Source organism: Podarcis muralis, chromosome 3 (genome assembly GCF_964188315.1).
Source record: "Podarcis muralis chromosome 3, rPodMur119.hap1.1, whole genome shotgun sequence".
NCBI classification, from domain to species: Eukaryota; Metazoa; Chordata; class Lepidosauria; order Squamata; family Lacertidae; genus Podarcis; species Podarcis muralis.
The window spans coordinates 31,647,338-31,717,837 of record NC_135657.1 but is presented as its reverse complement, the minus strand read 5'-3'; the positions used below and the strand labels follow the sequence as shown (position 1 = coordinate 31,717,837).

Sequence of the window (70,500 nt, the reverse complement as noted above, 5' to 3'; positions counted from 1 at the left end):
ACCCCTAATAACTAACTTCCCCCGTACATACCACCCCAGCAAATTTCAGAGAGGGACTTGGCTTGTCATTACATTTCCTTCTCAGAACCTAGTCTGTAGTGCTCCCTTACTGTTTGTGCACCCTCTGAGGACCTCATCAATGTCCACTAACCTCCTTTAGCCTCCCACCCCACACAAGCAGGATGCACAAAGTGGCAGAGCAGTTTCCACAGTTTTTGGATTTTGTAAACAGCTGTAACATGTATTATCTCCTGAACCTCTAATTTTTAAAATTTATTTTCTTCTAGTGTCTAGCAGAAGGAGGCGATCTAAACTCCTTTGAGTTTAAGTCTTTAACAGATTCATTAAACGACATCAAAAATTCCATAGATTCCACCAACATCAGGTAATAACTTGTATTTTATTTATTGGTGTGCTTATTTGTATTTATACATCTGCCTTTTAAAATGGGGGGGGGGGCAGAGCCCAGGGTAGCTTACAGTACAAGCTTTCTGTAACACAACATTATAACAATAATTAGAAAAATTAATTTAAAACAGCAGCAAGAGTTTAAAAACATTTATATCCCCAAAGCCAGGACAGATTAAAAAAAAAGTCCTGAACACACCCATTGTTGGGGGCGGTGAGATCTCACTGAGGCAGGGGGAGTAGAATACATTGGGGGGGGGGGTTATACTGAAAGACTGTAATACATTCAGTATGTTGAACATTTCAGAGATGCTGACAAACGAAAACTTTTTCTTTCTTTAGTTGTTTTCAAAATAACGTTGAGATCCACGTTGCACACATCCAGAGTGGCCTCAGCCAGATGGGAAATCTACATGCCTTTGCTGCAAATAACACCAACAGAGACTGAAAGAAACGTTCACCTTCGTCCAAGTGTACAGAATGTAGTTATGAAAAAGCCTTCTTATATAAGCTTCACCAAATATCCTAACTGCTAGAAGAAATAGGAAAAGAGGATATTTTGAGATCCATTGTACTGCTTCTGAAGAAACCAGCATAAAATTACCAGCATTGCTATAGACTTCATCACTTGCTATGCACATACTGTATCTTGTTTAACACCTAACCTTTAGTTATAAAAGTACATAGGTATGTTGTTTTTGAACTGAAAGTTATACAGACGTGTTTTCTTATAATGTGAAGCAAGAATACTTTTCTTTTAAATTTATTTGCAACTATTCTGTCAACTATTGAGAGCTGTTTTGAAGAAGGAAGTGACACAGAGGTTGCATAGCAATCTCCTCTTGAAAGCCTAGTACTTGTGTCTCACTGCCTTTTGATTTTAGTTTCTGAAGAGTGCTGTGATTGGTAAAAAGCAGTGTGTATTCCTGTTCTTGCGAAGTGGCAGCAGGATATGCAAAGGAATGGGAGTGGGTAGGTAGCTATTGTACACTTGTGGATACTGGGAATCCCTGTAAATCAGTTAATATCGTTTGAATGTCTTTATTTATCATAACTTATAAAAGTAATCTAATGAAGGAGTAGAAAAGGACTGCTGAATTCCCAGAAATTGATATGACTTGCTTTTCCCCCTCCATAATGGGCAAAGTGTTCTAGTTAAGGTATTTCACACAAATAACTGGTAATATTTTTCCATTGATTTGTTGCACAAACTTAAACTAGATACCTGCTTATCAAGCAATTAACAGAGTTCATGATGCAGTTCGATAGCCAGTCCCCTGAACTGCCTAAATAAAAATAAAAAGCAAAGATCTGAGGAGTACACAGAAGTATCAATCTTGTAAAAAGGGTGTATTGAGTTGTTTATTTAGAATAGACTTGTAAAGCTTCAGTGTAATAAATTGTTTCCAGATTTGAATTTTTAGATAGCTGTAGCAATGTTTTGATTCTTTCATGCCTCATAAAATGAGGTCTTTTGTATGTTAATGTAAAAAGAAAATGTAAACAATTATTTTCAATTTAAAATTTTGTATAGTTTTAAAAATGCTTCTGTATTCTGTGTGTGTATTTGTGCTGCTTCAAAACTTAACTGCAGAGTCTATATTTAGCAAAACCTGTTCTTTTAAGAAATGCATAAATCTTTTATTCTCATTGAGTTATGTAAGTTGTAATGTTTTACTAAAATTGCGAAACATGAGCATTAGGCCTGAAATAGTTTTAAAACGTTTAGTTAATATATTTTCAGAAATTCATTTTTGCCTGGTGATTTGGAAGGTGTGTGCAGAGGTGGTGGAGAATGTTTAGATGGACTTTGAACTTCATCCAATTTGGGAGCGGGGGGTGAAAGACTCCCCGGTGTATTTTTCACTGCAATTTATATATTTATTTCATAGAATGTATATGCTGCTAGATTGCAAAACCGCAGCAACCAGATAGTAGACCTAGTACAATGTCCCCAATTTCAGTCAGTTACCACATAACATTTTCATTATGGAAACAAAACCATTGGTGTCATAAAATTGAATTTTGTTATGGGGGGGGGGGTGTTTGCCTGAGCCAATGTTAGTGGACAGAACAGTAGTAAAATGCCTCTTCATTTTTTCATAGACAATGGGGTCAGGAAAAGATCAATGTGTATGTGGTTTCTTTCCAAGGTTCAGCTCCTCTCACAAAGAGGAACAATTTGTATTTTTGTATAATCCTATGGAAATCCTAGGACTTGACTCCTTATTTGGTTGTGAAATAACCACTTTGATTTTATAGGATTTGTGCTTTTAATCTTTATTTTCTACTATAACTGCTGCTGTCAAGAGGTCTATGTTGTGTGTATTTCTCAAAGGTACCTCTGTATACTGAGTCATATTCACAATAGAATTTCTTCCCTGTGTCTTTCTCCCAAGTCAACCAACTCCAGGCAAACCAAACTAACATAACCACCACCAGTGGTGCTATTAACTGGAATTGGTTTGATCTGCTTAAATCAGCATTCACTAACCCGGTGCCCTTGTTTTAGACTACAACTCCCATCATCCTCAGCCAGCCTCTGCATCCCCTTTTAACAGTGACAGCCTGGAACAACCCCTTTGTTTTTCAGTTTTACAACACTAAAGGACTAAATGACTTGGGGGCAGGGGGAAAGAAGTAGTAAGAATTTAAAGTGTACAAGCTGGACAGAATTATTTTATTATTTATCTTAAATATTTATAAACCACACTTTCATATAAAATATCACCAGCCTAAAATCACAGTATAACAAGAAAAATATCCAACACATCAAGTTTGAAAGACCTGTCTGAATATACAGTAGTTTTTACAATATTTTTGAAAAGCAAGCAAGGACAAATCATGCGAATGCTCCCTTGAGGGGGATGACCTGCCTCTCTGAAGTCCCAACCCCTCCTAACCCTCTGAAGCATCTAGGTCCACCAAATTTGCCCCATCAGAGGGTCTTAGTGACTGAAGCAGAACACAAGGAATCAGATACTCCTTAAAGTACGTTGGTCCCCAGCTGGTTAGGGATCTATGAAGTAACACTTGCCCCAGGCCCAGCAGCAAATTATTAAGCGAGCAATGCACCCCCTCACAGCAGTGGAGGCAAGTTAAGCCATCCTGTCACCCAGCAAAAACAGCTCAGTGTCTTCTGAAAGCTTGGAACCCTATGAAGTGGTGGCAGGCTCCATCTTGTGAGGTGACTACATGCTGCAGCTTGCAATCTCTGGAGCAGGTGGAAATTGCACGGTGGGGGGGGGGGCCAATTCTGGGCATTGGGCCTCCACGCCTTGCCCCCCTTCTTTGCCCAGCAGATTTTTTTGTCCAGAGTCTTGTGGCAATTTCAAAATGCACACCTTTACTGTGAGCAGTATCATAGCCCATGAAGTCAATCCATCTCTCCATTAACACCCCTCTGGATCTTGAACAAGAGACAGCTTGCACCCTGCATCATAGGGAGGCCATCGGCCCAGGGGTCCACAGTGAAGGGATCTCCTGGAGGGATCTTCCAAAACTTTCCCCTCTGCTCGATTTGCTCTGCAGTTCTGGAACCACAGCTGTTGGGAGAATGGGAAAGAGAAGAGTTTGGATTTGATATCCCGCCTTTCACTCCCCTTCAGGAGTCTCAAAGCGGCTAACATCCTCCTTTCCCTTCCTCCCCCACAACAAACACTCTGTGAGGTGAGTGGGGCCGAGAGACTTCAAAGAAATGTGACTGGCCCAAGGTCACCCAGCAGCTGCCTGTGGAGGAGCAAACCCAGTTCCCCAGATTATGAGACTACCGCTCTTAACCACTACACCACACTGGCTCTCAAGAGGACCCTTGTGAGCCATGAAACCAGGACAGGGGAACTGATCCTCCCGACCCCTGATTCACTTGCCCATTGAGCTCAGGGGACTGACATCCCACTCAGGACACCCACCTAGGCTTAAGGTACTGCAAGAGGTAGACCAGGAAGCGGCGACTCCAACCTTCTACCCGCCGCCAAGAAGCTCCCAAGAGAGATGCTACCTCCCACCTTGCCCCTTTATTATTGATTACATTTGTATACCATGGCTCACAATACTTGAGGGTGCGAGAAGGACTTCCCAGCCAGGGGTGCCAACTTGAATAAAATATTGCTGGGGGTGGGGCAGGTAAGCCCCACCCTGCATAATCAATCATATGACGCAGCATACACATAATTTGTATGGCAACGCCCATCAACTTTGGGGAAGGTCCTTAGCCCATGGGTGTTGCCAAGGGGGGCAGCTGCCCCCAAAATCAAGTAAATAAAACAACTGACCAATTGCGTTGCAGCTAACTCAGTTCTGTCCCCCCCCCCAAATATATTATGGGAGCATGGGCGTGGTCAGGATTTCTGTTAGGCTTCAGGGAGCAGAACCTCAGATAGGTAAGTATTCTTATGGATTTACTTGCTGGGGGGCAGCTGCCCCCTACCCCCCATGGCCACGACCATGTAACCGAAGAGACCTCAGCCCCTCGTTGTTGGCTCCTATGTTCCCAACAGAACCAGGTCTTCCTCCACCCTCGCCTCGTCCCGAGTCTTCCTCACGCACCTGGATCCGGGGGTCGGCGGGGCACGCCAGCAGCGTTCTCCGGTGGTGGTCGGGCTTCGGGACCCCTTGACCTGGGAGATCGACGTCCGTCGGCACATCCCGCCTTCTCCCGCCAAGTCGCGACGCTGCGCAACTCCCCTGCCTTGGCCGCGAGAGGGAAGGCCTCTTCGAACCTGGGAAGATGCGCAAATCCGTTTCCCGCCGGTGGAAATGAATGAATGGCGCGGAGGCACCGCGGGGCTCTTTTATGGACCTCCCGAAGTGGGCGTGGCCCCGTCTCCGTCACTGGTTCCCCTGGGGATTGGGGGCGGGGCTTGAGCCAGGAGGCAACTGCCTGGCCCGATCTGTCAACTCTTTGCCGCTCTTCTGTCTTTGGATTAGATTTTGGGGTTTTGATTTTAACTGAACTTTTTCTGTTTTATCGTGCGCCGCTTTGAGGCAGATCTATAGACAGCCAAGCGATTTGGGGGCTCTCCTCTCCCTTCCTCCCCATGCCTCCACTTCAGACAACCGCGGCCCCAGCCTAACCCCTTCCATACTCCTCCAGCACTGTGAAAGCAGGGTTTTAGGAATGAACCTGAGAAGGAACAGCTTAAGAACGGGCCCCGAAGAGAGAGTCTGCTATTTATTTACTAATGTCAAAAAATATACATAGTTTGTTTCACGGGCGTAGCCAAAGGGGGAGCAGGGGGGCAGCTGCCCTCCCTAGATCAAGTAAAACAATAACTAACTGACCAATCACATTGGTTCTTCCCACTCTAGCAAAAGTCCTGCCCCACCGAACAAAGTCATGCGCACACACACCCCAACAAAACGACATCCTCTTCCAGCATGGGAAAGATAGACACAGCCATTCCTAACTTCAGTGGTGTCAAAGGAATGGCAGACAGGAGTAATGTATTCTTAAGTAGAAATTTTGGGGTCTGGCTGGTGAGGCTGGCTGACAGTGTGGTTTGGTGGTGCTGTTACCTGAGGATGTCCTTGAAGGTCATTCTAAAACATCCAGCTGGAAGGGGCTGAAGGCTGTCCTCTTCCTCAAGTCAGATGACCCTGATCCACAGCAGTGCAGAATCCCTTGTTGTGGGACCCCTTGAGCTGCAGAAGAGAAGTGTTCGCTTTCCTCCCTCCCTTGACATGGAGAGGGCCAGCACTCTGTCTTGAGGACTAGATGCTGAATAGCACTGGAGGAACTCTGAGGTGGAGGGAAGAGAAACAACAGAGGTGAAGACTCTTCTGGAACTGAGTAAATGTGCGAATTCATTTCTCACTCCTCTTGCCTGGTGGCAAGGAAGGAACTGAGCAGAGAAGCTGGGGGCGGGGTTTTCATGGTCTGCCAAGATTCTTATTAAATTTCTGTACTGTACTGCTCTTTGACTAGGGCTCACAGGGCAGTTTACAAAATAGAAAACACAAAAATGCATAGCATAGTAACAAACAATATACGCCAGCTTCTTACTATTTTATACATTTTTGTATTCTAACCCACTTTGTGATCCTTGAATAAAGGGTGGCATAGAAATTTAATAAAGTGCAAATTCTGCTGGTAATTTTTATGTCAATAAAATGGGCTTGCTTTAATAATGTTTACTGCCTGATCATTTTTATTTCTTAGTTTCTTTGTCATGGCCATTGAGAGCTATGGAATTCCAGAGGGCAAGGAGGCAGCCGGTGCGTTCCCTTCTCTGGTCTATTTATCTGGACCCGACTATGACTGGACTGCTCTTTTCACCTGTCCAATAGGACCCAGGGCTCCACTGGGTGGTGCGCCAGCTATGCACATTCATTGGTACAAAGAGCAACAGGGGATACAATAGCTACAGGTCATCTCCACCACCTCTCTCCCTGCTGCTGCCATTGCAGCAGTGAGGAACTGGAAGTCTGGGGGCACTTTGAGGTGACAGTAGACCCAACCTTTGCCCAATGCCTTCATTGTGGAAAGGAGCTGAGCAGAGGCTAGGTTCCTGCACAGGGCAGGGCTGCCACCTTTTGCTGGACAGCCAACACTTCTCCCGTGTGTCAAGTCAGGCAAGAAGGGCAAAGGAAGAGCGAGAGGTTTCTCTCCCCCCCCCCAAGCTTCTCCTGAACCCACCCCTAAACCAAAGTTTGTCATAGAACACACAAGGAGTATATACAGGGGCTTAGTGGAGAGGGGGAAAGGCAGAGTTGAAAAAGGTGCAAAAGCTGGAGTGGTGGTAAATGACTCCATATGTGGAAATAATTCTATAAAATGTTGGCAATATCAGAAGAACAGGCTACATACATAACCCAGCCACATTCTCTACTGCAAGGGAGGAAGGAAGATTTTAAAGCAACATTTCAGAATCTTTGTTATTGGCTCATTGAGTTGCCTTAGGCCAGGCATGGCCAAACTTGGCCCTCCAGCTGTTTTGGAACTACAGTTCCCATCATCCCTGACCACTTGTCCTGTTAGCTAGGACAAGTTTGGCCATGCCTGCCTTAGGTTATAATTTCTGCCATAAATTCCCATCTCTTTCCCCACCAGGGATTCTATTTTATACACTTGTATGCCACTTTGAGCCCAATGTAGTTGGCAAATAAAAACAAGGTGTCTTAGACCTCACACCCAGGCCCTGAGATGATTACTGAGCCTCCTCTTAAAAATTCTGCCTGCCCTCCTTGTTTGCAAGTAGAGGTGCTTCCTCCTCATGACTCTTTCCCTAGAGTGGACACAGACAGGGGGATGTTACTCCAGCCGAGGTAGTTTCCTGTTCCACCAGGTTTGAAGCATCTTCCCCCTGCATGTGACCTTGCAGACCCTACAAAGGGGCCAGTCACGCAACCATCTTTCTCTTTTGCTACTCTCTTCCATTTTTGCCAGTGCTCCTGATGCAGTCTGCTGGCTCTCTGCCAGCAGCACACTGGCCCACCCATACAAAGATGTAATCCGCACTACAGTGTAGCGTAGTGTAGTCTATAACTACAAGCTAAAACATGCCCGGATTGGATTGTTTGACTAAAGAGATTCAAATGAATCTGCAACTAGCTCCCCGTTGTGTAAAGAGGAATGAGCTCTGCTATATAATTCACTAGCATGAGAGAGGAAGGATAATATTTAATCAATATATCCTCTCCTACTATCCACAACATCCCCACACCTGCATGGTTAAAGTGGAGACGAGAGCAAAGAACTGCCCCAAGGACACCCAGAAGATTTCTGACTGCATTGACCACGTCTGACATTGCTCCCCCTCTCACGCAACAAAAACATTACAGAGTCTTCCGTTAGGCTAAAAAAAATGACAAAATTTATTTTGATTTGGGAGGCTGACAGGCTCTGTGCTGAGATTTGGCAAGGAGGTGCCAGGCTGAGGAAGGAAAGGCAATGGTAGGCTAACATTTGGAACCTGAGCAGCAGGTATAAAGCCGACCCTGGAGGAGACACAACATTACAGAGTCTTCTGGTAGGCTAAAAATAACAAAATTTATTTTGATCCAGCATTGCAGGGGGCTGATTCCATGCTTGGACCTGGTGAAGTGGCTGCAGGCCAAAGCTTGGAGGCTGGACCTGGTGAGGTGGCTGCAGGCCAAAGCTTGGAAGCTGGACCTGGTGTGGTGGCTGCAGACCAAAGCTTGGAAGCTGGACCTGGTGCTGTGGCTGCAGACCAAAGCTTGGAGGCTGGATCTGGTGAAGTGGCTGCAGGCCAAAGCTTGGAGGCTGGACCTGGTGAGGTGGCTGCAGACCAAAGCTTGGAAGCTGGACCTGGTGCGATGGCTGCAGACCAAAGCTTGGAAGCTGGACCTGGTGCTGTGGCTGCAGACCAAAGCTTGGAGGCTGGATCTGGTGAAGTGGCTGCAGGCCAAAGCTTGGAGGCTGGACCTGGTGAGGTGGCTGCAGGCCAAAGCTTGGAAGCTGGACCTGGTGTGGTGGCTGCAGACCAAAGCTTGGAAGCTGGACCTGGTGCTGTGGCTGCAGACCAAAGCTTGGAGGCTGGACCTGGTGAGGTGGCTGCAGACCAAAGCCTGGAAGCTGGACCTGGTGCGGTGGCTGCAGACCAAAGCCTGGAAGCTGGACCTGGTGAAGTGGCAGGCTGCAGCTTTGAGGAATGGAAGGCACTGGCAGGCCGACATTTGGAACCTGAGCAGCAGATGTAAAGCCGGCCCTGGAGGACACATCATCTGGAGGACAATTTTCACAATTTGCCCTCCGCGCCTTTGCCCGCCGGTTCCGGAACCAGAGCTGTGAGGAATAAGAGGAGCATGAGCACAGGTGTTCTCAAGAAACCCCCGTCCCCATCTCTTCATGTTATTGGACTCAGATTCCCACCAGAACGGGCCAGATCATGGGGGATCCAGTCTCAATTCCTCCACACTGAATTTAATCACAATAATACCCCTGGATCTTTTATCCTTTCCCCTATGTTCCCTCTTAAACTGGCCCAATTCCCCATGCAACGGGGGGAAACCCTGCCTTAAAATTCATCAGCCCCCTCCCTCCCCAAGCGAGTTAAAGACCTCGAAGGTGGCTCTGTGAGGGGGTCTCCTCGGGCCTCACAGAAAACGGCCCTGCAGCCTTCCCTCTGCCATCTCCATGTCCTTACAGGAGAGGAAGAGGCCTCCCTCCCACCATATTTGCTTCTCCCATGGCGGTTTCCCTCCCCTCGACCAAAATGCCGTGAGGGGTCTCATTCGTTCCCCAGAAGAAGGACGCTGGGCCCCCAGCCCGGAAGAGGACGAGACCCAGCCGGGAGGGAGCGGGAAGGACACACGGGGCTCCCAGAAGGCCCCGCCGGCGACACCAGGCCTGGGTGGGAGCCGCCTTGCGATGGAGGAGGGCCGATCGCGGAAGGAGAGCGAGCGCCACGAGGGAAGTGAGAAGGCGAGGCCGGGGGAGAGGAGCAGCCGCCCTGGGCGGGAGGAGCAGCGCCTCCCCTAGAAGCTCTCCAGCCCTGCTCGCCTTGGCCAAGGAAGGTCCCCGGGGGAGTTTCCCTTGCCCGTCGAGCACAGGGAGAAAGGCGCCCAGGCTCGAGGGGCTGCAAGAGGCAGACCTGGAAGGGAGCTCCAGATCGGTTCTCCTCCTGTGCCCCCAATCCCCACCCGACGTCCTCCCGTCTCGCCTTTCTTCCTGGCAGAATCGGGACCATCTCTCCCGCCGCAACTCACCTGGATGCGATCCTCGGGGATCTCAGTGAGGCAGGCCAGCAACATTCTCTTGTAGTGACCAGGCTTCGGTCGCACCTTAAACGTCGTTTCCAGAACGTCCAGCTGGAAGTCCGAAAACTCATACCTCGGCCTCCGGTCCGACGAGCGAAGACGGCGCGTCGTCCTGATCTCTGCGGAGGAGAAAAGCGGGGCGTTAAGCTGGCTGCGCTTTCCCTAAGCTGCCCCCTGCCCAGTCTGGAGCCGCTCTTGGCCTCGAAGCTGAGATACTTACTGGAGCCGGAGGAAGAGGAGGGAAGAGGAGCAGGTGGCTGCTGCGAAGCGAGGGGAAGGTCGTTCTGAAAGGCGCGGAAAGCCATCTCCTGCTGCTCTCGTCGGATGGTGCGGGTGAAGTGTGGGCGCAGGATTTGCGGGCGGTCCTTTTCTAGGCCGCCGAAAGGGCGTCGGCGGGATCTCCCAGCTCAGCCATTGGTCCTCCTCCCTGGGGAGAGGGGCGGAGACAAGGTGCCCCCTGGAGCGGAAGGAGAGCCCCCGCCTCCCTAAGGAACTCGGAGAGATCCCCCCCCCCCAAGTTTTCCTCCTTATTTTTGAGTTTATCTTGTGTATATTTTGGAATCGTTGGTCGAGCGGGCCTGATCAGCATCGAAAATAGCAATCGAGAAATGTAATAAATAGCAAGGATCACGCACACACATCCCTATATATCGCACGGACGCAAAAGCTAGGCTGTTGTTGTTGTTGTTTAGTCGTGTCCGACTCTTCGTGACCCCATGGACCAGAGCACGCCAGGCACTCCTGTCTTCCACTGCCTCCCGCAGTTTGATCAAACTCATGTAGCTGTAAACAAGGTGCAGCCTAGCGATTGTGCTGACAAAAGCGCCATCTGGATTGCAACGGAATGCTAAGCGAGGTTCATGAAACCGAGCAGAAACTGTTGAATGGGGAGTTTTTATTTCCCCCCACACACACACACACACACAAACGGAGAATCCGGACTTTGGCCTTTCACTTGATGCGCCCCCGGAGTCCCAACCTGGAAGGGGGGGGGTAGGCAGCAGAGAACAACCCCAGGAGCCCGGATCCCTCTTTCTAGGGGGTGGCGGGGCAGCCCGTGGCAGGGATGCGGAGAGGGGGGGCTCTCCAGGCGTGGTTGGACTAGAATTCCCATCGGGACCAGCCAGCATGACCAGTGGTCAGAGGCAATGGAGTCCCACACATCTTCAGGGCTCCAGCTTCGCCCCCTCTTCCCTAGGGATTGGAAGGGGGGAAGGTTGAGCTAAGGTTTAAATGGGGGGAGGGGGTTACATTCTGTGTAAAAGACGCCGTGCCTTTGACTCTCAGTTTGCTGGGAGTCGCCGGTGTGGAGAGCACGTAGTTGCTAGCTCTCTATGGGCCCCTTTCTGGCCCCAGTGAGAAGAGGATGTTGTTGGCCTCGATGGGTCTTTGTTGTGAGGGCAGGAAGGTGTTTTTATATACCTGTCCAGGTTGGGTCAAAAGTTTTGAAAGTTTTCCTGCTCCAGTAAAGACCAAGGCAGCAACTGAGGGTAAAATAAGGCAGGGCAGGGCGAGAATGAGTTTTGAAGCAAGCATTCTGCCAATACTCCCACATTTGCATTATATTCCCGCTTCCCCACCACCACCACCAAAAGGAGCAAAAAATGGTTCTTCCTTCTGCCGTTTTATCCTCACAACAGCATTGTGCGGTACATATAAGTGGACCTTCAGGGTAATCCTTCTAAGGCATTGCTGCAAAAATCCGCCTATACTGTATCCCCAAATTTCAGCAAGGTACAGTACAAGTTACCATTTCCCTCTTGGAAACAAACAACGCACATTGGACAGAAAATGCCCTCGAAATGCATATTGAGGTGTGTTTATTGAGAAGGCCAGTGAAAGTTCAAGGATGGCCAATAAATATCTTTTTTAAAAAAAAGAAAGAAAGAAAGTTCAAGGATGGCACAAACCACATAATGTTGTTTGGGGACAGTCTTCTAACCCACCCAGGGAACTAGTTACAGGTAGGTAGCCGTGTTGATCTGCCGTAGCCGAAACAAACAAACAAACAAACAAAAAATCCTTCCAGTAGCACCTTAGAGACCAACTAAGTTTGTTACTGGTATGAGCTTTCGTGTCTGAAGAAGTGTGCATACACACGAAAGCTCATACCAATAACGAACTTGGTTGGTCTCTAAGGTGCTGCTGGAAGGAATTTATTTATTTTTTATTTTGTTTCCACCCAGGGAAGTTCACTAACCAGTAACACATTTCTTGCAGGTTTTTATAAATATGAATGGTAGTTTCGTTAGTTATCAGTTGTAATAAAGCTTTGTCTTATTCCGTCCTGGTTTTCAGGTGTAAAAAATCGGGGGTGGAGAATATTGCCGAATCGGCTGTAGGGCAACGCGATGGAAAAAGCAGCGGAAAACTCAAGAAGCTTAAAATCACTGTTCCAAAAGGGTTTCTTAAAAAAAGACGCAGCAGCAGCTCAACAACCTTTTGAAATATGGCAACCCTAACTTACATTACAGTACATTATAACTTAAATATATAGTTTCTGTTGTTGGTAATTTAAAACAAAACAATCGCTTATTAAAAGGATATAAATTGGGTTGTTTCCTTAGTATGCTGGAGCAAACGTTTACTGCACAAACTTAAGCGTCTCATCTTTTACCACAAACAGATTTATATGGGGTCTATAATCTATATTCTATATACAGGAACTATAGTGTGTGTTCTTCCCCCAGCTCCCCTCGATATTGGATGAAGGTTAAGATACTGAATAGTTTTTTTTTTGTTTTAATTTTTTGTTTAATAGGTTTTAACTACAAAAAAATCAAGAGTGGAATGGAGTAGGAGAGAGAACTGCCCTTTTGAATTTCTGCCTATCATCCAGGAGGGAACTTCCATTTGTGGGGTGTGGATATTGTTCGGAGGTTTGCAGCCATTTGCAATGCAGTCTGCAGTTTTAAAACCACAGTTAATTGGAAGAATATCCCAAGTAGACCTCGCTGGAACTGCAAAGCGAGCGTGTTCAAGATGGTTTTGAAGAATCACGTTTCTCTTAGAAGTTCTCTACCTAGCCCAGAAAAATAACTTGCTCTTATCTATTGCATTTGGCATCCCTTATCCCATCACGGATCTAGATAAGACCGATTCAGGCCCATCGCCATCAGTTCCATAGCCATGCAGATTTGGAAGATGATATGTGTTGCAGTGAGGAGTTATTCAAGTACTAATTAGCAATCAGCTGCTAAGGGTTGCCGGCCATTCTGATTTGATTAGTGCAGTCTTCCTCAATGAAGAGATAACAGGAGTAAACCCCTTTCTCACGTGCTCCAAATATTCATTGACACCTTTGATGTAGAGCTGGCTGAAATCTCTCCGGATAGACGCGCCCAAGCCAAGTTCATATCCATGGCCGAGAGGGAGCCGCCTAGGGCGAGAGCCCTCAAAGGGGCACACACAGACCTTTGAGGAGCACAGTTTTGTATAGATTGGTTTTTGTTAGATCTTATAAATTTCTGACAACGTTTTACCTTTATTTTATATAAATAGCTCGAAGGCTTCGAAAGTCTATGCTGCTACAAGGAGTACTTCTCATACTTTCAGTTGGAAAGAGGTGAACGCAGTTACTCAAGAGCTCAAACTTGTAAAAACTTACATACGCTCAACAATGTTACAAAAGAGGCTGATTGGCTGGGCAACTCTATCAATGAAAAATGCCTGAGGAACTTGAAGGAATTTTTTTTAAATTAAAAAATTGCAAAAATAGTCTCTTTTTCAAGTTGTGTTTTCTACAGATCAATTTCATTTGTTGCGAGACATTACTGTTGCATACAGTGTTATGTTAGGAAAAGAATAAAAAAGGGGGGAGGGGGGAGGGGTCGGGTGGCTATGCTTCTATTCTTCTACTTAGTGTATGTGTGGGGTTTTGTGTCAGCGTTACTTGTATGGGTTCTTTTACTATTTGCTTGTTGTATTTCCTTGGTGGCGAGAGAGGTTGGGGGTGGCTTGGGGTGTGGTTGGTTGTCTTGAAGGAATCGTTGACCACATTTGCAAAGGAAAAGAAAACACGCAAAGAGATTTTGATATGCTTGATAGTGAAACATTCAAGAGACTTCACTTTTAACATCACAACTCACACGATTATTTGAAATTATTCGTGCCCTAATACATGCTCTTTTATACTTGAGAAATCAAATATAATCATGATCAAAGATTGTCGTATTATTCATTATTGCAATTTAAAATACATTTAGCAGTTTCAAGTTTTGTGCTTTACATTTTTTCTGCAAGACCACTGTTTTTGAGAATTTAATTTCTAATTTTTTGGGGGGAGGGGCAGGGTGCAAGTAGTTAACTTTGCCTAGGGCGTAAAATAGTCTGGCATCGGCATTGAGTAACCTTCCACCCTTCCTACGAAGGGACGGCGCATTGTTACTCCAAAGTAAGTCCACTTGAGTTCCATGAGACTTACTCTCAGGTAAGCACGCCTTGGGTGGCAACCTTGACTCGTGTGCTTGTCTCCTGGTTCCTGGGGGGTCGTTTTCCCTGATGTTAAAAGGGGACGCTTTAAATGGGGGTGAAGGAAGCCTTTTGGGGAGCCCTTTCCGAAGGCAGGAGGCTTTCCTTTCAGGTGAGGGAATTTGGGTCCCCAAGGGAAGAAAATGTCAGAAGGACAGCAGTGTGAACCTGAAATGTTTGGCATTTGGGACAAAATGGATTTCAGGCTCAGCGAGATCCAGAATTGGGGTGCAACTTCTAGAGTGATCCGGTTTAAAGAAACAGAGACGGCGGTTACTATCCTAAATTATTATTAGTTAACAAATTTATAACCTGCTTCCTAGCATCAAGCCATCGCAGCCGCGTACAAGATAAAAAGTGAAAGGAACATAAAAAACATAAGTTCTAAAAACAATAAAACCTCTTATTTGGCTATGCCCTTAATCCACAAATGCTGGCATTTTAGAGAGAATGGGGTTCTTTCTCCTTTTTAAAAAAGAGTTTTCAAAAGATTTTATTGGGTAACAAAAGTACATACTGCGTCTCTGTTTTGAAAATGGGTTTCAAGCAAAGTGAGATCGAGAATTGGTAGCTGTTATTATTTTAAATTGTTACTTAACAAATTTATAAGCTGTTTTGTAGTGTGAAGCCATCCAAGGGGCGTACATGTTTAAAACATAAGCTCTAAATATACAGTAATAACATTGTTTCAACAAACACCTTTTCTCTGGCTATGCCTTTAATATTCCATAAATGACTGGGCCACATCGCAGGGAACGATTCCTGAAACATGAACGCAGGACCCAGGCGCCTGTCTCATTTCCGTGGGTAATTCGTTGATAAAAGGAGAAAATTCTGCACACTTCTTATTGACACTGAACCTGTGGCAGTCACCTTTTCCAGCACAGTGCAGTGGCGCTTAGAGGGTCTACCTGCTAGGCATGCGTCTTAGTGGTTTGAAAACATGGAACTGGGAAGAACCATCAACTTCACTGGATGATATGGGACCATTCCTGCTCTTTCAGCCAAGCCGAACTTACAGGGTCGTTGAGACTCCCTGCTTAAGGGAGCGGCGAAGGACACCCAAAACCCCAATCTTTCTCTATCGCTCCCGACCCTCATTAAAATTTCTCCTGGGAAAATGCTACAAAGCGTTTCCAATATAGAAATGTTTTCGGTAAATAAACGGGCAGCAGCCATCTTTCCTAGCACAATGCTGTCACCCTCAGAATGTCCTCCTGAGTTTATTTCATTTTCCTCCCCGGAGCTCAAGGTGCATGCCCTCCTATTTTATCCATGCAACAACCTTGCAAGGCAGGTTAGGCTGAGAAGCAGTGACTGGCCCTGGTTCACCCAGAGGGCTTCAAGGCTTGGAGGCGGGGGTGGGGAATTTGAAGCCAGTTCCTAGTCAAGCACGCTAATCGCTACCCCACAGCCTTAGTGGTTTGATAAAGGGGAACTGGATAGAATTATGAACCTCATAGCCTGGTCTTGACCCATTCCTGCTCTTTCAGCCAGCCCTACCTTACAGGTCTCGACAATAAAATATTTGAGGGGGTTGCTCCCCCAAAGTTGATGGGCATTGCTATTCAAATGGGGTCGTGTACTGTGTCATGTGATCGATTAAGCGGGGCGGGGCTTACCTGGGTCCCCCAATATTTTATTCAGTTTGACATCCCTGGTGTTCCCCCACTAGTCTGAATAGAGCACAGCAATCAGAGGTGCCACTTTCAATAAAATATTGGGGGACTCAGGTAAGCCCCGCTCCGCATAATCGATGACATGACATGGTGCACACACACTATTTGAATAGCAATGCCCATCAATTTTATTGGGAGGGACCGGCCCCCTTAAATATTTCTTTCTGGGCAGCCAAAAACTCTTGACCCCTAGGAGTTGGCTCCCATGACAGAAATAATTGACCCAAACTGGACAGATATATAGAAGACGCCTGTAGAAGAAGTTGCAGTCATGGACCTTCCTGCCTTCACAACAACCCTGCCAAGTAGTCCAGTGCCATTTTGCAGATTGTAATGGGGAAGAGAGAGGCATGGCCTGGGTCAGATAGAAAACCTTGGGGGTGCACTTTCGACTACGACCCTAAGCCTGATTAGTCAGCAGTTAATTCCAGGAAGTTCAACAGGCTTTGCTTCTCTGTTTAGGTAGCTTGAGAAGCTCACCTGTGGAGACTAGGATGCTAGGCGGGCTTACGGAAGCCCCTACGGACACACCTTCATTGAACCCCTTTGGGCTGCCAAACAGACACACCTGGGTGCAAAGCCTGCAGGGAGGAGGCAAGGCCCTTTTTCATTGATTGTATGCACAGCATCTCCTTAAAGCGCCCCCCGCCCCAGTCCTGCAACTCGGAGCTCTCGGAGGGGTCACCTGCCACTTTATCGGCGTCCCCTGGAAAACTTAGGCGTCCCCTTCCCGTCTGCTGCGGGAGGGAGCCTCTCCGGAACACACCGGGATCCAATTTGAGTCAACCCGGTTCAGCTGGACCTAATTTGGGCCAAGCCGGTTCAGCCCTTTATATTCTCCAGGGAGGAAAGCTACAGACTCAACGGGTCCTCGATTTGCGAAGAGGCTGCTGCTGCTGGGGCATCTAGTTTGCTGAATCCACCGCGAGGATCCGCAGTAAGTGTTGGCAATGGAAATGCTATAGTTGCCGTTAACATGCTGTTTGCTGAATTGTTCTGCTTTTCGTTTCTAAAGGAATTGATTCCTCTAATCTCCAGCCCAGTCAAACTATCATGTGATAAGGAATGTCTGTCTTTCTTTGGGAAAACGCATTGAAATGAATGGGGATGGATGATTTGGCTTTACTAGTTGCAAAGGGTCTACTGAATGCAACCTGCGTGTTTCCCCCAAGTACACTGTGGCTTCTGACCAATAGTTGGAGTCGACAGGAGTTAGCTGTTTGTTGGGTTGGTATGGAAAGAGAGTGATTGACTTCTCCTGCTCTAGTGTTCTATCTTGAGCTTGGATCCCAGAACAATAGGCAGGTAGGATTCTAGAATGCAGTAACTTGATTGGCCCCTAGGAGCCGTCCAATCCAGCTCCAGGTGGGAAGTTTGAATCAGCCTATCAGGCGTGAATAAAGTATATATAGCCTGGGGTTTGGGAGGGGCACGACGGACTCCTACTGGATGATTGACTGTTTTTTACTACGAGTTGAAATAAACACAAGGAAACCGATGGCTCTACACTGAGTTTATTTTATCTAGTGTACAGCCCGTCACTCTTTCAATTCCCACTTTTCCCCATGGGCTCAGTGGCGGTGCCAAGGGGATGAGAGGAGTGGGGAGGGGAGGGGAGGGGAGAAATGGGGAGCTGTTTCTGAGACACTGAGGAATCCGTTGGGATATTCTGGTTCATTAAGACGGTTGTAAGTGTGTGAGAGGGGCGTGAGGGTGTTTTAGGGGAAGTGTGTATCGTGGTCTGTGAACTAGGGCAGTGAGTGAGTGTGAGAGCAGGAAGGGAGGATGAGGGTCTGGCGTTCCAGGTTGAGGATGAGGGTCTGGCGTTCCTGTGAGGAAAGAGGCGTGGGTTGGGGCAAAATATAGACCCTATATTGGCATAATGAGCCCTGGACTGAGGATCTGTTGGTAGAGGAAGGGGTCCCAGGAATGAAAGAGGGCTGAGGGAGTGGACGAAAGTGCCAGAACACCTTGAGGCAATACAGAAACCTGTGGTTTGATCTCCCAGTCAGCAGCAACTTAGTACATGTTTTTGTAAGTTTGAGCTAGTCTAGTACAACATAGAAGATTCACAGAGAAATAGGTATATTGAGAATCTCAGCTTTTTCTAGCTTCTATGAAACCATGGGCAAATCTTTACTTCCCATCTTCTTTGGCATCTATAATCAATACATAGTAATATTTGGACATTTTGCATACTACTTAATTAGTCGTCTCTAGGGCATCTGCATTTCAATGTTGAGGTGACTGGAAGCCATATCTCCCCCTAATCATTTGTTTTCCTCTTGTGCTTCTCTTAGGTGAACATGGAACCTCATATTCTCCTGGAATGTGCATTTAAAGGAGCACCAATTGATTTCTGCAACAAATGCTTCTCTTCAGATGCTTCATTCCTGCTCTGCAAACTCTACTCCTTCAATTGAAGCCCAGAAGGCTGGAGACTGAGGTCTTGTGCATCTCCCAAGGCAGCAGGAGAATGAATTGCACCTCCATTCACCAGAACTGCACCCCCTGGAATCTCCACCAGCTCACTAGCCTCCCTTGAAAGAGGTTCTCCAGGACCACCTGTGATTATAGGAGGCACTCTGCTTCTGAAAAGCCATAATAGGTCTGGCTGGGACAGCCATCTCTTCTCTCCCTTGGACAACCAGAATCTCCTTGAATACTTCCTCCAGGACATCCAGCTGAAGTGGGACATAGAAACTGTCCATTCCCTCTGCCCTCTTTCATTCTTGGGACCTCTTTCATTCTTTCACTCTGGTCCAATGGGCTATAGTGGCTGTCAATTGCCCAGAGTTGCCAGTGGCAAACTGGGTTAGCAAGGTTGCCTTACTCTCTCTGCCCGGAGGACCAGCAGAACTGGAGGGGACTGTGTGAGGTGAATGGAGGAGGTGCTGGACTCTCCTCTAAGCAGAGGTGGACATCCTCTTCCAGCATGGGAAAGATAGACAGACATTCCTAACTTCAGTCGTGTCAAAGGAATGGCAGACAGGAGTAATGTATTCTTAACTAGAAATTTTGGGGTCTGGCTGGTGAGGCTGGCTGACAGTGTGGTTTGGTGGTGCTGTTACCTGAGGATGTCCTCGAAGGTCATCTCTAAAACATCCAACTGGAAGGGGCTGAAGGCTGTCCTCTTCCTCAGGTCAGATGACCCTGATCCACAGCAGTGCAGAATCCCTTGTTGTGGGACCCCTTGAGCTGCAGAAAAGTGTTGGCTTTCCTCCCTCCCTTGACATGGAGAAGGCCAGCCCCCTGTCTTGAGGACTAGATACTTGTCAGAGCTAGAGGAACCTTGTGAAGTGGAGGGAAGAGAAACAATGTAGAGGTGGAGAGTCTCTTCTGGAACTGGGAAGATGTGTCAATCCATTTCTTGCTCCTGTTATCTAGTGAAGTTCAGTTGACCCCTGGAGCCTAGTTGGGGGGAAAATAATTTATCTGTTGGTAGTACCAGTTGAATTAGATAACTGGGTGGGCAACTGAATATTTATAGTTGAATTAAGATGGCAAATAAGTGGAAAATGCACAAGGTATGCAGATATGGGTGGGTAATTGAATAGTACACAGAACTTTCATGATCACTTAGGGAAAAGAGAAAGGCTGATACACGTTTAAAAGGGTTGTACTTGAAAGTGTATTCCTTGGAATCTCTGTACTGCACCTTCATTTTTCCTAACAACCAGGGTGTATCTTTTGTGTGGTGTGTTACTCTGAGATCAGGGACTGCTTCAAAGTTTGTGTTTAATGGCGCTAGCTTGCTAAACAGAGGCAGGACAATTTGTATGCTGCTCTGGGTCCTTGGAAGGAAGGTCAGGAGAATAATGTAGTTGATAAACAAGGTGCATTAGACCTTCCTGGGATTGAGGAATGAGCCTCCCCTTAAAAGTTCAGCCTTCCCTCCCTGTGTGCAAGATGAGGTGCTTTCTCCTCATGACCTTGTAAGTTAAGCTGCAAGCAAATAACTGCCCCAAGAGTACCCACCAGCTTTGTGACTGTATGGACCACATTGGGTAGTCACTTGTGACATTGCCATTCCTCTCACACAGCAAAAACATCAGGCTTTGGGTAGCCTAAAAACAACTTCTTTTTGATTTGTGATTTGGGGGCTTGACAGGCTCCATACTGGGATCTGGTGGGTTTGGTGGCAGGTTGTAGCTTTGAAAAGGTACGCTGGTTGAAGGCTGGAGCTTTGAAGAAGATTAGATAGTGGTAGGATGGTGTTTGAAGCCAGATGTGGTTGCAGACTGGAACTTGGACGAGTGTGGGATGGCGACAGGCTGCCACTTGAACCCAGGTGTGCTGGTAGTTGGCTAAAATAGGAAGCAGAGCAGTGGGTGTAAATAAGGGTCTGGAGGTGGATACCTCTTCCAGAGAACAATTCTCACTATTCGCCCTTTGTGCCTTTGCCCAGCAGGTCCAGAACCAGAGCTGTTGGGGATGTAAGGAGGAGTGTGAGCACAGGAGTGCTCTTATGAAACCAGGTTGGCGGACTTGAGCCCCCAAACCCCTCATGTTCTTGGGCTCTGGCTCCCACCAGAAGCAGCCAGTGTGACCAATGTTCACAGGTGGTGGGAGATCCAGCCCAATCAGTCCCGAGTTACACTCCTGAGTGTGACACAGTTAAAATCCCTGGGCCTTTTGGCCTTTTCCCTTTGTTCCCTCCCAAACTGCCCTGTTCCCCATGCAAAACAAAAACAAAACCTGCCCTAATATTCACCTGTGGAAAAGCACCCCACCCCCAACCAAAAGCAAACGCAAGCAAGGAAAATACCTCAAAGGTGGGCCCTTCAAGGGATTTCCCCCTCCTCATTCTGGAGCAGCATGCACAGAAATGCTGCCCTGCAGACTTACCTCTGCCACCTCCATGCATATCTGCTTCTCCCAGGGTGGTTTTTTCCCGATTGCATGGACCAGTTCTAACATTGCTACCCCCCCCACACACAACAAAAACATTAGCCCTCCGGAAGGCTAAAAATAATGAAATTTATTTTGATCTGGTATTTGAGGGGCTGACAGGCTCCTTGCTATGAACTGTTGAGTTGGTGGCAGGCTGAAGCTTGGAAGATTGGCAGGTGAAGTGATAGGCCACAGCTTGGAGGAAGGGGAGGCAATGGTAGGCCGACATTTTGAACGTGAGTGGCAGGTGTAAAGGCGGCTCTGGAAGACACATATTCTGGAGGGCAGTTCTCATGATTCTGGTTGCAGAACCAGAGCTGTTAGGAATGAGAGGAGGAGCGTGAGCACAGGTGTTCTCAATAAAGCAGAGATCGCAGACTTGAGTCTCCCACCCCTCCCTGTTAATGGACTCGGGATTCCCACCAAGACTGGCCGGATGGGTGGGAATGTTGTGGATAGTGGGAGAGGATATATTGATTAATATTTTCCTTCCTCACTAAATGCTAGTGAGGTAGTAGCAGAGCACATTCCATTGCATATTGCTGGAAGCAAGTTGATGGATTCGTTAGAATCATATAAGTTGAGCAGTCCAGCCTGGCTTGTCCAGATTGGATTGTTCCTGGTAAATTTCCCCATTAGTTTCTTCTTAAAAACTATGACACGACAGTCTTTTTTTTAAAAAAGTAATGGCAAAGTTTATGATATTGTTTAAGTGTCAGGCTTTATATTGTAGTTGCAGTTACATTTGCAGAGAAAAGAAGCTTCAAACTTTCTACCTTGTGGCTTCAATCCTCTGTAAAGGATGAACCAAGTGCCACTGGCTAAGAGCATGATCACCAAAAGGCAACACATGATGGATGGATCAGGAAACAGGAAATGTTGGACTTGAGTGCTCTGTGTGTATATATATCCCACAAGAAGCGCAACGTTGGCATGCTCTGCTTTCGCTGCACTCCTTGCCCTTGAGGGAAGTAGGAAGGCGAGGCCGGGGGAGAGGAGCAGCCGCCCTGGGTGGGAGGAGCAGCGCCCCCCTGGAAGCTCTCCAGCACTGTTCGCCTTGGCCAAGGAAGGTCCCCGGCGGAGATTCCCTTGCCCATCGAGCACAGGGGACGGGTGTCCCCAGAAAGGCGCCCAGGCTCGAGGGGCTGCAAGAGGCAGACCTGGAAGGGAGCTCCCGGTCGATTCTCCTCCTGTGCCCCCAATCCTTACCCGACGTCCTCCCGTCTTGCCTTTCTTCCTGGCAGAATTGGGACCATCTCCCCCCCCCCCCACAACTCACCTGGATGCGATCCTCAGGGATCTCAGTGAGGCAGGCCAGCAACATCCTTTGATAGTGGCCAGGCTTCGGTCGCACTTTGAAGGTCGTTTCCAGTACGTCCAGCTGGAAGTCTGAGAACGCAAACCTCGTCCTCCGGTCCGATGAGCGAAGACGGCGCGTTGTCCTGATCTCTGCAGAGGAGAAAAGCGGGGCATTAAGCAGGCTGCACTTTCCCTAAGCTGCCCCCTGCCCAGTCTAGAGCTGCTCTTGGCCTCAAAGGTGAGAGGAGGAAGGGGGAAGAGGAGCAGGTGTCTCCTGGGAAGAGAGGTGGAGGTCATTCTCAAAGGTGTGGAAATCCATCCCCTGCTTCTCTGATCAGGAGGAGTGGTGGGCATGAAATGTGGGTGCAGTGTGGGAATGTTCAGGGATGCAGGAGAGGATATATTGTGAGACTATATCCTTATCCAACTTGTGCTAACAAGTTCCCAAAATATCAGCAGAGTAAGACATTCCCCTTTTAGGTTCGCAACGGTAACCTGTGCTCAGGTTCGCTAGAACCTCTATAATAATTACTCTGGTAATTTCCCCTTTGTTCCCTCTTAAAATACAAGACACGACAGTGTTTTATAAAAGTATAAAAAGAGTTTACTCACATTCTGTTCACAATCGGATCCCAGAAGGCAGACTGCTTAATAAAAGTAACATACATTTAGAATCTAATAAGAAGATAGTCCCTTCCTCCTCTCTTGGCTGGGAGCCAAGAGGGCATCTTTAGATGTTGCTGCTTCGAAGGAAGATGGCAGAGAGAGAGATGGCTGTCCTGCACTGTGCTTTTATCATTACCTGCACAGGTGAGGCCACACACACCTCTGGTCACATGTGGAGGAAGTCTGTCCCAGGAAGTTTACCTGCTGGTAGGACAGACATCCCTCCCCATGTCTTAACATGTACACTCTAGGAATGTTGTAATTGACTGCTCCTGTGTTTTACATCCCACATGCAGAAGGTACAGGGGGCCTTTTATAGACATGGAAAGGATCTCCCAGCTCAGTCATTGGTGTGTGTCCCCCCTCCGGAAAAAGGAGCGGAGCCAGTCAAGAAGCCTGCATATCTCTCTCTCTCTCTCTCTCTCTCTCTCTCTCTCTCTCTCTCTCTCACACACACACACACACACACACACACACACACACACACACACTGGCCACCTGAAGGTGAGGCTTGTCTGCTCAATAATGACTTTTGTTGTTTTTTCCTCCTCTCACCTTTCAGCGTATTTTGTGTATATTTTGGTTTTAATTGTGATGCTTCTATGTATCTATCTGTATGCCGCCTTGAGATCTATTGGATGTTAGCAGGCATTGAAATGAAATCAGATAAAGAGGTAAATGAATAAAACATTGCTAACTTCAGTTTTCAAAAATGGGTGTCTTGTAGTAAAAAGGAAAGAACAAAACTTGAAGCTACTAATTTTATTTTAAATTGCAATAATGCAACAATCTTGTGATTTCCATTTGTATTTGAGAAAGGTAATGTTTTAGCACACAAATCATTTTGCATAATCTTGTGGATTGTGATGTTAACATTTAAGTCTCTTAAATTTCAATTCCAGGCATATCACTTTGCAGATTTTTGTCACCAATTTCTTCAAGTCAAGTGCTGATGTTTAGGCTTGTTCCGTTGATATACAGTAGTTGCCAAACTAACCAGTCTCTATTGAAACATTTGTTTTTAATTTTTATTAAATATTTTCTTGGTTTACAAATGTACGTACATTGTCTTTTTCTCCAGTTGTATTTTCTACAGAATAATTACCTGCTCTCTTAAACAATCCAGTAGTAGTAAAAATTGTTAGCAACTAGGCCCTTGACAACCTTTGAAAACCACCTCCTAACAACAAAGGAACATAGTAAAGGGATGGTATCAGCAATATAGAAAACACTGCTCCAAAATCCCACAAACCCCCTCAATATAATAAAAAGAGGATGACATAGGCTATGAGATTAACTCCACCCATTGGACCAGAATGTGGGCTAAACCTCCCTTCAAGTCCGTATCAGCGAAAAGGAAAGAACTCACTTTGAAACTCTCAAATGGTACCTAACACCATGGAAATTAGCACTAATACACCCAGGAACCTCACAAAAATGCTGCAGAGGATGCACCTCCACAGGCATATACCTCCACATGTGGTGGGAATGTCCCCAAATCCATCTCTTCTGGACACCAATCATACAAGAAATATGCAAAATAACTAAGCAATTATTAGACATCACCCTGGCACTGGCCCCACTAAACATCTTCCAAGATAATGCCCACTCATATCATAAAGAGCCCATAACCCACCTATCAGAAGCGTCATAGACAAACACAGGAGAGGCCTGTCAGGAGTAAGCTTTGACCAGTGGTATCAAATAGTATGGGAAACAGCCTTATTAGTAAAAACTAACCAATAAACTTTTACTGACACGGGGACAAATAGAAGATGCCTTCACTCCTGTATGGTTCCCCTTTATCACACACAGTCATACCTCTTGTTACGTTTGCTTCAGGTTGCGTCCTGCGGCGACCCGGAACGGATCCCATTTGCAACCAGAGGTACCACTGTACACAGCCAACCAAGACAAGAATCCGCCAACAGCTTACAAATCAATCTGTAACCTGATCCAAACACACACACACACACACACACACACACACACACACACACACACAACCAAAGCTCACTACAGCCAACCAAAGACAACCAACCACAGCCTAGGCCACCCTCAACCTCTCACCAAGGAAATACAACAAGTGAATAGTAAGAGAACCCACACAAGTCGTGCCAACTCAAAATCCCACACATACACTAAGAATAGAAGCATTGGCACCCCACCCCACCCCACTCACCACTCCCCCTCTTTCCCCTACGTTTCTTCCTAACCTAACACTATATGCAACACTAATGTCTCACAACAAATGAACACACAACTTGAAAAAAGAGACAATGCACGTATTTTTGTAAACTAATAAACTGTTAATAAAAATATATTTTTTTAAAAAGAATAATTACATTTGTTGTGAGCCTATGTAAGATTATTGTATTCGTCTGTAGGGTGTCTGGATCTGACCTGCACATGTTACCTTCACAGCAGGCCTGCACTGTAGGAGAGCAGCCTGAGTGAGGCTTGAAAGCTCATTGGCCTAGATTTTTGCAGCAGGCAATGCAAAAAGAAAAAGAAAAAAAGACAGCCACTATAAATAAAGTCAATATCTGAAAGTAAATATTGTATGTTTTCTAAGCTGGTTTTAATCCTGTTCTTAGGGAACTGTGGAGAATGAGTGATTTATTATTTTCAGGCACATGTGCTTATTGGTCAAGCCACTCCTCCAGAAAATTCCTGTTCATTTTAAGAAAGAGGGAGCTTATTATGGACCAGCAAATAATAATAATAATAATAATTAATAATAATAATAATAAATAATAATTTTTATACCCTGCCCTCCCCAGCCAAGGCTGGGTTCAGAGCGGCTGAGGTGTGGAAGACATTGAACTATGTTGATAAAATGCTGTAAAATGAGTATGCGGCAGTGTCATCCGAAAGTACTGGCTTCAACTGACCCAGCTGTAGAAGACTGTCGAGAGATGGGCCACCAAATTGCTCATCCTCTGTGTTTGAATTCCTTTCGGCATATTTTGTGAAGGGGCTGAGGGAGTCCAGGGGCAATTAAACCATTGGCTAATGTTCACTTGCAACCCTGTTCCTCCAATCTCCAGCCACAGTAATCCGAAGATGCAGGTGGTTAAAGTCCTTTTCCACAGGATTTTTGCAGTCTTCCGGGGAGGCAGAATGGCTCTCACTTTCTTCTTTTTATTATTTTATTAAAGATTTTGTTGATTTACAAAAGTGTGCAATGTCTTTCTCTTGTGTTCTTTCTCCCATGTAACATATTTACAAATCATTTTCATTTGTTGAGACATTAGGAAGAAAAGGGGGAAAGAGGTGGAGGGGGGCAAGAGATGGGTGGGGGTGAGGTCAGGTGGCGATGTTTGTATTTCACTTACTCTATGTAGGGTTTGGTGTCTGCGTTGTTTGTGCAGGTTCTTTGTTGTTCGCTTGTGTTCCTTTGGTGGTGAGAGAGGTTGGGGTTGGCCTAGGGTGTGGTTATTCATTTGTGGTTGGCTGTGGTGGTCTTTGTTTTCATGTGTGAGTGGGGTGGGTGGGTGTTTTCGATCAGGTTAGCCATATTGATTTGTATGCTGTTGGTGGATTATTGTCCATCCTTGTTGGGCTGTGTATGTGATAAAGGGGAGCCATATGGCTCTCACTTTCTGAGAGGACACAATTTGGTTTGTACTAACACTCACTCAGGGACGCGGGTGGCGCTGTGGGTAAAAGCCTCAGCGCCTAAGGCTTGCCGATCGAAAGGTCGGCGGTTCGAATCCCCGCGGCGGGGTGAGCTCCCGTTGCTTGGTCCCAGCGCCTGCCAACCTAGCAGTTCGAAAGCACCCCCGGTTGCAAGGAGATAAATAGGTGCCACTTACTGGCGGGTAAACGGCGTTTCCGTGTGCTGCGCTGGCTCGCCAGATGCAGCTTTGTCACGCTGGCCACGTGACCCGGAAGTGTCTCCGGACAGCGCTGGCCCCCGGCCTCTTGAGTGAGATGGGCGCACAACCCTAGAGTCTGCCAAGACTGGCCCGTACGGGCAGGGGTACCTTTACCTTTACCTTTAACACTCACCTGTACCATGACATCCCATGTCAGCCTTGGTTCTGGTGTGTGTGTGTGTGTGTGTGTGTGTGTGTGTGTGTTTATCTCCTTGAGTTCTATTTTTGTTTTTGGGTTATATGGAGATTTATTTATTTTTAACTTTTAAAAAGCAACTGCACCACCCAGCCTTCTCTTCAGATGTCGAGATGTGTGTGTTCAGAGGCAGATATTGAAATCTGAAAGCATCAACTGAGAAACCCTCCTTGCATCCATACATGGAGGGCTTCTTTAAGTACAGTATCTCTATTTTAGCTGCCTAATCCTCCTCTCAACAAGGGTGCCAACTTGAATAAAATATTGGGGGAGGGGGGAGGGAAGCCCCATCCTACATAATCAATCACATGATGTGGTGTGCGCACACCCCGTTTGAATGGCAATGCCTATCAACTTGGGTGGTGGGCGTAGCCTCCTCAGATATTTTATTGGGAGCGTTGAAGACCCTTAGGCTGGCTCCTTTGCACAGGCCCTGCCTAGCGATTGTTGTGATAAAAGCGCCCTCTGGGTTGCAACGGAGTACAAAGCGAGGTTCACGAAACCGAGCAGAAACCGTCGAGTGGGTGGTTGTTGTTTTTTTCAAACAAACGGGGAATCCGGACTTGCTGCGCCCCCGGAGTCCCGACGTGGAAGATGGGTGGGAGGGGGGCAGGCAGCAGAGAACAACCCCAGGAGCCCGGATCCCTCTTTCTAGGGGGTGGCGGGGCAGCCCGTGGCAGGGATGCGGAGAGGGGGGCTCTCCAGGTGTGGGTGGACTAGAATTCCCATCGGGACCAGCCAGCATGACCAGTGGTCAGAGGCAATGGAGTCCCGCACATCTTCAGGGCTCCAGCTTCGCCCCCTCTTCCCTAGGGATTGGAAGGAGGGGTGTGATTTAAAAAACCAACCAGTCCATTTAACGATTTGATTGTCAACTCTGAATTCTGCAACTGAAATGTTTCCGCGATTTCAAGATGGAATCTGGAAATCTTTCTGACTGCTCTGTTTGGTTTGGTTTATTATGCGGCTTAATTATTTCTTAATATTTTATTAAAAGGTATGCAAAAGGAGACAGATATTTTAAATGGGGGGAAATGAGGGATTTGTGGCAGAAGCTTTTGTGGTCAGGTGCAAAGGAATTATGGCTCAGGAAAGCTTCACTCAGAATAGGCCCCTTCTTTGGAAGATGCCATCTGAGGAATTCTTTCCTTATTTCAACATTCCTTTAGTTTTTCCATTTGCAATCCTATACTCAGAAGCAAGCTTCACTGTGTCCCTTAGGGAAGTTGGCGCTTGGGTCTTGCCTTTTTGTTTCAGGAATCTTTCTCTGCAGTCATTTATGGAATATTAAGAGCATAGCCAGAAAAAAAAGGTTTTGTTGTCCTGGGAGTTTGTTGAAACAATGTTATCGTTTTTAGAACTTATCTTTTGTCTGTGTTTTTTCTTCTTCTTTTTTAAATTTGTAACACACACCCCCCTCGGTGGCTTCACGGTACAAAGCATCTTATAAATTTATTAAGCAACACTAATTAAAACTAATAACCACCGTCTGGCCTCTCCTCTTTAAACCCGATAGAGCTTGCACCCCAATTCTCGACCTCGCTTTGCTTGAAACCCTTTCTCACAACAGAGACGCTGCCTGTACTTTTGTTACCCGAGAAAATATTTTAATAAAAAGCATTTAAAAGAAAGAGAGCGGCGCCCATTTTCTCTCCAATGCCAAAAAATTCCGGAGATGTCAGGTTCACACCGCTGCTCTTCAGCATTTTTTTTTTCTCTTCCTGGAAGACGCGGTCAAAGGATCGTGCTATTGTGAGCTGGTGGACGCAAGAGAGGACTTGTACGCCAGAGGGGCTTGCTTGCTTCCCTCCGTTTACTGAATTCAAGTTTAGTAAAGTGTAGTTTGTTTCCTCAGACCATCACATTGTAGCAAGAGTTTTTCTCTAACGTTGCGCACTACACATAAGTGGACCTTCAGGGCATTGTTACAAAATTTCACCTATACTAAGTTCCCAGATTTCAACAAGTCGCAATTTACCATTTTCTTTTTGGAAACGAAAACCCCCACATTTGGCATAAATTTCCCTCGAAAGTGCATCTTGAGGTGTGTGTATTAATTCGGAGAGGGTTAATAAAACACGCCGACTTTTCTTCATAGAGAGATGGTCAGTGAAAGTTTAATAAAGTTTCGGTAGGTTAAGAACAAACCATATGCAAAGTTGTTTGAAGACAGTTCCCTAACAAATAGCACTTTCCTTGCCGTTTTGGTTTTTTTAAATGTGTACGGTAGTTTATGTTAGTTCTCAGTTGTAATACAGCTTTGCCATTTCAGTTTACAGAACATTAATTAAATATATAGTTTCTGTTGTTGGTAATTGAAAATAAAAATAATCGCTCGTTGAAGGAATAGAAATTGTGTCGGTTCCTTAAAACTGTGGGAATGTTTAGGAAGATAGGAGAGGATCTAGATTAGGCAAATTCAGGCCCTTCACCGCCAATTCCATAGCCATGCAGATTTGGAAGTTGGTTTGTGTTGCAATGAGGAGTTAATCAAGTATAATTAGCAAGTTTTCAGTCAGCTGTTGAGGCTTGGCAACGGGCTGCCAATCATTCTAATTCGATTGTCTCCCTCAATGAAGAGATAACATGAGTCAAGCTCCTACGTGCTCCAAATACAGCAGGCTGAAATAACCCCGGATGGACTCGCCCAAGCAAACTTCAAATTCATGGCCGAGAGGCGGGCGCCTAGGGCGACAGACCTCAAAGGACCACACAGAGACCTTTGAGGCGCACAGTTTTATATAGATTGGATTTTCTTATATCTTATAAATTTCTGACAATGTTTTACTTTTATATAAATAGCTGGAAGGTTTCCAGAGTCTATGCTGCCACAAAGATTTCTTCTCACACTTTCAGCTGGCAAGTGGTGAACGCAGTTTCTCAAAGCTCAAACTTATAAAAACTTACACACGCTCAACAATGTTGCAAAAAAGCCTGATTGGCTTGGCAATTATATTAATAGAACATGGCTGAACATCAGCACATGAACTTGTTGAAGGAATTGTTGGCCACATTTGCAAAGGAAAAGAAAACACTCGAAGAGTTTTTTGATGTGCTTGGAATTGAAACTTTGAAGAGACTTAAATTTTAACATCACAGTTCACAAGTTTGTTTGAAATTATTTGTGCACTAATACATGCTCTTTTATCTTTGAGAAACATAATCAAAGATTGTTGCATTATTTATTATTGCCATTTAACAAATATTTAGCAGTTTCAAGTTTTGTGCTTTGCATTTTTTCTACAAGACAATGGTTTTTTGGAAATTGAATTTTGCCGTTTTTGGGGCGTCGTGGTGGTGCAGCTAGTTAGTTAGCCTTGCCTAGGGTGCAAAATAGCCTGGCATTGACACTGAGTAAACTCACACCCTTCCTACTAGAGCTCTGTTTGTAACAAAATACTCCGTGACCCCTTTGATCTGGGCAGGCTGAACTCTCTCTGTACAGACTCTTCCAGACGAAGTGCATTGCACAGAGACTAGCTCACTGAGCTCTGAAATCACCTACATTTCTATAGCCAATTAGCCCCCATTGCCGATTAGCCACCTATTGAGACTGTTGCTGGAGGCATTTCACACTCACGACAATGCCAAGGGAGAGTGCCATGTGTCTCAGGTTCCAGGTTAGGCTGCCTTCCTGGCAGAGTTAAAACAGAAAGATGATACTCAACCAGGGCTGGGTTAGAAAGATTTTAGTACCTCTCTATAGGCAATTCAAAATAAACTCAATACTAAACCGTAAAAAATAATAATACATGATTTGTTCCAACACATGCCAGGTTCTGATTTCCACACATTATTTCTTTAGTAGGATACCTCCTGGTTTAGGATACATTATAAAAAGAGAACAGAAAAATAGTGGAAAGAGTGTGTAATGACATCTAATGAATTTCTGATTTCCCCCAATGATGACTTCTCTCTCTCTCTCTCTCTTTCTTTCTTTCTTTCTTTCTTTCTTTCTTTCTTTCTTTCTTTCTTAATATCAGATTAGTTAAAAAATAAATTATCGTTTTCTCAGCTGCTCCTGCTTTGCTTGGCACTCTCAGCATGTGCTTAGCCTGCCTACTGGATAATCCAGTACAGGACTCAGAAAAAGCCAGCGCTTCTGCACACTCAGAGCTTCCATGCACATTTCTTCAGCTTCCATGTAAGGGAAGCAATGGGGATGGTCAAAGCTCAAGGGTACATTCCAGCTAGGCCAAAGTGCCCAAGGTGAGGACAGAGCTTTGATCTCAGATTATTTCCTTCACAGCTTCCAAACATGTAGGAAAAGCTTTTGCTGCAATGTGATGCTCTGCAGCAAACTACTGAACTTGAATTCCATCAATGGAGAGAAGCGAGTCTGCAGCTGGAGGGGAGCTCTGGTGTGCAAGGTCTCTCACCAGCTCACAAAATGCAGGCTCCAAGCCAGGGGCATAGCCTGCGTTGACAATACCTGGGTCAAGGCAAGGGTGGTGCTCCCTAACCTATTTGCGGGGATCATGCAGAAGACAACAGGATACTTCTTTGAGCCCCTGCGCCGTTGTTCCTCATGGAGGTCACCTGCCAGTCATTGTGTTCTCCCTCTCAGCTCAGTGAGATCCCAGCGTGAGCTGTGGCTGGTGCTCCTTGTTGGGCTTGGTGATGTCCCAACAGCGCCAGAGCTGCAGCTGCAGCAGGCCTAGGAGGAGGGTGGTGGAGAGCAGCTTGAGGTGCCAAGCGCAGCCCTTCCCCAGCTGCCTCTCCTTGGCTGCACAGTGCGAGGGTGGGCACCAGCGGGTCCTGGTCAAGCAGACAGCTCTCCTTTCCATGCTCTCATCACAAGGTACATGCCATGCCCAAGGACACATGCTGGAAGGGAGACCCTGGAGTTCCACCTATTGGTGAGTGTCTCTTTGCTGACTGTGTCTCCGAAAATTTTTACAAATCACTTGGGAAGACAGGCGAACTAATACAGTCATACCTCAGGTAAAAGTTGCTTCAGGTCGACCGTTTTCAGGTTGCGCTCCGCGGCGACCCGGAAGTAATGGAACACGTTACTTCCGGGTTTCATCGCTCGCACATGTGCAGATGCTCAAAATGACATCACACACATGCGCAGAAGTGGTGAATCGCGACCGTGCATGTGCAGATGCGCAGATGCGCAGATGCGGGTTGCGTTCTCTTCAGGATGCAAATGGGGCTCCGGAACGGATCCTGTTTGCATCCAGAGGTACCACTGTATCAGTGTACTGGAAGAAGCAAAGAGCACCAGTGTTGAACCAATGATTCTTCAACATCAACTTCGTTGGACTGGTCATGTTGTGCAGATGCCTGATGATCGTCTTCCAAAGCAACTACTCTATTCCAAACTTAAAAATGGAAAGCGTAATGCTGGTGGTCAACAAAAGAGGTTTAAAGACTGTCTTAAGGCAAATCTTTAAAAATGTAGTATAAACACTGACAACTGGGAAACACTGGCCTGCGAGCGCTCCAGTTGGAGAATAGCCTTTACCAAAGGTGTAATAGACTTTGAAGGCACTCAAACTCAGGACACAAGGGAGAAACGTGCTAAGAGGAAGGCACGTTTGGCAAATCCACACTGTGATCAACTCCTGCCCGGAAACCAATGTCCCCACTGTGGAAGGATATATGGAGAAGAAGAAGAAGCTGGCTGTGAGGAGAAGGAGGCACTGCTGTGGCTCTGAAGGTCCAGCCCAGGCGCGGCCTGCCTTTCTGCAGTAGCCATGCTGCCTAGGTGAGGCAGCCTGTTATGGGGGTGCTGGGTTGTGCCCCTCAGAACTCTGTGCCCGTGGCCACTGTCCCCATTGCCCCCCAGGCTATGCCACTGCTCCAAACCTAAGGCACAGGCTGTTGAGAGGCTGTTGAGAGACTCCAGCTTCAGAGTAAACAAGCCTTGGACAGGGCTGCAGAACACATCAACTGCGGTCAATGTAATTTAGGTAAAGGTAAAGGTACCCCTGCCCGTACGGGTCAGTCTTGCCAGACTCTAGGGTTGTGCACTCATCTCACTCTATAGGCCGGGAGCCAGCGCTGTCCGCAGACACTTCTGGGTCACGTGGCCAGCGTGACGAAGCTGCTCTGGCGAGCCAGCGCAGCACACGGAACACCGTTTACCTTCCCGCTGGTAAGCGGTCCCTATTTATCTACTTGCACCCGGGGGTGCTTTTGAACTGCTAGGTTGGCAGGCGCTGGGACCGAATGACGGGAGTGTACCCCGCCGCAGGGATTCGAACTGCCGACCTTTCGATTGGCAAGTCCTAGGCGCTGAGGTTTTACCCACAGCGCCACCCGCGTCCCTCCTCAATGTAATTTACTTGCACTTAACTGTGCTTTGGATTTCAGCCTGAGAATTCCTGCTTCAGGGGAACACCAAAGAGCATTATTGTTCTGTTCATTGCGGTCCTACTTTTAATAAATACACCTTTAATTGAGTTGAATCGATATTTGCATTATCTTTTGCGGAAAGAAGCCGAGATTGCATGATTTGGGACAAAATATCAGGTGCAGAGTCAACTTTTGTGTTCCGCTCCTACCTTGGAGATTCATGTTTTCCCAAAACAAAATTGCTGCTTGGGGAAACTTAAGTTTTATTCTGAACAGACCCACTGAAATTAATGGATGTAAGCTAGTGATGCACATTAATATCAATGGAATTACTTAGAGTATGACTACTACAGGATAATATGATGTTTTCTCTGGGAAGCTTATTTATCAAACTGCTTTTGGAAAGAGCACTTGATAGGAATATAGGGAGACAGTATTATATCACAATCCAGGACATGTCTACTCGAAAGTAAGCCCCACTGAGTTCATTGAAACTTCCTCCCACGTAAGCCTGCCCTGGTTTGCACTGTAGTAACTTTGTAAGCCTGTCTGCCAATGAGTTGGTTCTGCCTTGTGGTTGGTCCTTCTCACTTGGTTGGAGAAAGAATGGGTCACTGTGGATGATGATGGAAGAAGCTTTCTGGGGAAGCATCTTGAGCCCTTTCTCAATGCAAGAAGCTTTCATTTGATTAGGAAAAACAACCTCCGGGGGGGGGGTGGCTCAAGGTCAGGGGTGCAAATGGGACAGTCCACACTTTTTTAGCATTCCATAAAAATTATTTCACACAAAGTGAGTTCTATAATTGGTGTGCACCCACCTAGTGATCTAGTTTAAAAAGAGGTGCCTGACCAAAGCCCTCCTCAGCACAGTCCCTGACACTTCTGGTGCTGATCTCAATTCCTCTTTCTCACTTCTTTGTCATTCTTACCTTGAGAGATAAGGCATCTTTGTTTCTCAGCAAGTGAGACATGCAAAGAGCAAGCATGGCTCTTTGAATCTCCATTTTTGTTAGATCAAACATGCATCTATTTCCTTTAATCAACTTGGCTTTCTTCTTTTCCTGAACTCCGAGTCTCCACGTGATTGCATCTAAGGATAAAGTGTGATCCTCCAAGCAGGTATTTACTGTGAAGTTCAATGACTGATGATGCATTTAAACTTCAAATGCCACCACAGGAATTTGAGGGAGCAAAATGGTTGGATGGGAGGTGGCCCTGCTCACGATGGGATTATACTCTCTCTCAAGGAGCAACTATGTAGCTTAAGGGTATTTCTGGATCCTTTGTTGTTGCCGGACGCTCAGGTGGCCTCAGTGGCACCAAGTGTCTTCTATCAGCTTTGGCTGGTGGCCCAGCTGCATCCATATTTGGACAGATATAGCTTACCTTCTGTCTTCTGTGCTATGATAACCTCTAGGTTAGTTTATTTCAATGTGTTCCACATAGGGCTGCCTCTGAAGATGGTTTGGAAACTTCAGCTAGTGCAGAAGTCAGCAGTCAGGTTGCTCACAGAGGCAAGACAGTTTGAGGATACAGTGGTACCTTGAGTTAAGAACTTAATTCGTTCCGGAGGTCCGTTCTTAACCTGAAACTGTTCTTAACCTGAAGCACCACTTTAGCTAATGGGGCCTCCTGCTGCCGCCACAGTGCCGCCGCGCGATTTCTGTTCTCATCCCGAAGCAAAGTTCTTAACACGAGGTACTATTTCTGGGTTAGCAGAGTCTGTAACCTGAAGTGTTTGTAACCTGAAGCATCTGTAACCCGAGGTACCACTGTATTACACGGATCCTGGCCCAACTGCACTGGCTGCCAATTAGTTTAGGGGTCCCATTCAAAGTGCTGGTTTTGACCCATAATGCTTTAAATGGCTCAGGATGACAATACCTCAAGGACCACCCCTCTCTTCAACCTGGACCCTGCAATCATCCTCTGAGGCCCTTCTTCATGTGCCTCCTATGCAGGAGATCTGGAAGGTTGCAGCAACACAAAAATAGGCCTTTTCTGCAGTGGCCCCCCATTTGTGGAATACTCTCCCCAGGGAGGTCCACCTGGTGCCTTCATTATACACCTTTAGGTGCCAGGCAAAAACATTTCTCTTCAACCTGGCCTTTGGATGATTAACATATTCTGCCCCTTTTACATGTGTTTGTGGGAGGGGGGGTTATAGAGGGGTTTTTTGTTCTTGTTTTTATTATTTATTTTACATTTTTATATTGTATTTTTATGTTGTGAACCGTCCTGAGATCTACAGGTGAAGGGCAGTATACATATTTACTCATGTCCACTTTATATCACTCCAACTGCAATCCTGTACTCACTTTCCTGGCTGTAAGCCAATTGACTTCAAGGGGACTGACTTCTGAAAAGGCACATATACATTTTATTGCACATGCTGGGCATTGGAAGCATTTTTACAAGACATTGCAAAGCATTTAAATATTTAGATTTTGGAATTTCAATTTGCTCTTGAAATTTGAATGTTGCCATTCAGCTGTACATAGCATTCCAAATGCAGTGGCACCATAGATTTGTATAACGGCATCATGACACTGGCAGTTTTATTTTCCATTCCATTCCCAATGATCTCTAGCATGGAATCTGTCTTTTCGACAGCCCCAGCACACTGGACTGGGTTGACATCTTCACTGAGCTATTAACTATCACTCCAATATCTTGTTTCTGGTCTGTCACTTGGAGTCTGTATTCAGTGGCAACAGCTAGAGAAGCATCTGCAATGCCTCCCATTATCCCAGAGTGGCAGAGAAGTGTACCTGAATTGTTTTTATTATCACCATTTCACAACTATGCTAAAGTCAAAGGTCTTGTGTTTCTTTTAATTGCTGCTCATCAAACTGTGGTTCAACAGCTGAAAACTTTGGATAACTTGCATTTACAAAGGCAAACATCCCACCCACCCCCCAAGCCCTTTTTTTTTCTTCACAGCATGCTTGCTCTTTGCATGTCTCACTTGCTGAGAAAAAAATTTTACAGCATTTTTCTTTTAAAAAAATCACCCTAGTTGCCACACGTCCAGGTTATCCTGGACATTTCGCCAATTTGGTAAAAATTCACTGAGACGCCATTTTGACAGTCCAATTCCCGGACGCATATGAGAAAACCCGAGTGTATGGCAGCCCTATGTAGGAACATTTGGACTACTGCAATCTTGCAAAGAGAAACCACAGTCATTCAGCGCCATCTGGCGGAGTTTTATTTTCTACACTTCTACCTCGATGTACAATCTACAATCAGCAGCTGCCAAAGCCATTTGGGCAATATAACATTTCTTTATGAAAGAAGTTAGATATGTGTAGTATTTACTTGTATGAATCTTTTGTGACATGTGCCTGATCCCATGCTGGGGATGTTCTTATGTTCCTTAATTCCTCTTTCTTTTGCATTTTTTTCCTCTTTAAAAAACAAAACAAACCCATGCAACTCCCAGAATCGTTGACCATTGTCCAGGCTTGCAGGGGCTGCAGTTCAGTAACACCAGGAAGCCCCAATGTTCCCCACACCTGGTCTAAAGTGTTTTGTTGTTTAAAATAATCAGTGTGCCAGGGGAACCGTTGCCCTTCAAGATTCCAGTTACACCAGTACTAAGCAAGAGAACTCTTGCTAGAGGCTGGAGATGTCCCAAAATATTTTGCCCCCTGCCCCTGCCCAACACACTTGTTCCTTTTAATGCTGAACTCTGTAGTCAGCACCTATCAGCTAAGCAGACAAACAATGCTGCCTACAGATAACACGGGTGGTTTCTACACAATTTGGGGACTATACAGGTAGGCAGGAAAACAATGCATTTGTAAATTAAGGAAAGAAAAAACCAGAGGAGCATGATGTGAGCTGAGCATGCTGCAGGAAGGACTGAACATTAAAGGTCACCCTTAAGAGATGGGGTGAGAGGAGGGAAAGCTGGGATTTGCTCCTGTCCTGTAGTCGTAAACCCTGGACTGGTTGGAATTATTCTCCAAAGCCGTGTTCCCTAACCTCCCCTGTGCCCCTTGCTTTATTTTTTGGACCTGTCCTTTCTCCTTTAGCATCAGCGGCAACAAGCAATAACACTGGGCAGACAGTGGATAAGAATTGTCACATTTGGGGTATGTGTGTTGCCTTTTAGGATATTGATGCTCCGTTCCACCTAATCAGATGTGTGGAGCTGTTGTATGTCACATGTCTGTTTACATTCCAGCACAGCTTGCTGGGAACTTCCATTGTGTTTATAGCTTTTGCCTTATGCTTTTTGCTTGGACATGAAGGGGAGCAGACATGTTTTTCCTTTGTCCTAACGCTGAATAAAATGCCTGTAGATACGCTTCTCCAGGATTTTGCAGCAGAAAACAGGAATATTCTTGACTATGTCTTAGGTGGTGCTGGCCTTTTGAAAAAGGGAACAGGGCTCCTGTAGCCTTAAGAGTGGTGCAGAAGAGGGAATTTCAGCAGGTGTAGGGAATCAAGGCTATCCCAATACATTTTGCTGCCTCACGCAAATGATAGAACCTAGAAGACCAGGGTTCAAATTCCCAAACAGCCATGAAGCTCTCTGCCCAACCTATCTCACAGGGTTGTTGAGGGGATGACATAGGGAAGAGTGGGGACATAATATGCCATCTTGAGCTTCTTGGAGGAATGGTGAGATATAAATGAAATCTACTATATATGTATATTGTGGAAAGTTGTTTGTTCGCTGTGCATTTGGACCCCTCTTAAGATATTGTAACCACATTTTGTTTGATGATGGTTCCTGACATCAAGGTGCAGGATTGAGAAATAAGGGCTATTTTAGTTGGAACATATGCAGAAAAGCTCTGTGATTCAGTCTTACTGAAAATTGCACCAGCTGCAAAAGCCAAGCTACTTCAATAGTATCTTCTGGACATCATACCAACCATATTTGTCTTTTGTTTGCCATATACCCTAGTCTAAATGGCCACTCTTGGAATAAAGAAGGCCTGCCTCTTTAGCTTCTAAAAGCCAAGGGCCCAGATATGATCAGGAGTATGATCAAATATGCCTTATGTACAAAAAATGTGTTGTTTCTATAACATCCTGTGGCCCACCAAATGTTGTTGCACACCAACACCCCTCAGCCCCAGTTAACATGGCCGATGGTCAGGGATGATGGAAGTTGTAGTCCAACACTCTCTTGGAGGACCACGGGTTCCCAATTCCTGTTCAGTGGGCTCAACATTTTCTACCAGCATCCATACAAGTTCAGTTCAAATGCTTCCATTATTCTTACACAATATTTATTTCCATGTTTTGAGATATTGCAGAATGGGGTGAGTGGGTTGCACAGTCCATAACCCAGCCAAGCCAGGCATCTGAGGGCATTCTGCCTATCAAAATGACTTTGTAAAAAAGTCTAAAGAGAAAAATTGTTCAAAGAATTAACTTGCTAGAGATTAAGTTTGCCACAAGAGGGCAGCCCCTTTCCAAAATCCAATCAATTATTTTGCAAAGAACTGTACTTCTAAGAATAATAGAAAGCATAACTTTTGCTATCAAAAATGTGCCATGTGCTCTGCCTGTTTTTATTGGAAGCCTTGTCTATTCATATGAATGTGTATAAAGTTATATCCAATTGTATAAATTGTATGTAATTTTTTATTCAAACAAACAAGTTCAAAGTAATAGTAAAAACAGTCATAAAAGCAGGAAGAATAAAATTACAAGATAGTAAAATATTATTAGTATTTTTTATGTAAATTTTATTTCACCAGTATAACTGTATTATGAGACCTGTAGCTTAAGGAACTCGTTTCTTTTCCCTCCTCCCTCCCATTCCTCTTTCCTCATACGTCATGTATTTTTAGGCTGTGTAAATACTATACCTTTGAAGCACCTTTGAAGCACTTCCCCCCTTCAAAACATTCTGGCCACTGTAGTTTGTTAAGGGTTGCTGGGAACTGTAACTCTGTGACCAGTAAATTACAGTGCCCAGAATGTTTTTTAGGGAAATAATGTGTTTTGAATGTGCTTTGAAGTTGTTGTGTGTTGCAAATCATAGAATCATAGCGTTGGAAGGGAACACGAGGATCATCTAGTCCAGGGGTCTGCAACCCGCGGCTCCGGAGCTGCATGTGGCTCTTTTACACCTTTGCTGCGGCTCCAGGGCGGATACTAGCGAGGGGAGGAGGCGCATTGTGCGCCCCGACACTCCCCACTGTGGCGGGCGCTGTACTGGCTGTGACGTCGCATGGGGGCGGTGCGTGCGTTAGTCACGCACCGTCCCGACGTCACCTTCCCGCCCGCTGTCAGATTGGAGGGCAGTGGCGCGCATGCTTTAAATGTCACAATGGTTTTGCGGCTCCCAGGTTTTTTTTCTTCGGAAAAGGGTCCAAGTGGCTCTTTTTGTCTTAAAGGTTGCCGACCCCTGATCTAGTCCAACCCCCTGCAATGCAGGAATCTTTTGCCCTATGTGGAACTTGAACCCAATACCCTGAGATTAAGAGTCTCATGCTCTACTGACCCAGCTATCAACAAGTGCATACACATGACATTTTATTCTAGAATCAATGTAGAGCAGGTACAGTGGAACTTTGGTTCTCAAAATAAATCTGGTTCAGAAGTCCGTTCGACTCCCAAAACGTTTGAAAACCAAGGCACTGTTTCCGATTGGTGCAGGCACCCCAGAAACAATAGCCAACAACTACATCAGACGTTCGGCTGTCCAAAAGCGTTCAAAAACCGGAACACTTACTTCCGGGTTTTCGGCGTTCGGGAGCTGATTTGATCGTCAACTAAACCGTTCGAGAACTAAGGTTCCCCTGCACTTGTTTTTTTCTATGTGCTCCACAGACAATCTAGATCACTTTCCAAACCCACAAGAGTCTATTTTTTAAAGGGAGGAGGAATTCTTCTTTGAGGCTGTGTACACACTACGTCTTTAAAGCACATTCAAAGTACATTCTTTTGCTCAAAGAATTCTGGGCACTATAGCTTAGCTTGCACAGAATTATAATTCCCCCTGCAACAGACTATAGATGCTTTAAAAGTATAGAGTGCATACAGCCTCAGACTGTTTTAGGACCAATCTTTGTAAACCACTCTTGAGGTCATTTTGGGATACCGGTAAATGATGTGGTACAAATGTGATAAACAAACACATAAAGTGGCTGCAAGCATCCCCAGAAGTGATGGTTGATACGTTTTCTTGTGTCGAGAGCAGGAAGTAGGAAAATGCATTATTATGTGTCATAATAAAAATATCAAAAAAGGAAGGGGCGGGAGAAAAAGAGGGAAGGAGATGTGTGGCAATCTGCCTGTGTAAATACCTGCAGGATTGTTGGGCAAGTCATGGCAGCTTAGAGTTTACTTTGAGGGCAAGTCAGGAAAAAGCCAGTATTCTATGGAGGCAAATAAAAGACTGTATTATTTGATTCTAATTTCTGGGCTTTCAAGCCAACTTTGCACAGGACTGAGCACCACCTGGGAGATTCCTGCAGCTTCAGAAATTCATGCAATGCCTGGAGGTTTCTCTTTCCACCCACCCCCCTTCCTTTTGTTCCAGGCAGGAAGTATAACTAGCAGTTTGTCCAGTCTGCACACAATGCCATCTCCTTTCCCAGTTATGTCTTAGACTGTGCTGAAATTAGAACTTAGGTACTACTCATTTCACTGAGTTTTCAGAGAACAGGCTAACAAGCATTCAAATCAGGGTGGGGAATTGTGCCGTCTCCCCCCACATTCTTGGACTATGACTACCATCATCTCTGCTCATTGGCCATGCTGGATGAGGCTGGCAGTTGATGGCTGGGCCATTAGGGTGAACTGGATGCTGCCCCACCAACCTCAGGGTGATTCTTGACGATCATTAGTTTATGGGGTTGATTCAAGTGCCTATCAGTGGTGTGGGGGACCTTTGGCCCTCCAGATGTTGACTACAGTTGACTACATGAGTTGACTACAACTCATAAGAACATAAGAGCAGCCTGGCTGGATGAGGCCAACAGCCCATCTGGTCCAGCACTGTGTTCCCATGGGGGCCAACCAGGTACCTGTGGGAAACCCTCAAGCAGGGCCTGAGTGTACCAGCTCTGTGCCCACCTGTGATTCCCAGCAAATGGCCCTCCTCTCTGACCACTGGTCATGCTTGCTGGAGCTGATGGGAGTTGTAGTTCAGTAACATTTGGAGGGCCAAAGGTTCCCTGGCATAACAGATCCTTATGCTTGAACAACTGAAGTGGATTCAAGTGTGTCTGTTGCCCTAAGGCTGCATGCCCACTATGCCTATAAGACACATTCCAAGCACATTCTTTCCCTCAAAGAATTCTGGGCACTGTAGTTCAACTCTCATAGAGCTACAGTTCCCAGCAACCTTTAATGAAGTACACTGCCCAGAATTCTTTGAGGGAAAGAATGTGCTTGGAATGTGCTTTAAAGGTATAGCATGTGCACAACCTCAGTCTCCCTCTCTTGTGGAACTAATTGGGGATAAAATGAGAGTTAGTTGCTTTGCCATTGGTTCTGGCTCCACTACAGTTGGTATCCCTGCCTTCTGCACCAGCTGTCCCCAGTGGGCACCAGCCACAAACTGGACACAGGTTCCCCCACCACTACATTAGGAGGACTCCATGAATAAAGGTAAATAGCTATTAAAGTCATTCCTAAAGTTCCTTCCCATGTTTTGTCACAACCATATTGTTAGGTACAGCAACAACCACCTTTAACATAGCTTGACAGCAGGTGATGAATCATCAGTGCTATTTGACAGCAGTTTCTGTCAAGCCACCTTGGAATGGAGTGTGAGCCACACCCATCTGCAAGGTGATGGAACTGGAACAAGTGTAAATGTTCTGAGTCTAGGGTGTGCAAACAAAGAGGCCTGCCCAAAGGCTTCGGTTTTGACGGACATAGCTGATTGAAACTTTTGGTTTGCAGATATAACTTTAGGACTGGCACTTCCTGCCTGTGTGCTTGCTTCTATGTCCCTATAAATGCCTGTTCGACATGTACCTTTGAACGTAATCACTACAAAGACACTGCAAGTCACAAGTAAGAACAAAAGACTTGCTTATTAGATCAAAGGCTCATCTAGTTCAGTAGTCTGTTGCCCAACCATGGCCTGGAAAAAATAGTGGACAATCAGTACTATTTCCTTCAAAAGACACTTGCCCTGTAAAGTTTTCACCACTTAAGAGTAGGAGGAGAGCATGAAGCACTATTATTTTATGACATACAGAAAACACCTTTAACTCTCACAATTTATGGTAAAATGTTTCATCTGTTTAAGCAAGTGTCAATGGGTGGGTAATTCCTTATATAGCAGCATTGTCAGTGGGGGCACAGCTGTGGCCTGAAAAAATATAAGATTTGGAGTAAGTGTGTGCCTCCCTGGTGCCACCCATTTCAGCTGTTCTGCTAGGATATCTTCACTGGCAGAACAGTTCCATGGGTGGAATGTTCCACCGACACTTCTGAACTGTCCTGCCAAAAAACCTGACGTGGCCTCAGTATACCCAGCATACTGGGTCTTCCATCAAATCATATCCTGTGCACTAATGCATTACTCTATCATACAATTGCATCCTTAATCTCTCTTTAAAAAAATAAATAAATCTATCTTCCTATGTTTCTTCCTTCAAGGATGGCATGTGGTTCCCAGGCAGTCACCATGCATTCTAACTTCAGGAAAGCAACAGCATCACAGACTGTACCTTGGGACCATTTTTAATTCAGTGGTACTGTAATCAGATCGGTTAATTGGATGGTCTTTACAAAACAGACCTCTTTTTGATTTTGTTTCCTCCCCAACCCCAACCCCCATTGTGCACAAATCAACTTACTTCAAAATAAAAAAATATATACTCATCTTTTATTAAATATTCCCCCTTTCAAATTTAGAGTTTGAACAACACCAACCAGGCCCGTCTTACCCATAGAGCCGATGCTCAGTGGGAGCGGCGCATGCGCCCTCGCTTGCTTGGCACAGGCCCGTTCGTTTGGCGTGCTGCCTGCCGTGGCCACCGTGGCATGAAGTGGCCAGCTGAGCCAGGAGCCTCTTCCCCGCCAGAGGAGCCGTCCTCCAGCCTGCTGCCTGCCTCCTCCAGCCCTTAAAACTGGTCGACAACTATGGGAAGGGGGGGCGCCGGAGGGATCTTTGCACCACAGCGCCGGGTATGCTCAAGACGGCCCTAACACCAACAAAGGAAAGCAGGCAGTATCTAAGAAGCGTACATGTGGCTTTCTGAAAATGTTGGGCAATTTTAACTCTTTTTGCAAAATATTGTGTACAGCCCAGTCCTTAGTTCTCCTTAGTTCTCTCCAGCAGGTGGCAGCCATTTTTGTTCCTCTTCTGAACTTCTAGCACCACAAGAATCACCAGACTCTTGGTAATACAAAACAACAACAACAACAACCCAAAACCTGATGAAAGGGTAAAGCATTAGAAGCACATCTGAAATGCTGCTACTTATTTCTAAAATAAATTGCATGCCTAGCTAAAGACTTAAAAGTGCAGCTTGGTAGGATATTTGCAGGCAGCTAGTGCACTGGATATAGCATAGCACCACAATGGTCACGAATCTTGGCAACACTGACCCCAAACTGCTCCTCTTGTCTCTGAAAATCAACCATGAAGAAGGTATAATCCAATTCTAATTAAAAGGGGAAGAGCCCAAAGAGCAGCAGCTGAAGACAAACAAGGAAAATGTATGGGAAGCCACAGGGTAGGCAGGAGCTTAAAGGGCGAAGCATTAAATATTTGGCATCGTGTGTTGGTGGAAGCGCCAGACTTCCAAATGAGTAATTTGGGTAATATTTCTCCCACTGTGAAGTTTAGGACTTCGGTCTGGCTGACACATTTCAGGATAGCCCAGCAATATATCCAGAGAAACAATTCATAAACTGGAAGGTGCTGGCTGTAGATTTTCAGTCACAAGAGAGTGAAATAGTGTAAACATATTTTTGTCTGAAACATCTGCACTGCCATTTTTGTCTCCCTCATTTCCTCCCTTATTTGCTTTCATGCAGATGGTCCAGGATTAATTGCATGAGATATGAAGGACATATTTCCTGAATCATAAAACTGATACTACACAGAAGACTTAATAAACTGTCCCAGAGGAGCTGAAGATGGCATTACATCACCTCCATAAAGCCTGAAGCTTGTTTTTGTACAAAAGAGAAAAGGGGTGGGAGAGACTCTTTCCCCAGGCACTGCAGTATCACCCAGAAACAATAACAGAAGCTGTAGCTTTCTAGAGGATTGCCTACATATCAATGACAAACCGGCAAGAATGAAACTGGAAACCACTGGTTCTATAGCTATGCTGTAATTGGGGAGGGTTTGCATTTAACTACCATCAAGATCTGTTCCCATGGGATGCATGCCACTGCTCTCAATTTGGAAAGAACTTGGAACAACAACAACAACAACAAAATACTGTCAAAATTGAAACTGGCTGTGTGGTTTAAAGACCACTGGTCTTTCCACACAGTAAGTACTGTAGTTTTTGCTCTGTTTTTGCATGAGGTATAGATTCCCTATGCCAATAGATCACCATTTGCTGGAAACCACAGGAAGGAGTGCAGATGCTCAGGTCCTCTTTGCAGCTTCTCATAGGCATCTGGATGGCCTGATCCAGTAGGCTTTTCTTACATTATTATAACACTTTCTGTTGCTGGAATACAGGATGGGAGTCAACACCTGATATTCTTGGGCAACTGCTAGAGCCCAGACCCCACTGCTGTTGCCTGGCCTGGGTTTCCCTTCATCCCCCCCCCCCCCCCGACCCAGACCTCTAAGCGGTCAATACCAGGTAGCTGGCTCTAGCCACATTTTAAAGTTTACCAGCATGCCCTCCACCTAGCATGCATCAGTTTTAAAACAGGAATGAGGAACTGGATCCTTATCTCCTCTAGCCTCTGTGAGCTATGTCTGAAGGCCAGATGCACTTAGCCACCCATTTAATTTCTTCCAGGCCAAATTAGGCCCACAAGACCATCATGTGTAGAGTGGGTGGGCATGGCTTGGCCTGGCCAAAGGCCTCACAGGCCAAACAGAGAGTCCTGGCAGACCTAACTAAGGCTGCAGACTGGAAGTTTCCCTGCTCTAAAGCATTGTGGGGAATTAAGAGATTACTAGATGCATCAAAGCTACAAACATGAGTCTGACCAAACTGCAGGAGGCAGTGGAAGACAGGAGTGCCTGGCGTGCTCTGGTCCATGGGGTCACGAAGAGTCGGACACGACTAAACGACTAAACAACAACAACAACAGATGCATCTATTTGGTGCTGTCAAGAGTTGCCACCACAGCCAGTTAAGACCAAGGGCGGTCCACCAACAGAAGTGGGGACCCCCTCTTTACCCAGGGCATCTTCAAGCCTGGAGCTGGCCTGAGTTGGACATCTCAACTTCCAAGAGCTTAGAATTATAGAATTGTAGAGTTGGAAGGGATCGTGAGGATCATCTAGTCCAGCCCTCTGCAATGCAGGAATATGCAGCTGTCTCATATGGGGATTGAACCTGCAACCTTGGCTTTATCAGCACCACGCTCCGCCCATCAGAGCTATCCACTTGGATGATATTTGAATGTATTCACAGAAATTGCCAATCCGCTTCTCACTGCTCCACAGCATGTTTTAGCATGGCTTTAGAATCAGAGAACTAGAAGGCACCTTCATGGTCATCCAGGCCAATCCCCCTCACTCAATGCAGGATCTGCAGTGCAGGTTGCTAACGACACCCCTGTCACATGGATGATATATGGCCAGTGCACAAGCATGGAGTGGTAAAAAGGATAAATATTTTAAGTCCCAGACTAGGAGATGTGTAGCCTGAGCTGTAAGCTTTTATCAGTACTGGGTGACGGAGCAGGGAAACAAAGGTTATTTATTTCACTGTATCTGGAAGTCAGGAATGAGGAATGAGAGTGCTCCTTCCCAGATGCTGCTGCAGTACAACTTCCATCATGCATTACTATTGGCCTTGTTTACTGGGATGATGGGAGCTGGCGGATGGATGGAATGCAAATCTGGAGGGCCACAGGATCTCCCCATCCCTGGGAGCATCCAGCTTTTGAAAGATTTTTCTGAAGTAAATCCAGTGTTAAGAAGTTCCCCCTCCTCCCTCCCCACTCAAAGGAAGCTGCCTTACACTGGAGTCAATTTCACTGCTCCTCAACCTCAGCTTTGCCGCCAGCGGCTCCCCAGGGCTTCCGGCGGGAAACTCTCCCAGTTCCAGCCCTACCTGAATATGCGTGTGCGCGTGTTGCACCAGAGCATAGCTGTCAACGTTTCCCCCTTTTTAAGGGAAATTCCCTTATTCCGAATAGGGTTCCAAGCAAGAAAAGGGAAAAGCTGACAGCTATGCACCAGAGACATTTTGCATGCAAAACAGGCGCCCTGCCGCCGAGCTCCCTTTCCTGGGGCTTTTGTGAAGCAAACCAACAGGTGCTGCTTCCCTTTCTGCAGAGCCGGCGAGGGCAGCAGCAGCAGCAGCACCTGTTGAATGCCCGCTTCTCACGCGGCTGCCGGACGTCACAGAGACGCCGCCACCGCCTCCCGGAAATGAAGAGCGGAGCCCTGCGCGTGCTTACTCGCAAGCAAGCCTCGCCGCTCTCAGCGGAGCCCGCGCCTCGCTAAGGCCTCTGGCGCAGCAGCCTTGGGGAGTCCGAGGCCTTCTCCCCCTTTTTGCGAGGCCCGCCGGAAGCCTCGGCTCCCGCAGCCGCGACTCCTGCTCCTCCCCTGCCTCCGCCCCGCCAGGCCCTTTCGGGTGCCGGAAGATCCGGGTCGCCGGGCGGCAGCAGGAAGTCGAGACGTGGCCGCCCTGCGGAGCAGCGGGGGGCGAGGCAGGCGATGGCGGCCGCGGCGGCGCTGAGTTCCGAGCGGCTGGAGGTCTCCATTGACGGCCTGACCCTGAGCCCGGATTCGGAGGACGCCCGGCCGGGACAGGCGGAGGCCAGGCCGCTGCTCGCCCCGGGGGGCCGCGGAGGAGGAGGAGGAGGCCGGGCGGGGGCAGCCGGAGCCCAGGCGGGGCAGCAGCAGCAGCGGGAGGACGAGGCCGGCGGCGGGGACAGCGACGGGGAGGTTGGCGGCGGCGGCGATGGCGACGACGAGGGCGGGGTGCTGAGCCTGGAGCGGCGCTGGGGCTTCGGCCTGGAAGAGCTGTACGGCCTGGCGCTGCGCTTCTTCAAAGGTGACCGCGCAGGAGGCGGGAAGGGAGCTGGAAGTCTGCAACCCCCCCCCCGATCCCGACCCCCGTTCCCGGCCATCCTTCAAAGAGCGGGTGGCGGGGGGAAAGGAGGCTTGGGAGATTTCGCTCTCCTCCCTCCTCCCTCACCACCCCGGTCCCCGAAGCTTTACAGAGTCCATTTCCAAAGTCTTTTTTTAAAATCTTCCTTTGCAACCTCGAGCCCTGGTTTGCAGGCTCGCCTCGTTTCTCTGTGCCTTGTGCAAATTTGAGGTGAGGAGAAGGCCTGCTTCAAAGGATTGCTGTGAAGAAACGACAGCGTTTTACTTTGCAGTAAAAGGGGAGTTGCTTTTTGCAGAATGAGTTGGTGGGATTTTTAAAACACACACACACATATCTTATCTATCTATCTATCTATCATCTATCTATCTATCTATCTATCTATCTATCTATCTATCTATCTATCTATGGGGCTGTTAATAGGAGGTGAGCTGTGGTTGCAAACCGTGTTTCTTCTGTGAAGGAGTAGCCTTTGGAAATTAGGCGCTGGTATGTTGAGTGGTATGTGGAATATGCACTCTGTTTTAGGAGCATAGCTGTCAACTTTTCCCTTTTCTTGCGAGGAATCCTATTCAGAATAATGGAATTTCCCTTTAAAAAAGGGAAAAGTTGACAGCTATGTTTAGGAGATGTGGTCTATTTTTAAAGAAAGATGGTAGCTTAGGGCCTCATAACCATTCATTCATTCATTCATTCATAGAGCTTGATGGCTGTTTGCCTGAAAACGTCATCACAGGTGAAACTGGTTCTGTGTGGTCCTGGTCAACAACTCAGTCTCCCCAGGATGTTTTATGACAAAGTATGCCCTTAAGTAAAGTTGAAGGAAACCATGAGAAACACAGTGGGTAATATAAATTTGTGGATGAGTCAGATAAGCACATGTTTCAATGACAGAAGGGATCGCTTACTTACTGATTTTGTTTGCTCAATTTAGCTTTTATTCGAGGCACTAATGGCAGTGATTTGGACTACTTAGTGTTAAAGCACTTAAGATTATTTTGTGAAATGGAAGCATCTTTGTGCTAATCAAGACAATATAAGGTGCTATGATGTTCTTAATAAAAGCACTGCTTACTTACATCATGCTTGTTCAGATTCTGCCCTCAATTAAACTAACTTGCCATGGGGAGAAATATCATTTTGTCAATGGCAGCTTAAGTTTTTAAAAAACAAATTTCTTGTACTCATGAGCCTCCTATTTTGCATGAAAAGCAAAAGAGTGTTACTCTGCTGAAGTGTTACTGCTCTCCACTTCTCCCACAGTGTGGATGAGCTGATCATGAGGAAAATAAAGGCAAGGTGAGTTGTTGCCTTTTTCAGACTGAGTTTGCCCATCTGATGGGTGGATAAAAGAACCTAAAATAAAAAACCCCTTCTCTAGGCCCTGCTTTGTTTTATTTTAATTTTAATAACTTCTCTTCCCTTCTCCTTTTACATAAAAAATGACCCAAAGCAGCTCACATAATCAAAAATGAAGCATCAAAACCACAAGTACAGCATACCTAACAACAAATTACTGTTGTGGACTCATTTCTGCAACTCATATTACATTTGCAAGCACAGCAGCCTTTTCTGCTATATTGCTGTTCCTGGATGTTCTCTTGGAAATAGATTTTGTGGCTTTCACCTTAATAGTTGTCTTCCCAGGAGATTTGATTAATAGAATGCACTTGTAATATCTAAATGAAACCCAAGAAAGACTCTTTCTAAAGGAATGGAGAGTCAACATCTTGTTATCAAGTGATCTGCAAAAATTTTTTTAAAAAAGATGCCAGTTTGCAATATCCTTCAGAGAGAACTTCAAAAAGAAAAAAGAACTATTGGTGTTGGGCTGAGTGGAAAGGGGTGTGCATGTTTGTTTGTGTATGCATGCATATGAATATATGTGTGCAAGAATGTGGAGTGGCCACACCCACTGGCATGTGGCTTCTAGAAGGTTGGCCAAGGTCCTGGGCCAAAAAATGTTAGGCATCCCAGGTTAAGACAGTCATGAGTACACTCAAGAAATATGAATTGTCCTTTTAATCTTCTTTCTAGATAGTGTTCTTCTGTGAGGCAGCACAATCCTGTGTGCCTTTTCACTTGAAAAGCAAATTACCAAAGAATGGCTATAGGATTGCCACCGTGATCTAGCCCTGGACAGAAAATATGCTATTTCTTTTAAAATGTGGTTTTAAAATGCATTTATTTAATATGTCAATATTCCACAGATGGTCACATTTGGGATATTGTCTTTTGTATAAATGTTCATGATCTTGCCACAACTGTGACTTGCTGAACTCAAAAAAATAGTTTTGCTTGCGCTAACCATTTGCACAGCAATAGTCAGCTGCCTCACTCTCCATGATGAGAGTTTTGGATGCATTAGTATGTATTGTTCAGCATGGCCTGAGCTGTCATTTCAGATCATTTGTCATGAATTAATTAATACTATAATTCAAACAATATAAGATCCTACCCTACTATCAATATAGTAGGGTGGGATCTTATAAGAAATGCTATTTCATTTAATCAAATAGGCTATTGCATTTGAAACTTCATACTTTACTAAATAGGGACGCGGGTGGCGCTGTGGGTAAAAGCCTCAGCGCCTAGGGCTTGCCGATCGAAAGGTCGGCGGTTCGAATCCCCGTGGCGGGGTGCGCTCCCGTTGTTCGGTCCCAGCGCCTGCCAACCTAGCAGTTCGAAAGCACTCCCGGGTGCAAGTAGATAAATAGGGACCGCTTACTAGCGGGAAGGTAAATGGCGTTTCCGTGTGCGGCTCTGGCTCGCCAGAGCAGCGATGTCAAGCTGGCCACGTGACCCGGAAGTGTCTCCGGACAGCGCTGGCCCCCGGCCTCTTGAGTGAGATGGGCGCACAACCCTAGAGTCTGTCAAGACTGGCCCATACGGGCAGGGGTACCTTTACCTTTTTACTTTACTAAATTAATTTAGTATCCTGTGTTGCTTTTACAGAAATTAATATGAATACTTTTCTGGTGTGAATAAAGTTACAGTGGTACCTTGAGTTACAAACGCCTCAGGTTACAAACGCTTCAGGTTACAAACTCTGCTAACCTGGAAGAGTTACCTCGAGTTGAGAACTTTGCCCCAGGATGAGAATGGAAATGGTGTGCCAGCGGCACAGCAGCAAAAGCACAGTTTCAGGTTAAGAACAGAACTCCCGAACAAATTAAGTTTGTAACTAGAGGTACCACTGTATTTGAAAAGGACACAGTCCTCTGATACCTTGTTTGTTCCTTATCAATGCTTTAACCAACAGTGTATGTGTGGTCATTGGGAGTTTGGAAATGCATTAGTTTAACTTCCTTGAGAACATATTATCAACACAATGCAGTGTATGTATAAAACATTCCTTATCTTCTCTTAGATAGTTTTGTGTACTAAATAGACACTTGTCATTCTATTTTCATACAGAGTCAAAATTGGATTTACAGTTTGTAGCCAGGGTAGTTTTCCATGGCTCAGCAGTAAAGTCCCAAGTTTAGGCACTGTGCCATTTCCACTTTGAGCCGGGGGTAGCCAAATGTGGTGTCCTCCAGTTCTTAAGGATTATGGTTCCCATTCTTTGTGATCTTTGGCCATGCTGGCTGGAGCGTCCGACTTAGAAAATCTCTGGTACTAGGGCAAGGAAAGGAGGTAGGTGGGGGGAGGCTGCTGCCATCATTCTCCCAGAATTGTCTTGGGGCGTTTTCTAATTTCGTCTGACCTAGTTCCTAAAAATATTGAACTAGGTATAAAGAGCTCCCAACATTTTGAGAACACTCTCTATACTTTGTGGAGACAGCAAAGTAAACCTAGATCTGGACAAGTTGGATAAATCGGCACAAGGCCTTAATACACAAACCAGCTACAGCGTAAGCAAGCTTGAATAGATGAGGCATGATCACTGTTCATTGAACACAATAGAATACAGTGGTACCTCGGGTTACATACGCTTCAAGTTACAGACGCTTCAGGTTACAGACTCCGCTAACTCAGAAATAGTACCTTAGGTTAAGAACTTTGCTTCAGGATGAGAACAGAAATCATGCTCCGGCGGCACAGCAGCAGCGGGAGGCCCCATTAGCTAAAGTGGTGCTTCAGGTTAAGAACAGCTTCAGGTTAAGAACAGATCTCCGGAATGAATTAAGTACTTAACCCGAGGTACCACTGTATGTGGAATGGCACTGATGGGCCATTCTTAGATGGGGCTGATTTTTAACAGCCAAGGTAAAGCTGGTGTTTCTGTAAACGTGTGAGTGAGAGGCCTGACTCGATTTCAGTTTAGTTTTGGCATCCTCAGTTTTTGGGAAAGACCTGAATGGGACTGAAATGAAATGTAGGGCAGAATTTTTTCCACTGGCTGCTTTTCCTCTATAAATACGGATTGCTTCATAATGTTAATAACAGTGAATGGACTCAGTACCAGCGAAATTGGGCAGTTTCAAACTTGTAACCTTTTTTAGCGGATTATGCCAATGAAACATGGGCCATATACAATGCTTTGGGCATCCTAAAACCAGTACGTTAACATATATCAGTGCCTTAGTTTATTATTTTTAAATGTAACAGCATTATTTGAGGAATTGTGCCTTAAAATATTTACAAGTGTTCTAATGAAAGCAAATTTCCAAAGAAAGCTTTATATGTACGGTAATTCAGATTTTTTTTAAAGACATGCTATCAGATATCATTTCTACTACGTAGTTTTGACTATTTGAAAAATTACTCAAAATTTATATAAAATAAGCATACTGTATTTTCTTTCTAAATAAAATACATATTCTAGATGAGATCAGAGTCAGTTGTAGGACATGAGGATATTTTCAAATTTGATTCCCCCGTCTGTCCCCCACAAAAACCCAATGCAGTGTAATGTCTCCAGAAACACATGAGGTATCTTTGCATTAAAATGCTGAACTTTTGGAGACAGGAGCATTTAGGAGATTCATGTGTGTTAATGAATTCAAATAATATACAGTAGGTTGTAATCTAGAAGCCTCTTCTCCTAAGGGGCACAGAAGGATGCCATTTAGAAAGTACACTTTGTTTGATACAAGCCCTTGAACTTTTCATTCTCTCTCATCAGATTACCTTTTATCTGTTCTCAGTGAAGGTCTTCCTTTCTTAATTGATTCTGTCTCTTGTTTCCTCCTCTCAAGCATATTTCTGGTGGAAAAGAACCTGAACCTCACATTCTTTGTAGAGCTTGTTTACACTGCAGCTTTCAGTTGTGTTGGTTCTGATGATATTTATTCTTCGAAAAATAAAACTTTAGTGAGCTAATCCAAATTTTGTTTAAGCAAAGGATCCAATAGAGGTCATGATGCAGGCCAAAGAGAGTGAAGCCTCTTTATTGCCATCCAAATCCTAATTTACTGTTCAGTGCAACCTTAGTATGACAAGGTTATTCAGGATCTCATGTTGGTAGTCATCCTACAGTAAACAGTTATTTTCAAATATGACCTAAGACAAAAGGATAGTTTGGGGAGTTTCTTCAGACTGGTGAACATTCCTACAGTCCTGTGCTTTAATTTGCCTGATTGAAATAAATGGCTGCAAACTTGTAAGTAGCTACCATATTTTATAGATCCTTCCTAAGCCCTTTAAAGCCATCATGGCATGAGAAAACTCCGAAACTCTGCTCTCAGTTGCATTGTGAACCTTGAAAGCTTGTTCCCAACCTGAGACCAATGCAGGAGGAAATGGCTTTTCTTTCTCTCATTACTTGCTTTTCTTTTACATCTAGCCTTATCAAGGGTTCTGGAGTACTTAGAAGCTTGCTCGTGATTTATTGACATTTTGATTGGCCCAATAAACGTATTGCCTTACTGTGGATTTTGTAATGTTACCAAGCCCTCACCCCAGAAGTCACTTGCTTAGTTCTTTCTTGCATTTTCCACAACATCCTTGAGCAGATAGATAGTCAGGCTCTTTTTTCCATTGAGCACTGGAATCTGATCTACACCTAACTTGGTCATTACAGAGAACTCCCCAGTTGAAAGCTTGACACCATATGACAGAAAACGAACTTCTGTACAGGCACGCTTTTAATCTTGATTCTTACGCTGCATCTGTAATGTGGCATTTGCATTTAGTTATTTATTTTTTTGGTATCATTAATGGGCTTGTGCGTCTTGCCACAAGGAAATTACCATCTGGGTGACAGCAAACACTGTTCAGGCATATGTCCCAGAAAAGTCTGCCTTAATTAAGCCACATAATCTGCAGCTATTAATGCATTTTAGCAGGTCCCCATCTAAGATGGTAAAAACGGTTGCTGTTTTCCAGGGATGGGTGGCTGTGCTGTAGAGCTGCCCTTGCCTTTAATGTGTGCTTTCATTCTTTTCAAGTCCTTGTAATTCTTCAAGCTGTTTTCTAGAAACAAGTCACTAAAAGTATGACCAGCACTACCCGAGTAGATTTGTGCCTGTTTCTGACAGTTATGTGCACTTCTGCCCGTGATGAGCAAGGCACTTGCTTTTCCTCTCCATATATACCCAAACAATTCTTAGAGGAGCTTGAGGAACAGTTCTTAAAAAAAGTTTTAATACATGAAAGTATTGCCAAATACCTATATGTGTTTGTGTGACCCTTCGATAAAGATAAAAAATGTTGTCTCTCTTGGGAACAGAGAGGGAGTCTGTAAATACAGTACAACCTCTGCTTATGATCATCTGTTCCGGAGGCCCATCTGCTGGGCAAAACTGGACGCTAGTAGAGGCGCTGTTGTGCACATGCGCATTCGGCGGCAACGCGCTTCTGTGTATGCATAGATGGTGGCAGCCGCTTGTGCGCATGCGCAGATGGCAGAAGCCACATGCACGAATCACGGCAAACCCGGTGTTTACGTCCAGGTTTGCCGCGGTCGCAACTTGGAACGTCTGCAAGAAGAGGCGGATGTCAGTCGAGGTTCCACTGTACTGAGTGGCAATAGATCATACAATGCATTGGGTTCCACTGTTTATCAGTGACACTTCCATGTAGAGCATAATTTATAAAAGATAAGAACAGCATTATTGCTTGTATTATTGCTAGTATTATCACTACTAATAATATTGTGATACATGCTCCTGTTGCTGGAAGGGACCTGCTCAGTGCAGGAGGACGCAGTTGGAGCGTGGTGAATGCTGCCCTGGTGAATGAATCTGCAATGTTATTAGGTCTTGTAAGAATGCTGCTTGAGTGGGTAAGGTACAGAGTTGTCTAGGGCTGTCTGTAAAGTCATCCTTTGTTGGTGGTGAGTTTGAGGCTCGCTTGAGGAAGGACATGCATCTGTCACTGGCCTTGAATTATATCTGTTTCATTTAGGTTATTATTGATACATTTGGGATTATTTCAGATGGTAGCTATAGGAAACCAACTGGTAGCTATAGGAAGCCAGTTGTTTGTGTTATTGATCCATGTTTTGTGGTCTTGGTCCATTTTTACCAGTGTTTGCTTCTGCATGTACTTTGGGGGCTCATTAAACGTGCTAGCATTGGTTTTAACGTTCATCAAAACCAAAGTTTGTTTTTCTTACAGCTGGGCGAGATTGACTGCTGTTTCAAAGTTGAGCCCAGATTAGAGTTTAAAATAAAACTGAAACTGAATTACAGTGGTACCTCGCAAGACGAATGCCTCGCAAGACAAAAAACTCGCTAGACGAAAGGGTTTTTTGTTTTTTGAGCTGCTTCGCAAGACGATTTTCCCTATGGGCTTGCTTTGCAAGACGGAAACGTCTTGCAAGTTTGTTTCCTTTTTCTTAACACCATTAATACAGTTGCGACTTGACTTCGAGGAGCAACTCATAGAACGCGGTGTGGTAGCCTTTTTTGAGGCTTTTAAATACTTTGGTGATTTTTGAAGGTTTTCCAAAACTTTCCCGACACTGTGCTTCGCAAGACAAAAAAAATCGCAAGACGACAAAACTCGCGGAACGAATTAATTTCGTCTTGCGAGGCACCACTGTATAGCATGCTCTTTCTTTTCTGGTGGAGTGTAAACAGTTTCATTTGGTGTACACTTGCGGGGGGGTCAACCTTTTGAGGCTGAATTTATAATTCTGGGACACATAAGAACTTAACGGGTGGCATTTCTTTTGGTCCTGGTACAGAAGAGCGAGGTTAAAATTGCAGAATGGGTTGTTATTTATTATTTATTTGCTGTGCAGCTTTTAATAAAGCCCTTTCAGGTCTGCCCGTCTCTGACTCTCTGCAACTGAATTAGCAGCCATTTTTGTGAATAATTCATTAAGCTGCTTTTTAATAATTGAAAGTAAAAACCACTTGTTTGCTCCACTAACATTTTGGTAATTTTACTATCTAAATCACATTCTGGAATGTGTAATATAAAATAACATGAAGAATTAACTTCTGGGCAAGCTTCAAGTCTAGCCAATAGTCAAAATCAGGGTTTAAGTAATGGAAACCATAAAGCAGCAGACAGGTACCTTTATAGAGAACAAAAATGTGATATAGAGAACCTTTATAGAAGACAAGAGCTCATTCTTTATGGCCCTGTCTATACAATGTCAATCTTCTCTTTCTATTTTTATCATGTTTTTATACCATCCTTCCAAGAAGCTCAAGATGGCATACATAACCACCCCCGTTATCGTTGCAGCAATCCTATGAGGTAGGATAGGCTGAGAGTCACCCTGTGAGCTTCATGACTGATTGGGAATTTGAACCCAGGATCCCCCTGTTCTGCTTTATTACGCCATGATGACTCTCTTTTGTCGTTGTGAAACAGTACTTCTGTTCAGCACAGACAGCATAAGATACAGGCTACTATTATGTGTACTGAGGCTTTTGGCAACTCCTTTCGAAGGCTTCCCACGAAGCTCAGTGAGGTTAACTAGCAAGTGTGTCAGGGTAGGAATTTCAGTCACATTTTCTGCATATTTACTTGAGGTAGATCCCAGTGAGTTGATTTATTCCCTCACAGGTTTCTGTCCTAGGCCCATTGTTGTTAAATGTCTTTATAAACTACATGGATGAAGGTATCAAGGGGATGCTCATCAAATTTGCAGATAACACTAAACTGGGAGGGGTAGCCAATGCCAGAATTGGGATTTAAGATGGCCTTAACAGATTGTAGACCTGGGCCAAACCTAACAGAATGAATTTCAGTAGGGACAAATGTAAGATTCTATACTTAGGCAGAAAGAACCAGCTGCACAAATATAAGATGGGGGACACCTGGATTGTCAGTAGCAGGGCTTTTTTCATCTAGAACTCACCGGAACTCAGTTCTGGCACCTCTCAGGTTGGCACCATTGCCGTTCTAAGAGAACAAGGAAGGTGTTCATGATGAGTTCTGGCGCCTCTCTTTCTAGAAAAAATAGCACTGGCCCAGTATTATATGTGAAAAGGATCTATGGGTCTTAGTAGGCCATAAGCTTAACATGAGTCAACAGTGTGATGCAGCAAATAATAATAATAATAATAATAATAATAATAATAATAATAATAATAATAATGCTATTCTAGGCTGCATTAACAGAAGTCTAGTGTCCCAATCCAGGGAAGAAATAGTCCCGCTCTATTCTGCCTTGGTCAGACCACACCTGGAATACTGTGTCCAGTTCTGGGCACCACAATTTAAGAAGAATATTGACAAGCTGGAACTTGTGCAGAGGAGGGTGACCAAGATGATCAAGGGTCTGGTACACAGACTTTGGCCATATTTGTCTTTAAAGTAATATTATCATTTATCTTCAGAAAAAGATGGCAAAGCTTTTCATCCAACATATGAAGAAAAACTCAGACTTGTGGCGCTGCATAAGCAGGTTTTGCTGGGACCTTACAATCCAGACACATGTCCTGAAGTTGGATTCTTTGATGTCCTGGGGAATGACAGAAGGTAAAAAGCTATTGGATTTTATGGATCTATCTGTAGAATAGAAATTTTGGTTTACTTGACTGGAATCTTTTTTCCAATCCTCTCTGCAGATATAGCTTGTGTGTCAACTTTCTGTTGGGTTCTCTTCCCTTTGGCTAAACTAAGGAGAGATTGCTATTCAGTTTACAGAGTGCAGGATTTCAGAAGCCAAGCATAGTTCCCGTATTATCTCCCAACTTGATAAATCAGTGCTTTCATTCTGTGTTTATACATGCTGTTTGCTAGACAAAATGCAATGTTACTTGCCTTCCTACCTGCAGGAAAGAATGGGCTGCCCTTGGAAACATGGCAAAGCAAGACTCCATGATAGAGTTTGTAAAGCTCCTAAATAGGTGCTGCCATCTCTTCTCAACATATGTTACCTCCCATAAAATAGAGAAAGAAGAACAGGAAAAGAAAAGGTAAGCTCTTGTGCCTCTCTGAAATTGGGTGGGAGTTCATAAAGTGTGTTTGTGTTCCAGCTCTCATATCTAACAGTCACTTAGTTGGATCCCTGTAGGCCATTCTTGTCAATCACTGAACATCACAGTGATGTGAGGTGACCCAGAGTTACATTTATCCATTGTGGGTACAGCTCCAGCCATGTCTGCAGAGCGACATCCTTTATATCACCAGCTTGAATTCATACTGGTAAAACAAAGGAATATTTGTGCATACAGCAACCTTTGCTCTGGACTTCCTGTTAGTACCAATCCCAGTTGGGCCTGCTGTCAGTGCTGATAGCAAGCCCAGTTTGGACAGGGATCAACTCTGCTATGAAACTCTGTAGCGCAGTTGTGAACTCTGTCATGCAGCTGATCCCATGGCGCTTGCTATAACTGGCGATCAGCTGATTGGCGCTGATGGCAAGCCTCCCTTGCCAAAGAACAATCAGTGCACTTTAAGGCTCCCAGTTGTTTCACTACAACCACATCTCTACTTGCTCCACATCTGATGTCATGTATGACTTCAGGTATGGGGTGGTGGGCATGTTTTGGGGAAGACAGCCTTGTGGACCCAATTGGGACCTGCGTTAAATAAGTTTGTTAAAAATAATTTGGCCTGTGGACTGGAGATTCCCCATCTCTGATACAGTTCTTCAGCTGTTTTCAATTGCTTTTTAACAACCTTTTTATGGAGCTGTGAATTGTAGTGCAGTTTTTCCTAGCTTTGAAGGCAGATAGTTTCTTGTCTTGAAAATAATAGTTTTACAGGAAAATGCAGGGTAAAAGTTTTTACATGATACCCGGATATTTTACTTTTTCTACCATTATGGGTGAATCTTATCTAACGTTTACATGTGGTTTAGATTAGGAGCCTCATCTGTTTAACTGAAATTCTAGGAAGATATCAGTATATGTTTCCTGCTTGGCAGGGGGTTGGACTCGATGGCCCTTGTGGTCTATTCCAACTCTATGATTCTATGATTCTATATGATTTGGATACTTGTTGAAAAGTTGAACTTTGTGCCTTACACTGTACCTCCTGTCAGTCATGTTCCTTTGCTTACATGCTGGTGCCATCCTTCACAATATTTCATATTGCGTGGAAACAGTTCCTTTCTATAAGAGTTTAGAACAGGGGTCACCAACACTTAATGTCAAAGAGATGTCAAAGAGAACAACAAATACCAGACTTTTAGAAGATAACTGAAGGCAGCCCTGTTTAGGGAAGCTTTTAATGTTTGATGTAGCATAGTATTTTAATATTTTTTTTGGAAGCCGCCCAGAGTGGCTGGGGAACCCAAGCCAGATGGGCGGGGTATAAATAACAAATTATTATTATTATTATTATTATTATTATTATTATTATTATTATTATTATTATTACTACAGTGGTGCCCCGCAAGACGAATGCCTCGCAAGACGAAAAACCTGCTAGACGAAAGGGTTTTCCGTTTTTGAGTTGCTTCGCAAGACGATTTTCCCTATGGGCTTGCTTCGCAAGACGAAAACGTCTTGCGAGTCTTGCGATTTTTTTCGCTCCCCCCCCCCCTTTTTTCTAAGCCGCTAATAGCCTTTTAGCCGCTAATAGCGCTAAGCCGCTAATAGGGTTGCTTCACAAGACAAAAAAACCGCTAGATGAAGAGACTCACGGAACGGATTATTTTCGTCTTGCGAGGCACCACTGTATTATTATTATTATTATTATTATTATTATTATTATTATTATTATTAATGAATTTTGGGGGTGACATGGGGTGTGGCATGAGAAAAGGCTTAACTTTTTCGAATTTCTGCCTAGAAGATAAAACAGAAGCAGAAAACTGCATTAAATGGGAGGGTAAAACAGCAGCTCTTTGGGATTCCTATTGCCTGGTGTCCAAATGTCTGGTAAACATGGCTGTTACAGGAGGGAAGAGGAAGAACGTAGGCAACGTGAAGAAGAAGAACGAGAGCGTTTGCAAAAGGAGGAAGAGAAACGCAGACGAGAAGAAGAGGAGAGGCTGAGAAGAGAAGAGGAAGAGAGGCGGCGGATAGAAGAAGAGAGGCTCCGAATGGAGCAGCAGAAGTAAGGAGTCAGCAGGACTCATCCCTTGTTCATTTATCACCCTTCCATCTCATCTTGCTGAAAATAACCTCTGTACATGGGGTTATCCCCTTTTATTCTCACAGCAATCTACTGCTGGGGAAGTGGTGACTTGCCCAAGGCCACACAGTAAGCTTTACAGCTGATTGGATTTGAACCTGTATCAAATTCCGCTGTCTGTGCAATATACCCTATGCCAGTGGTTTAAACATCTGCCCTGCCTCCATATCTTTGTAGTTTAAACCGAACACTGTTTATCAGAAGCTTAACATTCCCATCTAGTATAGCCAAAGCATTTCCTCGGTGATGAGTCCAGTTGTTCCCGCCCCTTAAATCCTAAAAGGGGCATATTACTTGCCTACATGGCAATTTGCTTATAAAAATGAGTATTTAATTAGGGCTATAATTATATGAAAAATCACACGCTGAAAAAGTAATGAAAGTTGTAGGTTGGATTACTTATGAAGTAGAAATTCCTTATCTGGCTGGTTACAAGAGAACTTTCCAAATGATGGATAGGACCACTTATGGAGTGATACACTTTCTCATGGTTGAGTTGTCTATTCCAGAAGTGGGCCCTGAAATGACTGTAATGCAGAACCTCAAGGGAGTTTCATTTTGACAGAAGCTGGAACCACCAAGTGAGTGTTAGACAGAAGGCGCATTCTGGCAGTAAGTCCCCTTAGAATCCGTCTTGTTTAGAAACCAGCCGTGTTTAGAAAATTTGATCTGTGGATTTGCATTGTGTAGGAAGGAGTCTTTCATAGCTAACGAGGCTCTGCCTTATGATTTGGTGTCCCCTAGCACTCCCCTCATCCCTGTCATGTTTACTCAACTATTGTGTTTCCCGAAATAAATGCCAAGTGTTTCATAGTTTAATTGCAGTAACAAATGTGCTATGTTTGAAACTTTTACTCCTCAATCTGGCCTTCAGAGTTGCATTTCAGGGTAACTTTGTCCCTTATCTAGACAGCAGATCATGGCAGCACTGAACTCTCAGACGGCTGTTCAGTTCCAACAGTATGCAGCCCAGCAGTACCCAGGCAACTACGAGCAGCAGCAGCTCCTGATTCGGCAACTTCAGGAACAGCACTATCAACAGTACATGCAGCAACTTTATCAGGTCCAGCTGGCACAGCAACAGGTATATTGCACCATCTTGGCAGTGCAGCTTATAGAATGATAGATGTATAGCTGACTTTGGAGACCTCAGTGAGACCATTTGTCTATATTGCAGTGAATGGTGAAGGTGGGAATACAAATTCTAATGGTGTATCGGGTCTATAAAATTCTTTCTGGAAAATGTATCCAGTGTTTCTGCATTCTTTCTGAAGAAGGTTAAGAATCTATTAACATACACACACTGATTTGTCTGTGCTGACCTTATTACTCAGACCTTTCTAGAAATCTTGAAAGCAGGTATCTTGTACTAGAGTAGGGGTCTTTATTGTGGGATCTCTAGGGTGATTTTCAGTAGATTGGCAAGGGTTACTGACTCCCAAATGCTAAACAGTAGCAAACAGCAAAGTAAGTTCCCTCACAAAATAAAGTTTTGTGTGAAAGTACCGTTGAACTGGTTCTTTCGCAGAAAACAATGTTCAGAACTCAGAATATTCTGAGGTGCACCCTCTTCTTTAATTCAAATTTCACACCTGGTTCTGATTAGTAAATCTTGGGGTTCTAGTAAAAAGCAAAATAGATCTGGCAAGACTGAAGTTGCCCACCCCTCTCCTAGAAAAACATAGTGAGATCAGAAATAAAATACTCCTCTGACTGCTGTTTAGAGAGATTTTATGCGCCCATCAGGAAATAGAACACCCTGTCTGCTCTTTAGTGATTGCTCTCTAAAGAACAGAGATAGCATTTATCTCCTGATCAGATCAGGAAATCTTGCTATGGGACTTTGAGGGCTACTTCATGTGACTTGAGGGGCCGGATCCAGCCCATGCGCCACAAGTTAGCCACATACCAGATGAGGTCTGGTTGACTTCAGTGTGAAATAGGCACTTTCCAAAGACTAGCTTGAACTATACATTGTTCAGAAGCAATTCAGGCAAATAAACACATAACACCTTGGACATAACAACTACTGGAGAGATTGCTTTAAAAAAAAAAAAGCATTCAGAGATTGGAGTGGATCACTGTTATGCTATGTTAAACTTAACACTCAGGCTCAGTTCTCAAATGGAAATCCAGCTTCTGCTACTCTGCATAGCATTAAGCACTGCTACTCTCATCATCAGGGGGTTTGATGCTTCATCTCTCAGTCCCATATGCCTCAAACTATCTGACAAGTCATGCTCCTGCCTAGTGTTTTAACTCTGCCAGTGTTCCATCACCTTCAAACTGACTCACTGGAATCTGGCTGCCTCATTTTGTTCTGTCCAAACACGGTAGTAGATTCTGTGCAACTTCCACCTGCATATTTCCCACCAGTAGCACTCTACAAACTTCTCCAAAATGTGCTCTGCATCTTTCATTGCCCTTATGTTTTGCTTTGGCTTTTAATTTGCAGGCAGCTTTACAAAAGCAGCAGGAAGCGGCAGCCACAGTGGGGACTTCAGTTACTTCTGTATCAAAAGCAAGCCCACCTAACATAGGGGAAATCCCATCAGTTAATGGACAAGCTAGTTCACATACAGACAGCCCTGAAAAAGACCCAGAAACTGATGCTTTAGAAGAAGCACTGGAGAATGGACCAAAAGGTAAGAGTAAAGATTCTTCTACACTGAAAGAAACTACTTCCATGTTTCTGGCTGAATCTTTTGTAGCATTCTGCCTTTGGCAACTAATGACCCCAACTTAGTATGGGCATGCAAAACACACTCTCTCATCTATGAACCAGCAGTTTCCCACTGCTTAACTAAGGAGCATTGGAAGAAAGATTCGGGTATTGCACTTTCCTGTTGTGTCCACGTTATTGCAGGGCTGTAAGGTAGCATATATGGTATAGGGTGAAATATACAAAAGCAAACTTGGTTAAACCAGCCTTCAAGTGAGAGAGGCTATGAGATGGTGGCCAGATGAGGCTGATTTTCCTCGGCTTCAGAGTAATCTGCAAGGAGCCTCTTTGGGAGGGAGGCCTTGCTGTGTTGCCCCTTATTTGCAGGAGGCGTTTTCTAGGATGCCGCAACACAATTATCTGTCCGAACTATAAAACTGAGCATTTTTTGGTCTCCCTCCTTTTTTTTAGAATCTGTTCCAGTCATAGCAGCACCATCCATGTGGACACGACCCCAGATTGCAGACTTCAAAGAGAAGATCCGCCAGGATGCAGACTCTGTGATTACGGTTGGCAGAGGAGAAGTCGTGACCGTTCGTGTACCAACTCATGAAGAGGGCTCTTATCTCTTCTGGGAGTTTGCTACAGACAATTATGACATTGGTTTTGGGGTATATTTTGAATGGACAGACTCCCCTAACACAGCAGTCAGCGTACATGTTAGTGAATCCAGTGAGGACGAGGAAGAGGAGGAAGGTATCTTTATTTTCTATACCTTGTAGGGGTTTTGAGTCATGAAAGAAGCTGTAGCAGGCTTTGCATTACATTTTCTGTCATCTTGGAATTTAGAAAGGTGGTGTCCAGTGTGTGCAAGCAAGTGAGACATAGTGACGGAAAACCCTGGAATGTTGGGTTAGCTAGTGTAGGAAAAGAAATATTTCGTAGGAGCCATTTCAGGTAAGTTAAATGGCCTTCGCTGTGTTTTTATGCAGCCTTGATTGACAGCAAGGTTCCAGGATGATGGTGTTTCTCCTGCTATATAGCCTTAACAGAAGACCTCTCAACTTGGAGGGAATTTCCAAACCACTGCAGAATTAAAATTAATTGGAAAGTTGTTATTGCAATACACTTTCATGTATGTCCCTGACAAACATGAAGTCTCAGTGCTTAGAGCTCAGTTGTTCAAGTTGCCATGACACTCCTGGCTCTAAACTCAAAGAATACAGGTTTGTGTGTAGGCCCTTAATCTGCTTCCAATTCCCACTTTCAGATTTTACTGTCTTGTAATTGCCTAGTAACTTTTCTTTCTTACCCTTTGTGGTTATGTGTGACTTTGCAGATATTCTGTTTCCTCAGCTTTTACTCACTCAAAGGGCCTGTTTGGCATCTCTTCCTTGTAACTGGGGAAGATTGCATTGCGGGACCATTATCCAATGGAGCGATGCTGTGCTTTTGTTGCCTCCGTACATTGCTTAGATTCTAAACCTTTGACTGGGAAGAATTGGTCCTTGTAGTGTGGGAGGAAAGAACATATGTGGATGTTGGAGCTGTACACCTGTTTTTTGCTCACTCCAACTTCATGCTAGGATCTTATCAGCTTCCATATAACATGACACTTGGGCTGACTGACTTGCCAGCTTTGACAGTAGCTCTTGTGTACTTCATGTCCCAGTTTAGTTACAAATAAAGTGTTGAAATTAATAGTAGCCCATTTTCAGCTATTTCCTAGTGGGAATAACAGGCTATGATTTATATCTACAAACTGTAGGATGGACCAGTTCTGTCCAAGTGATTGAGGACCTCTGTTCCTATTGACATCAAGTTGGTCTTAGAATCAGTAACTGGGAGTTTGCTGATAAGTCACCTAAGCAATTTTTTAAATTCCCCTTTAGCATCAACTATTACAAAAAGTCCACCATGTATGCAAAGGTATGGTACCTCTTAGTAGTAAAGGAAGACGCAAAGCCATGACCTTTAGAGCATAATTTTATTGCTCCCTGATAGTGGTAGAAATGCGTGATTTGGAAGGGAAAAATAAGCTATGAAGTGATGGAACAAAACTAACACCTCCATTCTCAGGGCATGTTGGCGAAGCCTGCAGTACAGCAGCCCAGCTTGTTCAGGATAAGGTTTCCCAAGAGGGGAAAGAAGGGATTAACCTCAGTTGCTTCTATCAAAATGTTGATGTGTTAAGCATTGTGCCTTGGTAATCTTGCTCAAAATCCTCCTTGTGAACAGTTGGTCATCACTGTTTTCTTGATAGTTGTAGCCCCGATGAAAATGTGCTGTTTTGCTTTTGTTAAATTAAAGAAGTTGCTCGTGTCTTTGCTGTGCTTCCTGCGGATTAATCCGCACTGACCATGAAGAATTGGTTGCAGAGTTTGTTTGGCCTGCTGCATTTAGTGACTAATGCTTTGTTTCTGATTCTTTTTCTCAGAAAACGCTAGTAGTGAAGAAAAAGCCAAAAAGAATGCCAACAAGCCTCAACTAGATGAAATCGTGCCTGTGTACAGACGGGACTGTCATGAAGAAGTATATGCTGGCAGCCATCAGTACCCAGGAAGAGGGGTCTATCTCCTTAAATTTGACAACTCCTATTCATTATGGAGGTCAAAAACAGTTTACTACAGAGTCTATTATACTAGATAAAGATCATCATGTCGTGTTGGAGGCTGGGCAGAGGACGTCATGTTGTTTGGAACTTCGGTCAAGCATACTGGACTTTTTGACTCTGTTACTCTGTCTGATGTATATCTGTATGGCGTGTGTGTGTGTGAACTTGGAAACCGGGAGTTGAGCTTTCTTCTGCAGCTCAGTGTTAATGCAGCTAGTGAGGTTAGGATCTCCCCACCCCCACCCCGGTCCTCTCTGGTGACCTGGTTATTTGCCAGAGCTTTCAGACAGAAGGTCATGCAAAATGGCATAGATGGACTTTTTAAAACCCCTCAAACTCTTAAACACACACACAAAGGAGGAAATGTTTCATTGGGGGCAGTCGGTATGATGTTACCTGCCCTAGTAAGCATCGACCGTTTGAAACAAAAAAATCTGTTAGTTGTTAATTTGAGGGTATCCGCCTTATTTGGGGGGGGGGTGTATGGAGGGGGAGCCAGATGCAATCTGCACTGTAGCAAGCAAGTTTCTTAAAGCTGTATTTGAATGTCCAGATTTTTACACCATTAAACTTGAAACCTTTAGTGGATGCAGTTTAGAAACTGATTTGTCTTGTGTTCTCATTCAAGAAGTTATCTGGCACCTCTCTGGCCAAACATCATGCTGCTGGGTGAGACATAGAAGGTATGTATGCGCGTGCCAAGCAAAGAACAAGTCTGTATGTACACATCAGGGAATTACTATTTTTTAATTGCAAAATTTGGAGAAAAGTAACAATTTAGGGCGCCAACTACACGAGACTTTGTTTCCCCAATATCTGCTGCAGATCCTGAGACCAAGTTATGTGCAGGATTTTGCCTTCTGGGCTGGATCATAAGTACCTTGACATTTGGATAATCCCCCAGAAGCGTTCCTGTACATATCACATTCAAATAAAGGGTTTTCCCTTTGTGTGCAATTTATTGTTGAGTTGGTGAAAAGTCAGGTATGTGTACAAGACATTCTGTTGCCGTACTTATCTCTTGCAATCATATGGGTAGGCTTCAAATTAGAACCAGTTATCTGCACAGCTTTTCAAGTTTGTCTGGGGCCCTTCTTTGTAAACCGGAGTTGGCACTTTGTGCATCTACATAATTAAAGAATGTCTGAACTGTTGTAGGAATTAATGTTGCACTAATGTTATGGAAATCACTGCCAGGAACACACTCATTTTAGTTTTATTCAGGTTGCATTTGTGCACTCATTCTAGCACCCTTTAATCCTAGTTGGTAATTACGTGTTGAAAAGAAATGTAAGATGTTCTTTCAGATAAACAAGTAGCTTTGTTCTAATTTGCATAGTGAGTTTAGAGCGAAACTGCAAAATGTGTGTTTGCTCAGCTGTGACTACGGTCGGTGGGGGTTTGGGCCTTTGCAGCAACGTAACTTTTGTATAGAACCATGTTTCTGAGAAACAAGGTGGAGTTCAGGTATTTCGGAAATGACTTGTGTAAGTGTGTGATGCATGAGGAATGCAAACCCCTCCCCCCCCAAAAAAAGTTTGTTTTGCAGCAAAATATCTATGGATTAGCTGCGAGCATATATATTCTACTAGAAGTGGGTCTGTTGGGATTCAGCGGGGTTTATGTTTGAATATTTGTACATACATTTATATTTGAGGTTCCCTCCCCCCTTATTTCACCTTATGGAGGTGGTTCTCCAAAAAGCACTAAATTGCTCCAGCTCATTTGATTTTAGCATTGCCTTACAAGCTTTTGTCTAGTTAGTGCTGCTCCAGTCAACTCAGATCAGTTCTGCTCTAACATGTTTCATTCTCACATGTACATAAACACATGGAGTTAGGATGTAGCTTCTTTTTTAAAGCTGTATTTAAAGGTTCTAAAAAAATAATAATAGAGGAAGGCACTAATTCCATGTAACACATTAGATTTCTTTTTTGTCCATACAAAATTATGATTTAACAATCTGTGGGGAAGCGGTATATGTTTTCTTGTAAAAAGCAGTAATTTTTACTGTCAAGCTTTGGGTATCCAAACTCCAGAAAAATGCCTCTGACTGTTGATTAGTACAGAAAAAGTGCGCTTTCGAAATACCTTGGAATAATATATTTAATCTGAATTAAAATTGCTTATATGGAATCGCTTGGCTTCTTCTTAGCACTACCAGCATCACTACAGTTTGAAGAATAAGATTTGGAACATGGAGAGTTTACAGAAGCAAAATTTTGACCTCTACTGAGATGATGGGGACTAGTGGTTTCATCGTTTGCAGACATGTGTCTAGTATCAACTTTGCATGGCGTATTACAATTGTGAATATTTTCCTGCTTCCATAATTCAGATTACTTCAGGGAATATGGAACCTTTTCTGGGAGGGGGAGGCAGTGCAGCAGTTACACTTTTAGCAGCCCATGCCAGCATGACTGGTGATCAGGGATGATGGGAGTTGTAGTCTAGCAATATCCGGAGGGCCACCACTTACTCTCTTTTTTAATAGCTGAGCCACGGTGGCCACATCCTGAAAAAGAGGTGCAGAATAATAGTGGGAGCGACCAAGCCTGTAGAAAGGAACAGCTGCGTGTACATTATGCTTTCTGCAAGGATTATAAGTAGGCACGTAGCTCCCAGGCGCGTCTGGAGGGGGAAGGGATGGTGATTTACATGCTATTTCAAGTTGCGGCCTGTGCCTTCAGCCACCAGGTGGTCTCACGAGTGAATTGCAATTCACATACTAATGGAAAATTCACGAAAAAGGCAGAAATGGTAAAAAAATCCAAAGCTAGGAGTTAAGAAAGAGCTCAAAACTCCCAGCAACCATGAAAGCAGCAGCACCAAATCAAAGAGTTTGCCAAGGAATGGCTTCATTTTGCTCGGTGGCAAAACGTGACCAGAGATTAAGTGGGAGAAGCTTCAGGGCATCAGAAGGATAAAGCATTCTAGGGGGTGGGTGCCGCTGCAGAAAAAATACTGACCCCTCAAGGGTCTTTGGAAGGACTGGGTGGGGGACCTCTGGGCTGGAGGCTGAATGTGGCCCTCCAGGTCTTTCCATCTGGCCCTTAGGACTCTCCCCAGGATTGTCTTGATGGAGGATAGAGAAGTCTGTATGTGCCAAAAGCAGCCTACTGCGCCAAGGTGAAAAGTATATTCATTGCTCTGCCTGCTTTTTGCCTCTGATGCCAGCAGCCAACAGCACGTGGTCCACCCAGGGATGCCCAGAAGGGAATGTGGCCCTTGGTCTGTAAAATGTCCCCCACCTCTGAGCAATGTTGTGGAAGAAAGCATCTCTGAGAACAAGGAGGTTCACACAGAAGTAAACCCCCTTACGATGGGTCCTCAGCAACACCACCTGCCTCTGCCAGTTAAAAAAGAAAGACGTTAAACTTTTTGTTTGTGACCATTTATATGTTTTTTTTGGGGGGGTGCAGGTGTGTTGCCTATTGGGGCAGGGGAGATCCTGAGCATCAGTTTCTTCTGTGAGATGGTTATTGTACCAAATGTGCCCCAGATCCAGAAAGGCTCAGGCCATTGAGGGCTTTATAGCATCTCCACTTCAAAAGGAAAGCTAATAGGCAGCTGAAATGGAATAGGTGTAAAATGCTCCTTGTGGTTCAGCCTTGCCTGGGAAATAGAGCTGCAGGGAATCTTCACTGGCCACAGCTTCTGGGTTGCTTTCCGAGGCAAACCCAAGCAGTCAATTCAAGAGGTTACTGCAAACAATGTGCTGGCAAGAACCCTTTCTGTCTCAACCTTGGTGGGGGAAGAGTAGTTTTCCCATGCAGAACTATGTTTCAGGTTCACAATTTTTAAAAACGCATCTGTCAGAGACTGCCTCCAGGTCCCAGCTCACCGAAGACCAACGCTAGCCAGCAGAACTGTACAAAAGTCTTTATTGAAGTTTAGTTTCCATTTTCAAGCCCTAGCGTGCGTCTCTACGTCTAGACCCTAGACCAGCGAAGCCTCGTCTGAGTCTCCGCCCCCTGTACACCAGTTTAAGACTCTAGCCTTACTCCACCTTCTTCGTTTCTCCTTCCGCCTCTGGGTCCTACTACCCCCCGGGGTGCCTCCCTTCCTGGACGCCTCGGATGCGGACCCCTCGGACTCCTCCCCCTCTCTTCGGCGGGCTTTGGGACCCGGCTCCCTCTCCGGGCTGCTCATTGCGCCACCCTCTTGTACATTTGAACTTGGCGCGCGCGCGCTGCCCCTGACCTTCCTTTTGACCGTTTCCTCGCTCTCTGATGCAGGCGTGGCTAACCCTGACTCATGTCCTTCCGCTGACGGAAAGCTGCCTGCTGCCGATGCCTGGGGCTCCTCCCCCCTACTGCTCTCCGGTGGGGAAGCTGGTCCCGATTTCCAGCTGCTGCTCTCTGAGTCCCCTCTGGCCCCTCCTTCCTGAGGTGTTCCCTCTGGCACCCCCCTAGCTCTGACCACGGGAGCCCCTTTCTGTGAATCCTCTGATTCGCTGGAGAGACTTAGAGACCTCGGACGGCTATCATCGCTGACCTCTCCCTCGGATTCCTCTCCCTCGGTCTCTAATTCCTCCCTTTCCTGTCCCTCTGCTCCTGAACCCCTGACAGCATCGTACGGTACAGTACCACCTTTAATTCTCTTGCAAACACAGTTGAGCTTGTCCTAAAGTTCTTGCTAGTACAGTGGTACCTCGGGTTACATATGCTTCAGGTTACAGACTCCGCTAACCCAGAAATAGTGCTTCAGGTTAAGAACTTTGCTTCAGGTTGAGAACAGAAATCGTGCTCCGGCGGCGTAGCAGCAGTGGGAGGCCCCATTAACTAAAGTGGTGCTTCAGGTTAAGAACAGTTTCAGATTAAGTACAGACCTCCGGAACGAATTAAGTACTTAACCCGAGGTACCACTGTAATAAAGTTCTGAAGCGTGTCTCCCTCCATCTGGGTTGCTTCTCATTTTGTTGCTTTCTTGTGTCTTGTTCTCCCCCTCTTCCATATACCCCCCCTCCACTACTTAACGAAACACGCCGAGGGCTAAAATGTATTCATTCCATTCAGCTTTGCAGAGATTAAAGTTACATAATAATGTAAAGCCGGCAAACGACTCCATATTCTCACT

The 70,500-nt window shown here is 45.1% G+C and overlaps 3 protein-coding genes and 2 long non-coding RNA genes across 10 annotated transcripts in view; 2 read left to right on the top strand and 3 right to left on the bottom strand.

The window, feature by feature from the left end:
• The window catches only part of LIN9 (lin-9 DREAM MuvB core complex component), a 24,290-nt gene extending 22,228 nt beyond the window's left edge, over nt 1–2,062 (top strand). For all 6 annotated transcript variants that reach the window (XM_028724506.2, XM_028724507.2, XM_028724509.2 and 3 more), the window contains 2 exons: nt 288–385; nt 751–2,062. In XM_028724506.2, the coding sequence (XP_028580339.1) occupies nt 288–385; nt 751–856 (204 nt within the window). In that variant the 3' untranslated portion in view covers nt 857–2,062. The remainder of the gene's footprint in view (nt 1–287; nt 386–750) is intronic.
• Nucleotides 2,063–3,067: 1,005 nt separating this feature from the next.
• Nucleotides 3,068–5,222, bottom strand: LOC114594611 (uncharacterized). The gene is made up of 2 exons (XR_003706029.2): nt 4,957–5,222; nt 3,068–3,953 (listed from the first exon to the last, which is right to left on the bottom strand). It is a non-coding gene; the product is annotated as an uncharacterized LOC114594611 (long non-coding RNA).
• Nucleotides 5,223–8,268: 3,046 nt separating this feature from the next.
• On the bottom strand, nt 8,269–10,565 carry MIXL1 (Mix paired-like homeobox). Its single transcript, XM_028721716.2, has 3 exons — nt 10,349–10,565; nt 10,078–10,247; nt 8,269–9,154 (listed from the first exon to the last, which is right to left on the bottom strand). Exons 1-3 carry the CDS (start codon nt 10,431–10,433, stop codon nt 8,384–8,386), a joined length of 1,026 nt encoding a protein of 341 aa, XP_028577549.2. The 5' UTR covers nt 10,434–10,565; the 3' UTR covers nt 8,269–8,383.
• Nucleotides 10,566–21,237: 10,672 nt separating this feature from the next.
• On the bottom strand, nt 21,238–23,266 carry LOC144327151 (uncharacterized). The gene is made up of 3 exons (XR_013392058.1): nt 23,082–23,266; nt 22,450–22,619; nt 21,238–21,487 (listed from the first exon to the last, which is right to left on the bottom strand). It is a non-coding gene; the product is annotated as an uncharacterized LOC144327151 (long non-coding RNA).
• Nucleotides 23,267–47,046: 23,780 nt separating this feature from the next.
• Nucleotides 47,047–67,557, top strand: ACBD3 (acyl-CoA binding domain containing 3). The gene is made up of 8 exons (XM_028724512.2): nt 47,047–47,656; nt 57,397–57,538; nt 57,838–57,978; nt 59,909–60,067; nt 61,055–61,229; nt 62,601–62,790; nt 63,279–63,563; nt 65,245–67,557. Exons 1-8 carry the CDS (start codon nt 47,317–47,319, stop codon nt 65,454–65,456), a joined length of 1,644 nt encoding a protein of 547 aa, XP_028580345.2. The 5' UTR covers nt 47,047–47,316; the 3' UTR covers nt 65,457–67,557.
• The last annotated feature ends 2,943 nt before the right edge of the window (nt 67,558–70,500 follow it).

Excerpts from the sequence above, each read along its gene's own strand:
- MIXL1 (XM_028721716.2), bottom strand. The coding sequence starts at position 10,433 with ATGGCTTTCCGCGCCTTTCAGAACGACCTTCCCCTCGCTTCGCAGCAG. Across the intron at positions 10,248-10,348 it reads CTCCTCTTCCTCCGGCTCCA|AGATCAGGACGACGCGCCGT; the intron begins GTAAGTATCTCA and ends TCTCCTCCGCAG. Across the intron at positions 9,155-10,077 it reads TCCCCGAGGATCGCATCCAG|CTCTGGTTCCGGAACCGGCG; the intron begins GTGAGTTGCGGC and ends TATTCCTCACAG.
- ACBD3 (XM_028724512.2), top strand. The coding sequence starts at position 47,317 with ATGGCGGCCGCGGCGGCGCTGAGTTCCGAGCGGCTGGAGGTCTCCATT. Across the intron at positions 57,539-57,837 it reads GTCCTGGGGAATGACAGAAG|GAAAGAATGGGCTGCCCTTG; the intron begins GTAAAAAGCTAT and ends TCCTACCTGCAG. Across the intron at positions 57,979-59,908 it reads GAAGAACAGGAAAAGAAAAG|GAGGGAAGAGGAAGAACGTA; the intron begins GTAAGCTCTTGT and ends TGGCTGTTACAG.